The sequence below is a fragment of the Oreochromis aureus genome, linkage group 6 (genome assembly GCF_013358895.1).
Source record: "Oreochromis aureus strain Israel breed Guangdong linkage group 6, ZZ_aureus, whole genome shotgun sequence".
Taxonomy (NCBI): Eukaryota; Metazoa; Chordata; class Actinopteri; order Cichliformes; family Cichlidae; genus Oreochromis; species Oreochromis aureus.
Window position 1 is genome coordinate 7869175 of NC_052947.1, and position 72089 is coordinate 7941263.

Genomic DNA, 72089 nt, shown 5'->3' on the forward strand with positions numbered 1-72089 from the left:
CACCTGTTAGCCGTAATACGTCAGTTTGTCACCATTTTATAAATGAGGACAGTGTGGAGGAGAACCCGTTTGAGTCAGGGGAAGCTATGGTTCAAGAAAGTGCTCTACAAACACTAACATTAGGGCTAACAGCTGGATTTTTCTATTACAGTGCAGCTATCCAGCACTTAAAAAAATCAACATAACACTAAAACAAAATGTACATGCTTAGACTTCCTTTTTGTTTTAGTTTCCTTCTTTTACACCGAGTTATTTGTTTCAGTAGTTTGCTAACATAAACTTATAAAAGTCTGTCAGCAGCAACAAACCAACCCATGATGTTCTGTTCTGTGCTGGCACTGCTAACATGCTCTAAAAACTTTAAACACTTATTTTTGAAACCCAACTTCACAGTTAAATCTATGACAGTTTTTTGGAGTAGGGCTGTATGGTGTAAATTAGTATTAATTCATGGAGTTTTTTTTTATGTCACTCAGAATCACACAGATGCAGAATAGCAAACTTTTACTGGGTAAAGTGCCATTATCTAAGGATGCCAGAAACCTTTGAAACAAAATCAATGTCTTTACGTCACTTCCACAGTAGCAATAGACATTCGCTTTAAATATGGCCCCTATCAATACTGTTCTTGGGGTATAATTAACCTAAACTGATGATTGTGATTCAGGATGACCTTCTTTTATGTTAAGGGTCAATTTGACCCATTCCAGTTTTTGTGTTGACCAAAGTACTGGTCATCCTTTCTTTTTCGTTTCTTTTTCTTTCAAATTGTACCGACGTCGGCTTTTCCTGGAAGAACTGGGCGAAAGTCTTGTCACTCCCAAGATCCAGAGGCGAGTCAGACCAGCTCGATCCCCAGTAGCTGCAGCTGTCATTGAAAAAGTCAAGTCTGCACCATCTGACTAATCTGCAATGGATCCAGTGTGGTGGTAGGACTGCACACCTTTGGTGCGGGAGTCACATGTTTGATTCCCAACCATCCTGGCTAGACCCCCCCCATGCTTAAAACCAAGCCCTGGAATGGCCCGGCTATGTCTGCAGCCTGTCTGCAGCTCGGACACAAGCTTTTCACTACATGTTGTACTCTTTATAATTGTGTATGTGACAAATAAAGGTTGTTTGTTGTTAGATACAGGTGTAAAGAAATGGAAAAGATGCCATGTCCGTCCCTCACGAGAGGACATTAAAACAAGCATTTTTTGTGAGAAATGGAAGAAGTACATCTGCAGGAAGCACACAGTTACATTCTGTCCATTGTGGACAACATTGAAAATGTTGAACATCGAAAAATGGAGAAAATTGGGTACGTTTAAAAGAAATGTGTTTGTAAAGAAGGAAAAGGTTTTAGTAAATTGTTCTTACAAATAGTTCTGGAAATTCAAACTGTGTTGTATGTCTGTGTTTTAAATGTTTATCTAATGGAAAATAAAGTTGCTATTGTTTTATTGCAGTTTTTTTTGACAGTTCTGAGTGGATTTACACAGTACAGGCCAAAATGACCTGCAACATAATCAATGTGATTTTCTTTTCAACATATTACAAGGGTTAACCTCTTACCCTTGCATGTCCATTTGTCCAGTGTGCAGAAATGTTTAGGTGTAGCAGTTGCTGTTGTTGATGTTAAGCCCAGCTCAGAGCATTTTGGACCACACAACTACTCACATCAATCCCCTCACATGACTTGTGGGCTACTTCTGATCTATGTAAGATTTGCCAGTGGTGGCTTAACCAAGCTGTGTAAAGCCCAAAGTATCACAGACTAGGCAAAATGTGTTTGCCAACTTGGTCTGGATTTTTTCAGCTTACCTTTGTAAACTCTAAAGATAAATAAATGTTACTCATTTCTAATTTATCTGAAATATTATATATAAACAGCATTAACTTCTAAAATTTTAACATCTGTTAAAATATTTTTTAACTTGTAAAAAAGGTTATTTTTCTGTGGGGCCTTTTAAAAACAGAAGCTTTAACTAAAATATAAATCAACAGCCATGAGTGAATTTCAGTTGTCTAGTCGGTCAGATTCCGCAGTCGTTGAATGTGGTGGCAGTGACATCTAGTGGCAACACTCTGCACATCCACGAGGCTTATGCGACGACAGAAGAGTTTTATAACACTACAGCTTGTGACGGACATGGAGTAGAAATGGACAAGCTAACACGTGAGGTTAGGCAGGGGTCTCCATAGAATATCATGTTCACACCGGATACTGCGGTCTACAGTGAAAGCGGGAAGCAGGTGAAAGAAAACCTGGGGATGTGGAGGTATGCTCTGGAGAGAAGAGAAATGAAAGTCAATCAAAGCAACAGAGAATAAGTGTGTGAATGAGAGAGAGGCAGGTGTGACAGTGAAGGTATATGAGGTTAAATACCTGGAGACAACCATCCAAAGCAACAGACAGTGCAGAGGAGAGGTGAGGAAGAGACTGCAGACAGGGTGGAGGTGGTGGAGATGAGTGTCAGGGGTGATTTGTGACAGAAGCATAGCAGCACAAGGGAAGGTTTACAAACTGATAGTTGAGTGTGACGTGATGTATTGTTTGGAGATGGTGGCCCTGACTAAAAGACAGGAAGCTGAGCAGGAGATGGGCAGAACTGGAATGACACCACTGGATTGCCTGCTCCTCTTTGACAACCCTCAGTATACAGAAGTGCGCACAGCCTTGAAGTGGTTATTAGAAGGTTTAGTAGCGCCCTCTGCTGACATGATGCTATAGCAAAGACTCACGGCTTATTTTTCACAGAAATTCAGTAAATCTTCTTCTCTTTTTAAAAATATTTATTAATACCTAAATATGGTAATGCAAATTACAAATGGTAATAGATGTGTGGCACTTATCTTACCCATCTGTGTTATTTTGAAACACAGTTCCCATGTAAATGTTTAAATCCAAGTGTGAATGAAAAGCCAAGACCATGAACCCTTTTTTTCTTTACAGACACCATGTATTGAAGTCAGTGCCAGATAATAAAATGAACATATTTACTATCTGAGAGCATATTTATATTTTAATGTGCATTTGTTTCTGTAAGTTACACGAGAGATGGATAATACCTGAGTTATAGTGAAAGTGCACATGACTTTTACATGCTTCGTTATTGTAATGTATCATGATTAAATTAACCAGAAACAGTGTGGCTTTATTGTGTCATTATATAAAAAAAGAAGAAGCTGGGTAGTTAGTTGAATGTTGTCTGCAATTTGACTGTTTTTTAATTTTGAACTGAATGTCAGCAGCAGTTCAGCAGCAGACTGAAGGTTAAGAGAGAGGGTTTTTCAGGTACTTAAACTCTGCTTTGCCTGAGCTTACACGCACACACACACACACACACACACACACACACACACACACACACACACACACACACACACACACACACACACACACACACACAGGTCAGGTCATTTTACCTGCCTCTGGAGTTAAGTGGTTCCGTCTGCAGGGTTTTTTTTGGCAGTGGGACCTTAGATTAGTGCTGTAGGCTGGTTAAAAGCACTGATATGTGGGGAACTTCTGGCTATCCACGTTAGGACAGAAATAGCTGCCTCAGTAAAGCTTCCTCTTCAGTGATGTGCTGTCATTTTCCAATTTTTTATTTATCCTTCATTTGTTTCAGTAGCTGTTAAACAACCATTAAAATCTTCGTATTTAAAAACCTGAATTTCAAATCTGATGTCTAGATGAATTAAAATGTTAAATTAATGCCTGGCCTTTAAAGACTCTTTCTTAGTTATTTAAACTTTCTTATCTGCATGTTTGTGATTTTTTTCTCCAATCTGAATTCTTGAGTTCAGTCCAAGTCAGTGTCTGACTTAGAGCTCAGAGCAGGCAGAGAGACAAAGCCCTGAAAGAGGGTCTGGTCCCTTGACTCCCCTGGCTCTTTGTTCAAAGTGGGGCCGCGATGTACTTACTTAGAAAGAGCACTTTTCAGCTAGGCCGTAAGGCGATCCTGGGTCTTTCCTGGCCAGGGTGTGCCTTGGGCGTCTCTGGTTTACCTGCGGGACCAGGAGGAGTGGGTTGGGGGGGTGGGCTGGTCCTCTCTGCGTCGGGTAGCAGTGGGGAAAAGGAAAACAGGTGGTCAGTAGAAGAGGGGAGAGAGAGAGAGAGAGAGAGAGAGAGGCTGAGAGAAGGGAGGGGGGGTTGGAGGGATGGATGTAAGGTGAGAACGCTGAGAAAGGACAAATAAACAAAGGTGGCGATGAGGGTCTGAGGTGAATTAATTGTATCAACCTTTCTCCCTCTGGCGACAGTCTACAGAGAGAGCAGCCCAGGAAACAGCACACTATCAGCTTAGACCCAGAGATTGATGGTTCCTCTCCAAAAACACAAGCAAACATCTTGTTTTGTTTTGTTTCGATTCTGCTTCAGAAAATATAGGGACACGGCCCAAAAAAGATCAGGTGAAGAAGATTCACAACAAATAAGGTTTTATCCTCCAGATGTATCAAATGTTTGAATTAGATTAGATTAGATGCAGCAAAAGTTCAGAGATAAATGGACAGTAAATGTGATTCTTTACAAATCTGCTTCTAGTTTCTGAAAATGTGTTCGTTTTGCATGCAACTAAAACACAACCAAGCCCTAATCCTAAATAATAGTTGGAAATGAGGAATGCTTTTTTTTGGTGCAATACTATTCCTGCCTTTTGAATCGCACAATTACGTGAATACACTCCGGTTTTAGACACACCTCAGTGATAAGGAAGGCAAACAAAATGGTCAAAAATGGCATCTTCATCCCTTTAAAAGGAAATCTACGACACAGTTAACTCTACAACTGGTGAGGAAAACTGATTACATCATGTGTCAGCTGTATACAGAGCGATATGACAATGATATGACAATGAGTGAAATGCCTTCACAGTTGGGATTGCCATAAAAACTGCTTCAGAAGTCCTTGGCGCCCTCAGCATCATCTGGGTTAATACTTAAACCAGGTAACTTAAATTCATTTTACATCGTGGGGCCACATACAGCCTGTTTGGATAAACTGCTGGAGCAGTGAAACTGCTCTGTCTGCCAGTGTGAAAGGACTTCAACTTCCGCTTTAATATGAGAAAAAGATGTGACGGTATAACAGTATTTCGTTTTTTCACACATTAAATCAATGTAGTAATTCAATGAAATGTGTCAACATAAGTCTTTGGGCGTAAACTGTAAAATATAAATGTGGAAAATTACAGAAAACGTAGCTCTGTAGCTCATGGTCAGAGTGTGCTTATAAAGCAGAAAGTTTCAGTTAATTCACAGAAAATGTCCTTTTTTTAAAAATAAAATCTTTGTTTTTCAATGTTGTTTTACCATGGACCAATCGTAAATAAACAAATATTTATAGCGAATTAAAAAAAAGAAAAGGGCACATTTCTGTTATTTGTTTTTTTTCTCTGTTGCTTCATTTCTTTGGTGTAGTATAAACGGATGGAAAAGCTGTAAAACTTAACTTCTTAAATATATATATATGTATGTATATATATATATATATATATATATATATATATATATATATATATATATATATATATATATATATATATATATATATATATATATATATATATATATATACCGATTACCGACACTAACAAGCTGATCTACACTACGGCAGCAGTGATCAGTGAGAAGATGCTTGGCTACAAGTTGAACAGCCACAAGGGGCAGTACCCTCCATGGAGAAGGAGGCTAGAGGGCAAGATCAAAGTAGCACGGAGGAGGTTAGCCAACTAACGGAGTTGCAGAAAGGCGCGACAAAGAAGGTGCATAAGAAATACAGCAAGCTGTCCATACCTGAGGCCTTGGAAACTGCCAAGCAAAGACTCACAGCCTTGGCCAGCCGCTTGAGGAGGTACACCAGAGAGATAGAAGGCAGGAGAATAAACCAGCTGTTCTCCACAGAACCAGCAAAGGTGTACTCTCAGTGGCAAGGAACAATAAGAGAACAGCACCACCAAGGCTGCAGGCGGAGCAATACTGGAAGAGCATATGGGAGAAGGACGCAACCCATAACGGCAATGCTCAGTGGCTAGTGGATCTGAGGGCAGACCACAGCAACCTCCTGAACAGGGTCCAGTAACCATCACAGTGGCAGATATCCAAGAAAGGGTCTCCAGTATGAAGAGTTGGACAGCACCAGGGCCCGACATGGTTCACGCCTACTGGCTGAAGAAGCTGACTGCACTCCACGGCGTCTGGCAGCACAAATGAACCAGCTGCTAGTTAACGAGACACCGGAATGGCTAACTGAAGGTCGGACGGTCCTGATCCCCAAGGACCCCAAGAAGGGACGGTCCCATCCAACTACCGACCAATAACCTGCCTCAGTACTACATGGAAGCTCCTGTCAGGCATCATATCGGCTAAGATGAGCGGGCACATGGGTCAATACATGAGCGGGGTACAGAAAGGGATTGGCAAGAATACCAGAGGTGCAAAACACCAGCTACTGGTAGACAGAACAGTCAGCCGAGACTGCAAGACCAGACTGACCAACCTGTGCACAGCCTGGATTGATTACAAGAAGGCCTATGACTCAATGCCCCACAGCTGGATACTGGAATGCCTAGAATTGTACAAGATCAACAGGACCCTAAGAGCCTTCATCAGGAACTCAATGGGGATGTGGCGCACAACACTAGAGGCCAACTCCAAGCCCATAGCACAAGTCACCATCAAGTGCGGGATCTACCAAGGAGATGCTCTGTCCCCACTGCTGTTCTGCATAGGCCTGAACCCCTCAGTGAGATCATTAACAAGACTGGCTACGGATACCGACTCTGAAAGCGGAGCGGTTGTCAGCCACCTCCTGTACATGGATGACATCAAGCTGTATGCCAAGAGTGAACGAGACATCGATTCACTGATCCACACTACCAGGCTATACAGCAATGACATCGGGATGTCATTCGGGCTGGAGAAGTGTAGTCAGATGATAACAAAGAGAGGAAGGTAGTCAGAACTGAGGGATCGAGCTACCAGAAGGCAACATTGCAGACATAGAGGACAGTTACAAGTACCTGGGGATCCCGCGGGCGAATGGGAACCATGAAGAGGCTGCTAGAAAAGCTGCAACCACCAAGTACCTGCAGAGGGTCAGGCAAGTCCTGAGGAGTCAGCTGAACGGTAAGAACAAGATCCTGGCCATCAACACCTACGCCCTGCCCGTGATCAGGTACCCTGCTGGGGTAATAGGCTGGCCAAAGGAGGAGATAGAAGCCACTGACATCAAGACAAGAAAGCTCCTTACCATGCATGGAGGGTTTCACCCCAAGTCCAGCACCCTGAGGCTGTACGCTAAGCGGAAGGAAGGGGCCGAGGACTGGTGAGTGTCAGCACCACAGTCCAGGATGAGACAACGAACATCCAAGAATACATTGGGAAGATGGCCCCAACTGACCGAGTGCTCAGTGAATACCTCAGGAAGCAGAAACACAAGAAAGAGGAGGGAGACGAGGAACCATCATGGAAGGTCAGGCCCCTGCACGGTATGTACCACCGGCAGATAGAGGAGGTGGCTGATATCCAGAAATCCTACCAGTGGCTGGACAAAGCTGGACTGAAAGACAGCACAGAGGCACTAATCATGGCAGCACAAGAACAAGCTCTGAGTACAAGATCCATAGAGGCTGGGGTCTATCACACCAGGCAAGACCCCAGATGCAGGCTGTGTAAAGATGCCCCTGAGACAATCCAGCACATAACAGCAGGGTGCAAGATGCTAGCAGGCAAGGCATACATGGAACGCCATAACCAAGTGGCCGGCATAGTGTACAGGAACATCTGTGCCGAGTATAACCTGGAAGTCCCGAGGTCAAAATGGGAGATGCCCCAAGGGTGATGGAGAATGACCGAGCTAAGATCCTGTGGGACTTCCAGATACAGACGGACAAAATGGTGGTGGCTAACCAACCGGACATAGTGGTGGTAGACAAACAGGAGAAGACGGCCGTAGTGATCGATGTAGCGGTTCCGAATGACAGCAATATCAGGAAGAAGGAACACGAGAAGCTGGAGAAATACCAAGGGCTCAGAGAAGAGCTCGAGAGGATGTGGAGGGTGAAGGTAACGGTGGTCCCCGTGGTAATCAGAGCACTAGGTGCAGTGACTCCCAAGCTAGGCGAGTGGCTCCAGCAGATCCCGGGAACAACATCGGAGATCTCTGTCCAGAAGAGCGCAGTCCTGGGAACAGCTAAGATACTGCGCAGGACCCTCAAGCTCCCAGGCCTCTGGTAGAGGACCCGAGCTTGAAGGATAAACCGCCCGTAGGGGCGTGCTGGGTGTTTTTTATATATATATATATATGTACACCAGCTACTGATGACATCAAGCTGTATGCCAAGAGTGAACGAGACATCGATTCACTGATCCACACTACCAGGCTATACAGCAATGACATCGGGATGTCGTTCAGACTGGAGAAGTGTAGTCGGATGGTAACAAAGAGAGGGAAGGTAGTCAGAACTGAGGGGATTGAACTACCAGAAGGCAACATTGCAGACATAGAGGACAGTTACAAGTACCTGGGGATCCCGCAGGCGAATGGGAACCATGAAGAGGCCGCTAGGAAAGCTGCAACCACCAAATACCTGCAGAGGGTCAGGCAAGTCCTGAGGAGTCAGCTGAACGGTACGAACAAGATCCGGGCCATCAACACCTACGCCCCGCCCGTGATCAGGTACCCTGCTAGGGTAATAGGCTGGCCAGAGGAGGAGATAGAAGCCACTGACATCAAGACAAGAAAGCTCCTTACCATGCATGGAGGGTTTCACCCCAAGTCCAGCACCCTGAGGCTGTACGCTAAGCGGAAGGAAGGGGCCGGGACTGGTGAGTGTCAGCACCACAGTCCAGGATGAGACAACGAACATCCAAGAATACATTGGGAAGATGGCCCCAACTGACCGAGTGCTCAGTGAATACCTCAGGCAGCAGAAACCCAAGAAAGAGGAGGGAGACGAGAAACCATCATGGAAGGTCAGGCCCCTGCACGGTATGTACCACCGGCAGATAGAGGAGGTGGCTGATATCCAGAAATCCTACCAGTGGCTGGACAAAGCTGGACTGAAAGACAGCACAGAGGCACTAATCATGGCAGCACAAGAACAAGCTCTGAGTACAAGATCCATAGAGGCTGGGGTCTATCACACCAGGCAAGACCCCAGGTGCAGGCTGTGTAAAGATGCCCCTGGGACAATCCAGCACATAACAGCAGGGTGCAAGATGCTAGCAGGCAAGGCATACATGGAACGCCATAACCAAGTGGCCGGCATGGTGTACAGGAACATCTGTGCCGAGTATAACCTGGAAGTCCCGAGGTCAAAATGGGAGATGCCCCCAAGGGTGGTGGAGAATGACCGAGCTAAGATCCTGTGGGACTTCCAGATGCAGACGGACAAAATGGTGGTGGCTAACCAGCCGGACATAGTGGTGGTAGACAAACAGAAGAAGACGGCCGTAGTGATCGATGTAGCGGTTCCGAATGACAGCAATATCAGGAAGAAGGAACACGAGAAGCTGGAGAAATACCAAGGGCTCAGAGAAGAGCTCGAGAGGATGTGGAGGGTGAAGGTAACGGTGGTCCCCGTGGTAATCGGAGCACTAGGTGCAGTGACTCCCAAGCTAGGCGAGTGGCTCCAGCAGATCCCGGGAACAACATCGGACATCTCTGTCCAGAAGAGCGCAGTCCTGGGAACAGCTAAGATACTGCGCAGGACCCTCAAGCTCCCAGGCCTCTGGTAGAGGACCCGAGCTTGAAGGATAAACCGCCCGCAGGGACGTGCTGGGTGTTTTATATTTATATATTTGATTATTTACTTATTACTTGCAGTTACTGAAATTACAAAACACCCCTGCTTACTATTTACTATTTAAAATAAAAACAAACAAGTATGAAATAGACAGCAGAAATATCTGTCAGCATGTGCAGGTCCATGCTCTGTTTTAAAAACAGAGCATCTTCAAAGCTGCTCTGTTTTAAAGTGGACCTGTGATTTTAATAAAGCAGGATATTGTATACAGTGGATAAGAGATGGTGGAATAAAGGCATTGTTAGCAGAAGAAAGAGTCCCATCTCCTCTGTGTTTGTTGTAATCCAGTCTTCTCTGTTTGGTGTTGTGGTTGCTTCTCAGACTATGTTTCCCTTCCTTTCAAACTGCTGGTCCTTCCTGCTTTTATGAAAACATGGCAGTAAATATGATTGAGTTGTGATTCCTCTGAAGGTTCCTTTTGGCCATGTATTGCCAGTTATTGTAGCACACACATCAGAGCTGTTTACTGCATGTTACAAAGCCATACTGATGTTTTCAGTTAGGAGGACTCAGTTACAGTTTTTCTCCATTGGTTTGGCTCATTTCTTGAAACAGAAATTACATTCTCAAAACTCTAAGATCATTTGGCAAAACACTCTTACAGTTTAGCACAACACTATAGCTCACCTGCAAAAGCTCATATCTCTTCCAAAACTGTTCACTCAGGCTTCAATCTAAATCCCTTTCCCATCTAAACAGTCAGTGTCTCCAAAATGGCAAAGATCCTTCTCTATAGCTTTGGCTCATTTCTCGACACAGATCGGACATTCTCATCATTCTTGGTGCTTTTGTCAAAATAAACCTGGATGGTTGATCACAACGACATGGTCCACCTGCAAAAGCTCATATCTCTCCTAAAACAGTTCACTCATGTGTCAAAACTACATTTCTTTCTAATCTGAATAGTCAGTGCCCCCAAAATGCATCGTCCCTTTGGCATTGTGTGAGTACTGCCATACAAATGTTTGTTTAGATGTTTTGTCACTATGGAGGACCAACAATATACAACAGAAAAGAGTAGCCTCCAAGGTTTGACATCACAGATTGCACTCACACTACCAAGGAAATTATAACAATTTTTTATTCACACGCAAAGAAAGCTTCATACATATGTAAAAAGAAAATGTACATTACAGTAGTAAATTGTATGAACACAAAATCAAAAAACAAGGACTTATTCAGTGGTCGCTGTACTCATTCTCCCGCTCTTGTCCACTGTCTTCACCCTCCTGATTATTTACACGCTGTTGTCCGTCTGGCCACAGATTCTCGTCCACATCACAGCGGATACTTTCTCTTGCGATGCAACGAGGGAAGAAACGGCGTGCATGCCGCAACCATCCCCTGCATTGATCTCCTGTAATGTCATCACACGCTGCGTCCATAGCATGGAGCAGGGACGGCTGATCCTGAGCATGATGCTCATACACTCTCCACCTCCAAGCAGAGAAAAACTCCTCTATCGGATTGAGGAAAGGAGAGTAAGGTGGTAGGAAGCCCATGACCATCCTTGGATGCGTTGCAAACCAGCCCCTAATGAGTGGGCTATGGTGGAAATTGACATTGTCCCACACAATTACATAAATGGGTAGGTGAGGCCCTATGAGACCGCTCTCATTTTCAGGGATAAAATCGGTATAAAGGCGATCCAAGAAGATGAGGAGCTTGTGTGCGTTGTATGGGCCAAGACTGGGGATGTGAGTGGCCACACCATTTTCAGAAATGGCAGCACACATAGTTATATTGCCCCTCGCTGACCTGGGACATCCACTGTGGCCCGGTGGCCAATAATATTACGGCCACGTCTTCGGCCCTTGGCCAGGTTGAAGCTTCATCCACGAACACCAGGATGTGAGGGGTCTCATGTCCTTCCAATGCCATTATTCTCTAAAATAGAGTAAAGAACATAAAATCAGTCATACAGAAGAGTCATATACTACAGTTAGACAATTACATGTTCTCCCCCACAGATTCAATATACTACAGGCCACTACTCCAGTGCTTCTAAACCAGTGATAGGCCTATGAGGAAGTACTGCAGGGGTATTTGATAGAAAGGGGAGTGGGAAATACTGATGACTTACTGAGATGTTACAGTAAAACCTACAGTATTAGATAGATTTGATTGGGAGGCAACAAAATAAGGATTATAATGAGAATTGTACATAAACTGCAGTTTTCTGTTGAAATTGTTGAAGTCAGATGCAGCAAATACTGATTCTGAAATCAGGTAAAGGAGGTATTGAAACCAAATAAGTGAACTACTGCTTACTGTGATTACAGGTAAGGTTATAATGAGAGACAACCAGTAACTGACTTACATTTACATACTGGTAGCGCAGCTCCTTCACTCTGTCAGAGTTCCTCTCAAATGGTACCCTGTAGATTTGTTTCATTGTCATCTGATGCTTCTTCAAAACCCGGTCTATCGTGGAGATGCTTATTGTGTTTATATTCTGGGATGTATGATTGTCCTGAAGGATGGCATCATGGATCTGTCTCAATGTGATGGCATTATTTGCCATCACCATGTTACAAATCTCTCTTTCCTGTTGTTCATTGAGCAGTTTTCCTCTGCCACCCACGCGAGGTTGTTGTCCAATCCTACACATAGAACAGAATACAGTAGGTTACCAGTGTAATTGTATTATTGTTTTACTCACAGTAACGTCACCACAATCCTAACGCAGCATTGCACAGTGACTGGAATACTACTCTAAACTGTATAAATTATGTAATTCCATAGTTTACAGTAATTTGTTCAATATATTTATACATTCCACTAGTTCTCTTCACCTGCTAGTATAGACCATCTACTGTAGGCAGATGCACACAAAATCTCTACAGTAAGTTATACATTTTTTGCCTCACGCACAGTGCCCTGTCCTATACAACATATAATCCATCATAGATTACATAGAGTACATACCTGTTTTCCCTGCGAAAGGTTTGGATGATGGAGGAGACTGTAGAGTGAGGCACATTAGGCTGCACTCGACGACCTGCCATTGTGAGGCCATGGTTTATGACATGGTCTATAATTGTGGCCCGAATTTCATTCGGGACAGCACAGTGTCTTCGCACACCTCGGCCTCTTCCCCCTATTCCTCCACCACGCATTCTCAGTCCTCCTCTTCCTTGAGGAAGAACTTCCCCTTATCCGTTTGCTTGGCCTTGTCTATCCATGTTCAGAGATCGGACTGGCTCTGGTCAAGCTCTATATATCTGTGTTTGGCAGCGCACAATCGTGGAACACACCTGTGTGTGACACTCCCCCTTCGTTAGTCTAGTTTCACCTGACTGTCAATGACTGTCATCAATTTATCAAATATTCAAAGAAATTCATATATGGTATTCATGGTATTGTGTTCTTGACCAATTTTGACAATTGAACAGACAGTTGTGCATGCAAGTACTTATACAGTGAAATCATGCTGACATGTTTTGGAGAGAATGATCATTAGACTGGGAATCAACTAATCAGTTTAGATCTACAGGATCTATTCATTTGGAAAATGTGCTAAATGTGGGCTAACTGTATAACTGTAGGCTACTTGTACTTAATCATTTGCAAAGATGCATTGAGACAATTGAGACATGTACTAAGGCATTTGCCATTTGATGAAATGAATGTGAAATGCCATTCTGTTGCGAACATTTGCCAAGAGGTTTGGAGGTTTGTCCATGTTATTTTGAGAATGTAATTTCTGTTTCAAGAAATGAGCCAAACCAATGGAGAAAAACTGTAACACAATGTGGACATAGCTCTTTCAAAGTGGGTCTCCTCAATGTCAGAGGTAGTAGACCGGAATGGCTTGGTTGACCAGGAGTGGTTGTGGTTCAGGAAGTTACAGTTTTTCTCCGTTGCTTTGGTGCATTTCTCACAACAGAATTAAACTTTGCACAGCAGTTAGTGCATTTCCCAAAACAATTAGTGCAAACTGCAAAACCTAGTGGATAGCCTGCAAAAGCACGTCACATGCACAGAATTGATTATCCATACCGCAAAAGCAAGTATCCATGTCAATGAAACTGCCAGTGCCATCAAAATGAAAAGTCTTGACACCATCTGTATGAACAAGATAGTCAAATGGCATTGTCATGTTTCCACTATGACAGTTTATAATTTCAGTGTTTCCCATTGCAAAAACAATTGGTGACACCTGAAAATGCTGACGACAGCACTATGGCCTACCTGTACAGCCATCTGAAATGTGCAGTGAAGTCACTGTAGATGTTATGGGAGTCTTGGGAGTAACTGAGACACTGAATACGTACGTTTCACATTTCCATTGTGTAGAAGTGTTTGTAATCCTACAGAATTGTGCAAAAGAAAATATGCTACAGTCACTTGTTCACTGTAGAATACATGTAAACATAAAATCACCCATTTGGTAGAGCTGTGCACTAATGTGAACAATAAACAGCACATGTAACAGTACAGTAAATCATTCTGGCACATCCAGACGTTCCTGTCTGTCTGGCCACATATTTTCATCTACATCACAGCGAATGTCAGCTCTATCGTTGCATCGGGGAAAGTATCTTCTGGGGTGTCGAATCCACCCTCTGCAGGACTCTGCTGTGATGTCATCACAAGCTTTTGTAGATTCAGTATGCACCTCATGCCAATCCTGTCTGTTGGTTTACATTATATATATACTTGTAGAGTAGGGGATACTGTAACGCGATTCACCTATGACTGGGTAGAAGAGGCTTTTCATTGGTTGCAAGTAAGAGTAACACACACCAATTTTCATTAGTGTGAGATAAAGTTCACCTGAGAAAAGTAATTTATGGAGATTTTCATGGAAACTCCTTAAAAATAGGGTTTTCAAAATGGATGTACAAATTGTTTGACAAGATGTTCAACAATTTTGAGTGCACTGACACAAGCAATGACATGAAGACTATTAGTTGTATGGACAATGACTATTCAGCCCGTACAAGTATAAATAATTGTGACATTCATGATCAAAGCAAGGAGATAGTGACCATTCTTTAGATATTTGTACTTACTCAACTGCTTCATGTCCAAAGGCATTTGCCTTTGGACGAAATGAACATGAAACCGCCACAAGGTTGTGCCAAAACGACTACATGTTGTGGAGGTTGAACTAACTGTTGTGCAAAGTTTAATTCTGTTGTGAGAAATGCACCAAAGCAACGGAGAAAAACTGTAAGCAGGTCATCTGCTGATCAGCAGGTTGGTGGTTTGAGTCCTGGCTGCTTCAGTCTGCACGCTAAAATGATTCATTGGGGAAGTTCCTTGGACTGGCAACGTTAGCTAGAAAGCACTTAGACAAAACATAACTTTTTCAAATGACATATATTGCATAAAGTACTTTGAGTCCTCAAGCGGAGTAGAATAGTGCTCTGTATTTTATTTTGAAAGACTCACCCCTGTTCTTGAAGCACAGATGCAGATCATTGTTCTTTAGTGAATGTCAGTCCTGACAGACAGTCTTGTCTACTGTTTGCTGACAGGAAGCTCATTTTCATACACATATAGAGACTTTCTGAAGAGTCTGAATGTTTGTAAATGACAAAAAGCTATGTTGTCGTTTTAAGGAATTAAAATAAATAAATAAAATCTTTAAACTTTCTTTTACACTTTGCTGTTATTTGTGTTGCCTCAAAATATAAACTTTTTTGCATTTTGAAGTACACCTACAAAAGAAACAGGGGTTCAAAAAGCAAAGTAAATGTCAAGTATATATGTCGTGATATCCTGCTGCGTCTTGTACCCCTGATATGACGCATGTTTAAGCTGCTATTCAGATCCTCACCGGATGTGTTTTGTATGACCGGTAGTGCTGTGCTTTATTTTGACAGCGGCGGGAGGAAATATTATTACCTGGTTCCATGTAGCTTGACAGTGGCGACAGCGCAGAACTGCAAGTGGAAAGTCAAATACATCTTTGCGCTTCTGGCTTTTTGCACAAAATGAGAGGAAATGCGAGTTTTTGCCTATATGATCACAGCAGACACGAGTTTAGACCCTGATCGTGTGACTGACACGACTCTGATACTGAAGCTGCACTTGTGAGAATTATCAGTTAATTGGGCCATTCAGGAACTGTGACGAAATCATTAAAAAAGGAGGAAGACGAAGAAGTGATGGAGGACCCGCTACGAAATTAACCCAGAACTTACAAAAGATGACGTTGATTTTAAATAAGGGCGCTAAGAGCACGTTTTAAATGACTTACAACATTTAACTGGGATTTTTTTTATTTATTTATTTTGCTTTACCATGCGTAACAGATGGATACGCCGGAGGTTGCTTTTCTTAATTTTCACCTTCTTCATCATTCTCTACGTGGATTTTCAGCTTCGAACCAGCAGCCTTCCCAAAGTTATAGTTTGTTACCAGGTATCACCAGCGATCCACCACCGGATCACCCAGCAGGCTGCCTTCCTGGTCAAGGACGCGCAGAACCCGGCGAAAAGTACCAGAAGCAGCGGCGAAACAGCATTGGCCGACGGAGGTCGCTCGGTGCCCGAGGACGCACATGTCAGCCAGCCCGAACTGAAGGTGGAGGACATCTACATAGCTGTGAAAACCACCGGGAGGTTCCACAAGACGCGCCTCGCGCTTCTTTTGGAGACCTGGATCTCCAGAACCAAAGCGCACGTGAGTGTGATGTCTGTTTCCTGAAACATCTTACTCTTCTCATCACACAGTAGCTCCTGATCCAAACAAACCACCAGATTTTAAAAAAAGATTTAAACTCTGTCCTATACTCAGTAGAACATTCGTTTAAAAATATTTACGCAATCTCAGGAAGCTGTTGATAACCAAACCCGTGAACAAAACAGATAAAAGAGGAACTCCAGTGCATTTATTAGTCCTATAATGGTATAACAGAATGAAACTGATATAACACGTAAAGCTCATGAGTTTAATTTCTTAGAAATATTTCAGGCAAAACAAAGAAGAAAAAAAGTAAACATGTGATCTCTCAAACCATGTGCCATGACTCTAAAGATGAAGTGAAAACACTCACTTCCTTTCTGCTCTGGTGCTGCAGGTCTGATGGCTCATTAAAGTTAAATTTAGTTTCTTTTGTTTATCACTTCATGCTAGTGGGACAAGTGTGAAAAACACCCCAAACAAACAGAGAGTAACATTAAAAAAATCGGTTCTGTTTTGGTTTTACAGTCTGCATGTCTCACTTCACGACTATGTAAGGGTCTATTTTTAAATATTGGCATAGAGTGACAAACCTGTTGGAAAGCCTGATCTGTGAGGTATTGGGTATTCAGCTTAAAAGTCTTTTGCTACAGCTCATCCAATATTTTGAACATACAACAGTGGTGGTACTTGTGGTGTAGAATTTCAAAGGGGTTAGGGACATTTTTTTTTCACCCTTTTCCTTCATCTGGGTAATTTCTGTTACTATACTTAGAAAACTAGTTACTGGCATATATACAATACAATATATTTATTTTTTTAGGAACATATCTATCTTATACTTCAGTGGCATCAGCCTAAAGATATTTGAGTTGTCTTAACCTGGCCTTTAAAATCAGATCACACTTCCTTTAGGTTCTGGAAACAATCCAAGTTACTCTGAGTCGGTTGTATCGGCTTAGAGGTTTTCATTGACCCCTGTGCCTGTTTGTGTGTCAGTGCTGTCAAATATGCAAGTCAGTGAGCAATTTCACTATTTAGAATTCCAGGATTCTTCTATTTAAATGCGCACATACAGTGAATACAGTGGTTTAGTTTAACTCCATGTTGCGCTTCAACAAAGAAGAGTTCATTTCCTTTTTGACACCAGATGAAAGAGCTGAGGAAGCACATTTCTGTTTTCACATCTCGGAGCGCTGAAAGACTTTTTTAAAGACGCCTTGGTTTATACTCTTCCTTTTTCTCTTTGCAAACACAAAACAAAAGGTTGCTTTAGCGTTTGTCGATGGTAGTGCCTGCACGCAGTCACACACACACAGGCCCTATATTTATTTATCTATATATATGTATATCTATAGCTACACAATGGCACAAAGATGCAACTACACACCCAGTGGTAGATGAAAACATACAGATGCATACACAGGAAGCTGCGCAGGCAGGCTGTCTCAGCCGAGGGGAAGCAGCCGCCATGTAGTGACTCTGTTAACAATACTAAAACGGAAGCTGGTCATAGAAAAGGAAGTGTAGGGCTGATTGAGGAACAGAATGAACCCGATACCCAAATATGCTTACACACACACACACACACACACACACACACACACACACACACACACACACACCTGGGGTGAAAAGTCAACCAGCTTGGCAGCAGCTTCCACAAAATATTGAAGCTAATCTGCTTAGACCTGGAAGCAGACAGAAACTGTCTCCGTGACAACAGCTGACAACAGCTTGTTGGAAGCCCTAAAACAGTAAATACATAGTGATAATCCCTAATATGATCTTGGCCTCAGTCCAGCTTTGGATCTTCAAAAAATCTAATTCTATCATATCCTGGGGCACCAACAGCAGAAATGATCTCATAGGTGGAAACAGAGAAACAACAAGCTACAGTGATACTAGCAGCTTTCTGAGGTATACATTGATGGTAAAGTCCTTTAAGAAGCAGGTAATGCTTGATGGCAGCCATGTTGAAATGCTCCAAGGTTTAATTTTAGTGGTTTCTGGGACATAAAAACTAAACAGCTCATTAATTTGGTGACTTTGCTCTCCAGGAAGTTATACTACTGTCACTATCCCTTTAAGTGTGCAACGTCTCTTACAACATCTCTGGTAGCGCTTTAAGATAAAGGCTAGCATCATCATGGTAGCATGCTTTCAGTTGCAGTAATAACAAGATATCATTGTTTACAATGCTATAATGCTAACAGTTGCTGATTAGCACAAAACAGCTAATCAGCAACAGCTGAGGCTGAAGGGAATGTTTTATGCTAAAAGTTAGAATTTTGGCCTCATGGTGGCACAAGAGGACAAGTGAGGAGGATTTCAATCATTAAAATGTTTTGTTCCTGTAACGAGAATATCTGTCAACCTCAAACACTCTATGGCTATGTATCCAGTAGAAGCTGAGATATTTCACATTCAGAGTGGAAAGTTTGATCTGAAGTAATGCAAAGAGAAGAATTATCTCATTAAAAATTTAAAGCAAACCGTCAAAAAGTTTTCGAATAGTTGTTACACTGTAAAATGAGCAATCTAGAAAGGTGGAGTTTTTCAGGAGTATAAATGTTGAGGAAAATATATAATCAAAGCGCAAGTGTTATGGTACTAAATTTCCTGCTTTTAAGATATATCTCAGTATATGGAGGATTATGAAACAAGAATGCCCCTAACTACTGAGCAGCATATATTGTAGTAAAAACCAAAAACAGGAGAGCATCTCATTTTAAAAACTACAACAAATCATCATCTCAGGTCCCAAACTTGCAGATTGTCAAAAGAAGAAGTGATGCAACACAGTGGTAAACATGCCCCTGTCTCTTTATTTTATAAATGTTTAAATCACATTTTAAAACATTTTAATCCAAGAGAAATGAGGATGTTTAACATTTGATATGTTTTGATTTCTGGATTTCTATTAAATAAAGAGCTTGCTGTCTAATTGCCACCTGCATTCCAAAAATCCTCTGTCAGTCTTTTTTGGCTGTCGGTATTTTGGAGTTCAGCCTCTCCTGTCTGTACCACTGATGGTCTGATGTGTTTGGCCTCAGAGGAGCAGGTAGTTATTTGTTGAATGTGAAAGGTCATTAGGAGTAGTAATGCATTCATCAATACTTGTCAGTTTGAGACTTAAAGCGCATAAGGCTCCAAGTTGTGAGTCCGTTTAACTGCATTTTATTTGATTAAACAGCACAAATAAATTGCCCATATTAATTAAAAGTTTATCAGATTTTTTGTTATAATTTGTAATGAATAAACATATGAAACGAGTGAAAATTGTTACAGGGGAGAGAAAAAACACACATTTTAGAACAATGCAGATCAAGCCAAAATTGAAATGTAATATTGGATCACAAACACATTTCCACATTGAGTGCCCTTTTTTGTAGCGCATTATTAAATTCAGATTCCACACGGCCATAAAAAATAATTAACTGTGCTGTAATAGATACAAAGTGCTACACTGTGTGTTGTTCCTTGACATAGTTGCCATCTTATAAACTAGTTTTAGTAAATCATTGGTATTTCACTTTACAACTCTAAATTATTAATGGAGATTCAATTAGAAATATATATAGCATGTTTTATACCTGAAACTAAGTTCACTGATAAAGCTATGGGATCTGTGGTTCAGATTATATATTGTGCACTTTTTAACTGCAATTTATTCTTGGTTTTGTTATTTCGGTTAGTTAGCATGCGAGAATGTTACCAGTCTCACATCAAGTGTCAAGCTGCATTCACACAGGAAGTGAGTAGCAACAATGTTACAACCAAAGAAAGGTGTTAAACTTTGTAGTAGTGTAGTAATTTTTTGTAGTAACGTCCACTGGTGTCCAACTGTCAGCTTCAAAGTGTGGATGGGGCATAAGGATTGAAGAATTAAGCTAGTGGCCTAGCATAGCATAAATACTACAATCAGTACACCGCTAATAATAATAATAATAATAAAAACTTTATTTATAAAGCGCTTTCAGACAAAGTGCTGTACAGCTATTTGAAAATAAAGAGATAAATAAATAAAAGTGATGCATAGCAATACAAGTTAAAAACACAATAACAAGTTAAAAACATAATAAAAGTTAAAAAACAATAAAAATGAAAAAACAAACAAGCTAAATGGCAAAGAATTGAGACATGTAGGATAGGGTGAGCAAGTGGGTCTTCAACTTAGCTTTAAAAACTTCCACAGAGCATGCCTGCCTAATATCTTGAGGGAGGTTGTTCCACAAAAATGGGGCACGAAAAGAAAAAGCACGCTCCCCAATAGTTTTTTTTCTGGCTCTAGGAACTTTTAAAAGGCCAGAATCCTGGGATCGGAGAGCACGGGATGGAACATAAGGGTGCAAAAGATCAGAGAGGTATGAAGGTGCCAAACCATTTAATGCCTTTTAGGTAAGCAGCAGGACCTTAAAATCTGCTCGAACCTGACAAGGTAGCCCAATGAGAGGATTTCAATACAGGGGTAATGTGCTCAAATTTTCCAGTTTTAGTTACAATGCGAGCAGCTGCATTTTGCACCATCTGTAAACCTCTAAAACTTTTCCTCGGTAGCCCAGAAAGAAGAGCGTTACAATAATCGATACGTGAAGACACAAATGTGTGGAGAAGAACCTTTGCAGTGTCGTTTGATAAAACTTGTCTGATTTTGGCTATGTTCCTTAAATGATAAAAGGCGGTCTTTGTTGTCTCTTTTACATGAGACTCGAAAGAGAGCACCATGTTGAACCACACACCCAAGTTTTTAACCTTGTCCCTGCAATTGGAGTTAAATGTTTATGTAAATGTTTATCAGCACCAACTGGTAAATGTAACAGCACCTCAAACTGATATACTGTATCTCATATGTTATTACTGGATTCAGAGGAATTTACATTGTTGTTACTTGTTAAATAACAACATATCCATCCACTCGTGGCTAAAGTGGTTTGTGTCCACGTTATATCTCCTGGCTGTGTTTCTGCTATGTTAAATAGTAAATGGATTGGTTCTTATTTTGTGCTTTTTTACTGTATCAGAGCACTCAAAACGCTTTACACAACTTGCCTCATTCACCCATTCACCATTGTTAATAAATAGTTACTGCGTGTGGCATAAATCTTAATTTAATTTAACAATTTATTTTAGATTTTGAAGGCTAGCTGTGTGACCCTGTGCCTGGTTTCACAATTTCAGATTATTTCTTACTCCCTATCAGCGTCAGTTTGGCCATAACAATTATAGAATGATTTTTCCCCCTTCTACTCTCAACAAAGTTCCCATTCAAGCTTCTCAGAGTGCCACAGTCGAACAGACTGAGGATCCAAATGTCCGATTTGGAAGCCAGATTATCCTCATCATACTACAAAGGAATCACTGAAATATTGATCAGAGCCCTTATTAAGATATATTGCAGTCATTTTGTGTTATGGGGTAGTACAAATCTTACTTAATAGCCCTTTAAGAGTGTGAAAAACAAGTTGAGATTTATGCATTCCTGCCTGACCTCAGTGAAACGTCCCTGCAAACTCTGTTTACGAGCCGCTCCAACCCCACGCTCTGTCATTTTCGTTCCTCGTCCCAGGCTGACTGATTTCAGTGCAGGTGCTTTAGTTTGAGTTATGGCCAGAGGTGGGGAAACTAATTGTAATGGCAAATTTTTCTCTGGAGGATTTAGTGGCGTAGGTGGTGGTGGTTGTCGTGGTGATAGCGGGGGGGAGGATTGATCCAGGTATCTCATTACTCCTCCTTCTCCTGCTTCAGTGATGGAGAGATGACAGGAAGGGATGAAAAAAGGTTAAAAAAGGCCTTTGGGAGAACTAGTGAGGGGGGGATAGAGCTCCAGCTGTATTAAAATGACCAAAGTAATGATTTAGAGGCTGTTTGATGTCACTTCAAGGGAGAACGGGAGAGAGAGCGAGAGGAATAGAGAGTATTATAATTTGATTGATGGACTGGGATGCTACAATAAAACAGTGTACTTAAGAGTAGATGAAGCTTTTCTCTTTGAATGCAGCAGAGAGGATATTATGGAAACTCACTTTAATGTAAACACAGAGAAAATACACATAATCACAGCTAGTAAAACTGTCAGACAGTGGGCCTGCCATTTTTAAACACATGAGTTTGCACAGTTACCTCAAATTAACACTAGTATTGCCCTGAAAGCTTACACGATTTTATCGACTGAAAGTTCACTTACTGGATTAATTTTGGAGCTCTTGTTCACATTGTACACTTCCCTCACAACTCCCTGCCTTCACTAACTACAAGTGGGACTCACCAGACATCATCCGATATGATCTGATATGATCACAATACAATATTATTCCGATTTTTTACATTTTTGCTAATTAATTACATTGTTATTATTACAATGGTGGATGTTCATATTAACTGCTTCATACTGCTTGGTTTCACTGCTTTCTGCTGTTGGCCATATACAGTATGACTGTGTGTACATGTATTAGTGCAACCGCAATCTACATACTGCTACAGCTCCACAAGAAAGCGTGATAGAGAAATGATGGAAGCAGTAACAGTGTTGTACAAGAGAAGCCTGCACACCCTAAGTGAAAGAATAAATACTGAAGAGTGCAGTGTTTTCAGTGTCTGACGTCTTTCCGTAGGAGTGACAACGGTTAAAAGACAAAAAGGAAACAAAAAGGCAAATGAGGCTCATGGTGAAATAATGGAGGTGCTGAATATCGTTTCCCCAGAGACACTCACTGCAGCTCAAGCAAAAGCAAAGCAAAAGAAAAGTTGCAACTTTGCTTATATCTGAGCATTTCTGCATTGTGATGTTTTGTAAAACTGTAAATAATGAGGAAAAGAAGGAAAAAAAAAACAGGTTTCATGGTGGTGCAGTGTGGCACCATCACTTCACAATGAGAATGTCAGGCCCCTTCCAGCTGGGGCCTTTCTGGGTGGAGTTTTGCATGTTCTCCCCGTGCCTGTGTGGGTTCTCTGTAAGTACTCCAGCTTCCTCTCACAGTCCACAGACATGCATGCTAGGTTAATAGCTGATTCTACATTGACTGTTAGTGTAACTGGTCAGTCTCTATGTGATAGCCCTGAGACAGCCGACCTGTCCTGTTTCAATGAATCGGATAAGCAGAAGGACATGGATAGAAGTCTTTGAGGTGGCTGTTGTTGTGAATTTGCACAACATGTTATATTTGAAATATCCTTTAAGGGCAAAAGACAATAGAGCTGACATTTTCACACCACTAGATGTCAGTATTGCTCTTCTATCTATCTATCTATCTATCTATCTATCTATCTATCTATCTATCTATCTATCTATCTATCTATCTATCTATCTATCTATCTATATGGGGGTCTGCCAAAGAACAAACTGACTCAGCCATATCATGCTGCTCTGACCACTCTGATGCTGTGTGTGTATGTGTGTGTACAATGACTCATTGTTTTAGCTCACAGCGGGGAACCTTGTTTTTGTCACGTCGTATTGCTCCATCACATTGATCCCATTGATCCTTGTGAGTATATGATGTGTTTGTGTTCTTGCTCTCTAATGAGAGTACTTTCAGGATGATGTGTTACAGATGTTGAGAAGAAGACAGATAACCAATCGAAGCTCCTGTTTTTAATTCCTTCTCTTCTTTTATATTTCCTTTTTTCTTTTGCATAGACGTTCATTTTCACAGACACAGAGGATGTGGACCTAACTTCAGAAGGTAAGCAGCAATCTTGAATCTCATTCACACAAAAAGTTAGATTTAAATCAGAAAATTTATATATGTGGGTGCATGCAAATGTGTCTTCCATTCCTTATATGGGATGTTTCTCAGATAATGCTGGAGCACACAACCTTAAATATGTAAGCTCATTCTCTGTTTCAACATGACAATGCCACAGTGCACAAATGCAACACCACAGACATCAGGAAGACTTCTAATACTGGCGTGCACACAGGAATGAGATGAAGTGACCCATAACTCTTACCCAAGGCTATTTTTTGGCATAGGATAACTAGGCAGCTGCCTTAGGCATCCCCTGTTGAAATATTTTGTTATTGCTCCTGAGCTGCTCTTTAAAGTCTGCCACTAACACCCACTGTCAACGCCACTGCTCATACTGCAGCAATAAACATGTGGCACAAAGGGGAGACTGCAGACAGGCAGTTAAAGGACTCTTGACCAATAATCTGCAACGAGAATTTACATTAAAATCAGACATTTTGATATTAATCGAGCAGCAGTAAATCCAGGTGTGCCCAGATGTTGTGAGAGTCACCAAAAATGAATGCAACATAACCTCACAGGAGCTGAAGTTGTGTTTTTGGAATTCTTTTTTTCCCCTAGGAGTATTAGGAAGGATGAATATGAGCGTGCCCATACAGAGAGAGGCGCATGTATTTACTCATGTGGCACGACAGCAGTAACTTCATCAATTATTTAGTCACAAACATTAAAACCCCCAAACCATAGCCACAGCCCTGGCTTAACCAACTCTGTAAATGCTTGTTGTGTCTGCAACAGTGCTTCGATTTCCAGCTGGCCTCTCATTTCTAGTCTGTTTTGCCGAGTAAAAATGACAACTGGGCAGACTGCAAGCCAGACCTCATCACCCTACATCAGTGACTGTTTTTTACAAATACTCCTGTGGGTAAATGGAAGGGAATCCTTTCAATCTGGGTCCTAAATATCATGGAGTGTCTTAAATAGATAAGTTAAGTGGAGGCTGTCATAGCTGTCTACTCATGCTGTTAGTCTGTTAGTTTTTTCCTTGTTTTCTTCACCACTGTTTCATTGTTTCCTCACTCTCTATCACACACATCTCTATCTTTATATCATTTCTCCATTTCTAATATCACTTGTCAATCACAAACAGGGTTGATCACGGCTGATGGTAAAATAATGTACCATGCAGAATGGTATAATCAGCAATACACTCAACCATGTGCAACTGCTTTGAAACAGATGGCATCCAGTAGTATCTCTTTCTCATCTCTCTCTGTCTGTCTCTGTCACCAGGTTATAACATGGTGGTAACAGACTGCCAGTCCGATCACAGTCAGCAGGCTCTGTCCTGCAAGATGTCTGCAGAGTACGACGGTTTCATGGCCTCAAACAAGAGGTGAGCCCGATTACGGTCTGTCTAACACCCTGCCTGCACCGGCTTTAAAGATCAGATTAAGATTGCAAACTTTAATGATCACCGTGGGGAAATGAGACTGTTACAGCAGCACATAGTGCGGCAAGAAATCAAAGAAGTAAATTATGTTCCAGGGTTACAGAGGCATATATGGAGGTGAGGATTATTACAGTCACACTTATTACAACGGTAATCTTCGAGGAGTTTTTTTTAAAGGAATTTATTGACTTTAAGCATAACCTGTGCATTAATAGATCATCTTAACTACCCTTTCTGTGCGGTGCTGTCCAACTTGTAACGGTATGAAGAACAGCCTTTTATGTTTTTATTTTTTATGCATTTGTAATAAAGTGGATATAATTAAAAATATTATTAATGTTAGGTTCAGAGGGCACACTTGTCTTGAAATTCTTGGAATTCTTGGAAAGAGGAGGAATTGCTTTGCCATTGATTTTTTTCTGGTTCCTTCATTTCCTCTTCCATCTGCTGTTTTAAATTAATGAGTCTGTCCATCCATTCATCTGTGGCTTTTTCCTCTGCACCGAAATTCTCCTTCAGGGTTCTAATTGATTGTAGGAGCCTGGAAGTTTCTCCTGCGCTCCTGGCTGCTTTCATTATCCATGTCCTTTTGTGCCTGAAGTACTGATGTGGTCTCTCTGTGCTCAGCCAGGAGACGGCACTGGTCCTCCTCTCAAATATCATCTTTGGTCCTGTAGCATTCTGTGAATGTGGGCCAGTACAGCCTTACACCTGCTGTGATAAATCTGTCTGAGCCTTCCTCCTCTTATTGTTTTTAACACTAAGATTGTCTTTGAGTTGTTTAATTTATTTGGGACAAATCTGCATCTGTGGGAGTCCTGTGCAAACAATTGTAGTCTCCTGTTTTGCCTCATCATTTTGTGTTGCAAGAAGCTCTTTAAACAGTTCTGTTTCCTTAAATAAGGCAGACGTTTCATTCCCTATGTAGATACTCTTATGTCCTTGTTATTATTATATGCTCCTGTTTCACATTCTTCATAAGTCACTGATTCAGTTCAATTCAGTTAATTTTTGTTTACATAGTGTCAAGTCACAACAATCACCCCTAGGTGCTTTATATTGTAAGCTAAAGACCCTACAATAATACAGCCCCAACATTCAGACAGTCCTATATGGAGCTAGAACTTGGTGACAGTGGGAAGAAAAAAAGTCCCTTTTTAACCCTAGAACACTATCGCCGGGTGATTTACACCCGAGCAAATACATTTACATGATTTCTCTCTCCTGCAGCTGTTTGCGTGTCGAGGAGCCTGTGCCTTCACCAGGGAAGTCTCAAATGTCCCAGGAATGAGTGGACCAAAGACCAGCTTTCCAGAGTCATTATTTTGTTTTAGGAGGGTTTTTTTTTCATTTTGTTAGACATTGCACAGTTGAAAGTAAAAGAAGACCACTCTAATTTGTCATGTGTTGTCATATTTTGATATATTTGATTACTTTTTATTGGTTATATTATATCGGGTAAAAATCACCCGGCATTAGTGATTGTGTTACTATTTATAGCGATAGTGTTCTAGGGTTAACAAGAAGAAACCTCCAGCAGGACCAGGCTCAGGGAGGGGCGTGAGTTGACAGGACAAAAGACACACTTTGGAAATGCAGAGTGGCATATAAAATATAGACAGTGAAAGGAGTTAAGTGAAGAAGAAATACACAGTGAGAAGCCCCCAGCAGCCCAGGCCTATTGTAGCGTAACTAAGGGAGGGTTCAGGGTCATCTGATCCAACCATAACTATATGCTATATCAAAAAGGAAAGTTTAAAGCCTAATCTTAAGTGCACAGAGGGTTTCTGCCTCACAGAAGGTATCAAGCCAGATACTCTAATCCAGGGGTAGGCAACTCCAGGCCTCGAGTGCCAGTGTCCTGCAAGTTTTAGATATCACCCTGGGTCAACACACCTGAATCAAATGATTAGTTCGTTACCAGGCCTCTGGAGAACTTCAAGACATGTTGAGGAGGTAATTTAACCACAAAAAACAGCTGTGTTGGATCAAGGACACATCTAAACCTGAAGAACACCTGCATTCGAGGCCTGGAGTTGTTTCATCTCCTCTGTTAAATACTCTACCAAGACATCAGGTGACATAGATTAGACAAACATAATAACTTTTTTTTGTTCTTCACCGTATTGGTGAGAGAGGACAGCCGGTGCACTCTTGTAGTGTGTTATTTCACATTGATTTTCTCCCAGTTTTGAAGTAGTTACTTTTAACTAGCACCCTGTTTGCCCAAATGGCATCCAGGTAATTGAGACTAAGTAGGTCTTGACATATCCTGACATACAACTTGTTTTGGCTTGCGTTTTGAGAATTGGAGGCTCTGGCTTGGGCACTGTAACAGGAAATTTGCGCACGGTTGTTTGGCAGTATTCTAGCAACTGCAGTAGGCGGGATTTTGGGCTTCGTAGCATGCAGGTGTTTGATGACGTGAAGACTCCAGCGACACTTAAAGTATTAGGAAACAGCTTTATTAAGTGACCATCGCGTTTCAGCTTTCGGCCTTCATCAGGGTCATTGCAAAATGTCCAAGAATTTGCGTTTAAATAAAAAACAGGAAACAGAAAAAAATCCAAGTGGACCAATCACACCTTCACAAATAAACAAGGTGACCAATTAACATTTAACAAGGTGGTATTGGCTAATTTGTTAATTTGTTAAGCCACAGCCCAAATAGGTTCTGGACTGAACCACTACAGATTAAAAGGGGAAGAAAATAAATAAATAAATAAAAACATCAATCATCATGTCTTAATGTAAGACATACTCAAAATTACACAGAAAAATGCAAATAATCTGGTGACAGTGGCAGAGAAAAGGACACTAAAAAAATTGCTGGACATTATGGACAATGCTGGGCATCCTCTGCACACGGACATAAACAACCAGAGGAGTCTGTTCAGTGACAGGTTGCTTCTCCCAAAGTCAAGGACCAACAGACTTAAAAACTCCTTTGTCCCACACGCCATCAGACTGTTTAACTCCTCGCTGGAGGGGAGAGGGAGGGGAAACCGGGTGGGAGGGCGGGAACAACTAAGTTGTAGTGCCCTTTTCACTGTGCAGTATTTTTCTATATTCAACTCACAATAGTTGAAATGTGCAATTCCCTGGTATTCCTATTCCTATTTATCGCTACTCTGTATTTATATATTTCTCTGTATTTATATAATTTTATATGTGTACATATGGTAAATTTCTATTTCTGCTTACATTCTTTTGCAACTTCTGTCGGTGCTGTGCTGCTGGAAACAGAATTTCCCGGAGGAACCCAGCCGAGGCATTAATAAAGTTTTATCTAATCTAATCTAATCTAATCTCTAATCTAAATAAGGTAATCTAAAAATAAAGTAAGTACAGGAACATTAAAAGAGGGAGAAACAATGCAAAAACTTAAGGTGTTTGAACAGCTGTGCAGGTATTGCTGCAATTTTCAGCTTGTGCCTCATACCACCCCACAGTGAGCCACTCACTGAGTGACCAGTCATTTTCTACATTTCTTTGACTCGTGTCCTTAGCAGTACACGTGGCACAAGTTTGAAGGGGATGTTGAGATCAATGGAAAACCGGCAAACAGATATACAGAAATTGCTCAATTAGTTAGATAAATGTATGAATGCATTCTGTAATAGCTAACATCATTAGATGAATGTGCAGTCAATAGCTGCCAAACTAATTATTCACCCACTATCACTTCTCAGATAAATGAACCGTGGCCTGGTTGCTTCAGTTTGAAGCTTCAGTCTGACAGCGTTGGGCCTCCTCTGTGTTCGCTGAGCTTATTTGAACCACGCCTTTCAGTCACTATCAGCTATCCATAACAGCTTTCAACTGGGGCAAAACTAAAATAATGCAATCTGCTCTTAATGGGCCCAGAATGAAGATGATGTATGATCCCCTACACTCTTGTCTGCATCTTTTCCAATTTCATGCCTTGTCTCAAACACTGCAATAGCACACAGTGCAGGCTACCCTTGTGTCACTGTTGTATTTATTAGCTCTTTGTGCTTATGTAATCACAGAAGAAGAAGGAGAAGTAAAAAAAAAAACAGGATTAAAATATTTCCAAGAAAAGGAAAAGTTTATTTATTAGGGACTTGAATATGCACGAGACAACGCTGCTTGATGCTGCTGTACAATATAAAGTATTGACAATCTGTTGATACTGATCTATGGAAAAATGAATGAAACTTAACAGCTTGTGTTTGGGGTGGGGGTGAATGGGGGGCATTCATTATTAGAATGGCAGTGAAAATGTTTTCAAATTGGTTCCAAGGCACACTTACAAACCTCCCCAGTTTCACTCAAATCCCACTCAAGAGGGAAGTGGGGATGTTTGGTTTGGAAGTAAGCCTTTTCTGTTGTTGGGCAGCAATTAGGATGGCAGAGGAAACAAGGCAGCACTTCAGTTTGGTACCAGCAGCTTTGTAATTTGGACTCTGATGTTGCAGTGCAAGCCTGTTTGGTTTGGAATGAGGCTCTGACATCATGTCCAGTCATTAAGATGGCAGAGAAAAAATCAAGCAGCTCGATTACTCACAGAGCAATTCGTGCTGTGAGGACAAAAACAAATGTAGATGAAAAAAGCTTCAAAATGGGAGAAGATCTTAAATCTTCTCCCATAAAAATGCCTAAATTCAACATTTCTTTGCTAGCTTTTCCAGAGCTCTTGTGACAGTATCACATGGAATGATCTGCCAAGATAACCAAGCGTTATCGTTACACATACAACCTTATCTCTTATCACGTGACCTTAACAACTACCATTAACTGAAGAAGTTAACTAGAAGTTGAAGTAAGTTATTACAGATGTACCTCATCATGTTCTTCTTCCACAAAAAGATTAAGTTCCCTCTGAAAGGAACATGATATCTTGCTTCACAGGCGTTCTTGAGCCACAATGACATCCTTCTCATGAAGAACACTATCTGAATGAGTGGGGATAGAGCCATAACTTTAATTCTAATACTAAATGGGACACAAAAATATTTCAAGTAAATCTGATGAAAAACATTCCTTAAATAAGTTTGTGACTCTGCCTAAAAGTAGGGATTGAAAAGCTTTTCCCCCCCTACAAGTCATACTTTATTAATGCCTCAGTTAAGACTGCAGACACAATCAGTCTCTCTGGTTTTCTACCAGAGCCCTGAACAAACTCTATGCTAAGCCATATTATGGATATAATAAGCCAAGAAATGTGATAAGTACCCTTACCTACATCTTTGCTTCATTAAGAATGTGCCTGCGAGTGCATAGTTGTGAATGTCAACGACATGCAGCAAATCAGCATCGGCAAATCAACGTGATTGGCTCTGAGTTTGGATGCTGATTTGCTCTTTAGGGTCAATTTCTGTTTTTCCATGTCTGTCTCATATAATGTCTCCGTTTATGCACAGCATTTCAGTCAGGTTGAGGTTTGGACCTTGATTCTTTTCGTTTTCAGCCATTCTGCTGTGTATTTACTGGTGTGCTAGAGATTGTTGTCCTGTTCTATGAACCAGTTTTGTATGTTTGTTGGATATAAGAACACATATGGGTCTAGAATACATTGGTGTAGAGAGGAATTCATGGTTGATTCCAAGGTCCTAGGTAATGTGGCTGCAAAACAAGCCTAAATCATCACCCCTCCACCATCGTGCTCGGCAACCCCTTGCAACCCTTCCAAACAAGCCATCGGTTGTTTGTGCTGTCGTGATCTTTAACATTGAACATGGTATTTGAGGCCTGTAGCATCTGAGCTGTAGTGCTTGGGTTTTTTGCTGTATTTCTGAGAATTGCATTTTTTGACCTTGGGATAAATTTGCTGAAACATTTACTCCAGGGAAGACTGGCAGCTGTGCTGCATGTTTTCTATCTGTGAATTATTTTTCTCACTGTACAAATGATGAACTTCAGATTGTTTGGATTGTCTGCTCCACACCAGCAAACTGCCAAACCTTCTGCTTTTATAGAGGTGCTTGTACTTGCTGAGGATCAATGAATCAAGTGCACTTGATCAGCAGCACCTGACTGCTGCTTACTGCTTTAATTCCTAAGTACTTACTACTTAGTTTCTCATTGCACAGCACAGCAGTCCCATAAAAACTCTTTTTCACATGCTGTACCTTGTAAACTGTGATATGAGTAGTTTACAGACTGCTGTGACTCCAGGTGTTTTCTCTCTCTGTTCTCTCACCTGATCTCATGAATTTAACAGTCACATTTACAACTTGGTGAGACTGCTAAAAGACTACATGCTGAGTCAAGCTCTGGGTCTGTGTTTGCTGGTTACTCAAGGTAAAGCCTATCAGTGATGTCTATAAACACAAACAGCAGGATACGAGCACATACAAATGCTTTTCTGTCTCTGTTGTAAATCTTGTGGTTAAGTGGCTGTCAGTTCTCTATTTAGATGAAGTATCTGGCACTGACTATGCATACTTAGCATAGTCAGTGCCAACACAACCTTTATAGGGTTTAACCTTTTTCTTTTCAATGTCTGTAATGAAGATAGCCTTGCAAGGGCTTCAGGATATTTATATGCCCAAAGGTCAACTATTTTTCACATGGAGTCTTAAAATATATGTCAACATCAAACTTTAAAAAAAATCTCATATTTTTGCTATGGTATCCAACCACAAGTAAATATATACATATGGGGTAACTAGATAACTTGGGGTTACAGCATTGATCACACTCTTCCACATGGTTTGAGAAATTTCATTCCCCTTCCATTTCTCCTCTTCCAGTCAGTGTAAGGTATCGTTATTTCAAGTACAAATGCACGATGCATTACTTAGGTAAGCCTTTTTTCATTTCTCTGTTGCGAGAGTGGAACCAACAAAGAAGAAAATTAGTCTTCAGATTTTTTTCCCGCCTGATTGCAAATGTCAACAGGAGAAATGGAGCGAAGCTGAGAAAACTATTATTATAAACCCAGCACCACGGTTACATTTTAACTGGATATTTTCCCTTTTCTTTCACCGATCGCTCCTCAGGTGGTTTTGTCATGTGGACGATGATAACTATGTCAACCCAGAAGCTCTCCTCTCCCTGCTGTCAGCCTTCCCCCAGGAAGGTGACATCTACGTGGGCAAGCCGAGCTTGGACAAGCCCATCACTGCTCATGAACTGCTGGAGGGCAACGCTACGGTACGATACCACTCATGAGCATTTTAGGTTTCTTGGCAGAGTCAACCTTAGCACTAGGACTTGGCTGAGCTTTGCAAAGTACATGCTGAAGTCGTGATCTAGTGAGGAGCATATAACTGTACCCTGAAGAAAAACAAATCTCTTAAATATACAAAAAGGGACAAAAACATGAAGGTTTTGGTTACAGTTCCACGTTCAGTACATCTCATTTTAAAGACGGAAACTGATAATCACTCAAAAAATACTCTTTGTAGCACAGCATAATGCAACTCTAAACTCAATTTTATTAATGTGGAATGATCATTGATTAGAGCAGGATGACCGTCTGCAGATTTAATCTTTCCTGTGAGCCTCCTGAGATTCTTTATCTTTCTCCATCTTGGTTTCCTTCTCTCGTCCTTTGTTTTCACTGTTTTCTTATTTGCTGTTATGTCACTAGCTTGCTTGTTGTTATTAAATCAACCCTACTGTTTCTCCGGTTTGTGCTCTCTCATTCCATGGATTCTTTTTTCATTCCTTCTCTCCTTGTTTCACGGTGTCCCTTTTTTGCTCTGTTTTGTGGTGATAGTGAACAGCTTCTTTCTGGAAAGGTTAATTGCTTCGACTAATACCCACAGAGTGCTCGACTCTTTAATGCTTTCTCCACTAGAAATATTTTCACAGTTTTGAACCTTACTGGAAACAGTTATAGGACCAATTTCAAGAAATCACATGTTAACATGTTTAATTGGGTCAGCCTTATTGCTATTTGGATGTAACAAAGGGTTTCTTCTAGTGTGTAACAGCCCAAACTGAGCCCCCTGCTAGTCCTACCAGCAGCTTTCTCTTCATATTTATTTGTTGTACTTAAAAAATCATTTTAGACAAAAGCTAAAACCATTAGTATAGTTAATGTTACCATCCTACTGTTTCCATTAGCTGGCTTTACTCATTCGAAAGAGTCTCACAAAAACTAAAGGAAAGTTAAAAAAGGGAGTAAAGAACCAGGCAAATGTTATGACTTATTAGGGTTTTAGCTGTTCAGCTGGTATCTGTCCACTCATGAACACTAATGAAACTAAACTAAATCATTCATGGCTGTATGTGAACAAGGTCAGCTGTGATTCAGTGCTTTTCTGCTGGTGTTCACGTCTTGCATCTTACGCCGTGTGCATATTTCCCGATAGTTGTCCACCATGCTGGAAGTTACATATCTGCAAACACTCACAAACTAGTAGTGAGTGTGTGGAACCCAGAAATAGAGAATGTTTGCATTCAGAGTAAAAATGCACAGCGCTGAAGCTTTCAGACAAGCCGGCATCTTCCAGGCAATCTACTAGCAAGCAAATCAATGGCATGGATGTTTTCATTGCAGCAGCTCATACCTCTGAAACCATTTTACCTTGTGGCTGCCAGCAACTACCAGCAATCACTTACTAACCAGTTGGGGAATAGACATTTTTCCCTACCAGTCGTTGCCAGACCAGTCTCTAAGCCTGTGTTACTGGAGCCTTATGGTGTTTTTTTGCTTGCCACGTCCTTGGAGCTGGACAGAAGAGACGAGTGTACGACTGTGTCTTCTGTGTGGCGACACCTAGTGTTCAAGAGAATGCTGCAGCGGCTTCCTGCGCCTTAACGGCGGGCGATAGATGCGACTGCCTGTTGATGTTACAGCGGTGCGCGAAACGACCGCTTCACTCACTTGACCCTACAGCAATGTCACATTAATTCTGACGTGGTTAGTGAAAACATGAGTGTAAAATCTGAATATATACACATATATGTTTCTCTTGCTGGTGTCTTCCTGTATTCCTCTTCCCTCTTCATGTGTGTAGAGCTGCACATAAGCTGTCCCACTGTTCTGTATGAGCCAACACACAATTAGCAATTAGTGATATAGCAGGTAGTTAGCACTACAGGAGTCAAGTACGACATTCAATCCTCAAATTTCAACTGAATTAATGACTAATTCAGTTCAGTTATTAGACTCAATGTCAGCTTTCAGATCACTGTCATGAATCAGCACATTAAACATAAGTGTTTGTCCTGTGTGCTCAGTGAGGGGAACTTAGAGAAGACATCTAGAAAGGTCATCATGACACATCTCCTACCATGATCATTACCATGGCAACATTTTATTTTTATGGTAGATAAAGTAAGTTGTTAACATTATGCATGTCAGTGGTGTTGATTATAGAATGAGTAACAAATCCCAGAGATGAGATGAAAAAATATTGCTGCTGTAAAGGTAAGAGGATGGGTCACCACAGAGTGAAGATTTCCAATATCACGAGGGAAAGCTAAAAATGAGATGAATGAAAGCAGCCCGTGTTTTTCCTCCTGCTCACACAGCAAAGGAAAAACTGTTCATGGAACAGAGCAGCTGATGTCAGAGGACACCGTCCCTGTCAAGAACTGCTGGAGTCTGTAGATCACATGTAATTTACACAAGGGAGGGTTGGCTGTTACATCCTTAGGTGATCATGACTGATACGACTGATGGGGAAATAATGGCCAAAGCTAAAAAAAATGTGAACCAGCTTGTGAAAAAACCTCTTTTCTGATGGTCATTTTCCTTTTTCCCTCCTTTCCTTCATCTGTTTATCCATCATGCTTCTCTTCTTTGTCTTCTTTTTGATCTCTTGGCTTTGCTGGTCTTCTGCAGGCACCATTAAACAGTAACACAAAGCTGAAGCCGCTCCTATCGGTTTTATGTCAAATTTCACCCAAGTCAGGTTAACCGCTGCCATTCAAAATCCATACCATCCATTCAGTTTTCTTCATTTTCACTCTCCACTGCTGCAGGGGCTCCCCCTGAGGTCAGCAGCATCTTCTCCTGAATACACATGTCCTCATGTGTGTGCATGAGTGCGTGCGGCGCACGTGCGCCTAAATTGGTATGCATGTGTGTTATTGAGTTTACAGAATTAATGCTGCTATTGAGTTAAAGAGCATCCTGACTCCAGCATGCTCTCTGAATAGGGTGTCGTGCTCTGTCTCTCTCTGCTTCCCTCTTGCACTTTACAGTCTCTCTCATTCATTTCTTGAAATGACTCTCTCCGTCTCCCTCGTGTCACATTCTCTGCTCTGATTGCAGCCATTTGCAGGGAAGAATAGATCTTTATTAATCTTTGCTTTGCTTTTTCTCTCTCTTCCCTTCTTCCTTCCTTCTTTCTGTTTCCTTTGGAGAAAACAAAAAAGAGTGATGTCTCTCTGTCTCCTCATCTCATTTTCTTACATCTTGCTGCCTAGTATTTTTCCGATTTCCTGTCACTATAGTGAAATGGGAAGGATAATGATCGGAGGAAGGAGGAAAAGAAAGGAATGGAGTGGGAAGGAATGGGAAGTAAAAAGGAAAAGGAAGAGATAAAAAAACAGGAATGGTAAAAAGGAAGAGAAGTTTATTTGAAGAGATGTACAGGAAAGGATCTGCCTTTTTAAAGAAAATGGGAAGGAAATATAGAAGAAGTATGTGAAAGAATGAAAAGGGATGACATGAATTACTACTCACAAAATAGAAAGAGAAAAAAGAGAAAAAGAGGAAATTAAAGTAAAGTAAAGGAAGGAAGGACAAGTACGTTTTTCACAGGTTAAATTTTACAAGAAAATTAGTGAACAGGAGGTAAAAAGAGAAGAATGAAGAACAGAAAGGGAAAGAAATCTTGCAAGCTCCCAATTAGTTGTGCAATTACAGCTCGCTCTATGAGTTAAATTTTTTTCCTGCCTGCTGTGACAAACAGGAAAACAAGGCAGCACATTTACACCTGTAAAATATCAACTGAGCAATTTAAGCAACAGGAGAAGGAAAAACACAATAGTTGCTTGAGAAATGGCTCAAAGTTAGAAGATAAAGATGTACTATTCATAACAGACTGGAAACCAGAGTAGTGAATACGCGCCTGAAAGAGAAACTGTGAACACTTTGGTTCAGTCATAGAGGCCCTTTTCCTCTTCTGATTTCCTCTGATATAGCTGAGATATTGTGTGTCTGTGAAATGGTGGCAAATATTTATAACATTCAATGTGAGCTTGTGTTGTATTTTTTTGTGTTTTTTCTGCTTTAAGGATTTGTTCTGTATTCCCAGGTGTGTATGTCTGTTGGTGTGAGTTGCTATATGTGTGTAACAAAAGTAAACACAATTTAAGAGAGTTAATACAACGGAAGCTTTTAAAGGCTTTAGCTCTTTATTGGGACATGAATGATATTTGGTAGCTTAAATGGACATGAAAATTGTATGTGTTTTTTTCCCTATAGTCTTTGTATACACACTGTTTAGAAAAATATGTACCCCAAGCAGTGAGTGCTGATCTTGATTTTTAACATGAAAATGAAAAAAAATTGAAAAAAGTCACACAAGTAAAAAAAAAAAGTTCTGCAACATAACAATAACACTCAAATAACACTCGATAACAACGACTGCCATATAAAGGGTTAAGTCGGTAAATAGCTCTCTGCGTCAAAGACAGCGTTCTGTTTCTTTGCATAACTATAATGAAAATGCATCTGTATATTTTTAAGTAGTTCATTCAAAGCAGAGAAAATGTGTTTTAAACAGCTTTTTGAGGGAACAGCATCTACTGTGAGTCTGAAGCGGCTAAAACGAGTTTTTCCTTGGAAACATTTGAGTGACATTTCACAGCCAGAGTTGCACCCTCTGCAGAGCACTAATATTTCACATAGTACTTTACAATGGTTAATAACCACATTTTACCACAGCAGGAATAGTGCAGCACTTCAGTGACCGTTCTGTCTACTGTACTGTCACAACATGTTGCAGCAAAAGTCGAGCTGGAGTTTTTGCTTCCTTTATGGTTAGAAACTGTGGTATATCTCCATTGGAACCGCATTGTTTCTCATACGACACCCAGTCCAGTCTTTATTAGTTTGTGATTGTTTTTATACTGTATCTCTTAATAATTTCTGTGTGTTGTCTATCAGAGGGAGGTGCGGTTCTGGTTTGCAACAGGTGGAGCAGGCTTCTGCCTGAGCCGAAGACTGGCAGAGAAGATGGCTCCGTGGGCCAGGTATTTACAATTTGTGTGTGTGCATGTGTGCTTTATAGGGACGATCATGATAAGACAGTGAGGAAAAAAAACACAGGCACACAGACATTTGCATCTATTTAATGCTAATATGAATTCAAACCAAACATGTTTGGGGCTTTTACTCATTATAGCATTTTTTTCACTGGTTTTAAACATATGTTTGTAAAAATGGCTTCTTGTTTAATAAGTGTGCAGATTTTCTAGTTTTAGAAGACCTCCTGTTCTGTACATTGTTGTAGGTAACTTGCATTAATGCTCAATGATATAAACTGGTTTTAACATATCTCATCAGTTTTAATAGAAAAAGCCCAGAATGTTAAACTAATTAAATCATAAATGCTTACACAAGTAAACCTCTGGTTTGAAAAAGCAAAGCCAATTCTAAAATGCCTTAAATGTGCACTCTTTTTAATGGTCAGCAGGGGGCGACTTCTCTGGTTGCACGTCCCTTTATAGACAAATATAGAAAAATGACCTCACCTGCCAAGAGACAATCAATTTAGAGCAGGGTCGCACATTAACAGATGATGTTCAGTAACTGACAGACTCTGATGTAAGACTGTAAACGTCGTGATCTGTAGCATTCTTGCATTAAGATAAATTACATCCCTTCAAGAGACAGAACAACTGGAAATGACAAAGGTTTATTTCTATACTCTCAGACTGGTGGTGTCAACAGGTCAACAGTACCAGCACAATTTTACTATGATTTGTTTAGTAAAAAAAAAAAAAAAAGGATTTGCAGATCTCATGTGGGAATCTTATATGTGTGTATCTGCAATCTATATCTCACATATTGTGATGCAGCTGTGGTTATGTTTTAGAGCACAGCTCAGACGAGCTCATAAAAACTGTATGCACTGTCCATGGTCCTAAATGGTTCATTGGAGTATAATGAAAATTTATTGGAGAAAACATTGTTTTTGAAGTTTATTAATGGAAATGCATTGATCAGAATCAAAGCCATCAGCACCTTCATCAAATCACGTCAAAACATTAAAATGAAAAAAATAAATAAATTAAAATGCACTTCCTTTGCCTGATGTCCATCTAAGGCCTGATTATTTTCAGCATAACCTCCAAAGCCAACTTCATTGCTCCGTTTGCTCTGTTCTTGTGTCATTTTGCTTTGTACACCATGGGGTAGACTGACATTCCTACACGCGCTCTTAAATCTCTGCATTGCCTCATCAGTTCGCTTAATGCTGTCAAATCTCCAAAAGTTGATTCTGTTCATCTGGACGTAACGTTTTCAGTGGGAGAAACATTTCATCACTCATCCAAGTGACTTCTTCAGTCTCAGCTGACTGCAGGTTTCCCCAGTCTTATAAACAGTACATTTGCATAGTGACTGAAACCAGCCCACTGAAGGAACAATGGGCTGGGATTAAGGAACTGACCTCACAGCCCATTGTTCCTGAACAGAATCAACTTTTGGAGATTTACTTACCTGGATGATTGAGCATGCATCAAGACGTTTTAAATGCTGTCAAATCAAACACAAAACATAAGAGATACTTTTTCAGTGCTACATCAGCAGAGTTAGAGTAAATTGCATGTTGCAAATGTTAATAAATCAGTTTGCGATCTTAATAAATCTCCTCTTACTTTTTACTGCTCCAAATACCAACAGGACTGGTTTTCCACCAAAATGGTAAATGGCTAAATAAAATTATTTATTGCTGTGTTTATGGTCTCAGTGGCTAATTTGATTACTACAATTACATGATATTCATTCTGTAAATTATCTAGTAGCAATTGGTTAATCTTTTGACTGACAAATTGGTGCTGTATCACTGTTTTGTCTTTTTGGTTTCTCAGTCTGTCTCTGAAACTTTGTATTTATACTTCTCTCAAAGAGCTGGAACTAATAGCTGCCCAGGGCTACAGGTAGAGCTAGAGAACCAATCAAAGAAATAGTTCTTTGGAAAAGGTCAGCAGTAAAATATGCACAGTAAACAGTCAATGTGCCCAACCACATGTTTTCAGATAAAAGTTGGACAGTAAATGTGGATGTATTGTACACTCTGTTATGTGAGAATATATTGAGAAAGGCTCTTTTTCCCTGTGTATGTCAGTGGCTCCCAGTTTGTGAGAACCTCAGCTAAGATCCGTCTTCCTGATGACTGCACCGTGGGCTTTATTGTGGAGAAGCGACTGGGAATCTCCATGGTCCACTGTCCTTTATTCCACTCACACCTGGAAAACCTGCTGCTCATCAGCCAGAGAAGCATACCACAGCAGGTAGTAGCAGGCGGTTTTATACACAGGTGTCCAAGCAAATGCACTTCTTCCTACTCTCACGTGTTTTCTCCTCTGCAGGTGACACTGAGCTATGGGATATTCGAGAATAAGATGAACAGCATCGAGGTAAAAGGGAGCTTCTCGAAGGAGGACGATCCCTCCAGGTTTGTTTCTCACAACATTCATTTGTAAATGAGGGGTACTGAGAAATGTGTCCTTGCTGACATCAGTGTGTTTAGTGTTCCACTGGCTCCTTTTTGCACAAAAATGACATAACATTAAAAAAACATATGTCGCTTTTAATAACTAATGGATCAAACTCTAATTACAGTAGGATTTTAATGCTACACGGGGTTTGGTTTTAAAGGCTTACTGGATGCCAAAACTACACGACAGGTTATAATACTCACATAGTCTAAAAGTGCAACTGCGATACTAGATTATGACCAAAAAATGAGCATAAAAATCCAGGTCCAGGCACTGGAGGTAGAGTGGAACATTTAAGAAAAGCTCTGTATCTTTGTGTGCTTGTGCTTTTTTCTCAGCGTGAAGACAGTGTCTCTAAGCATTTTGTTACTTTTTCAAAGTACCTGAGTTCTCTTCTTCCATTTTTTGGTCGCATTTTTTTTTCCATATTTAGTAGAAGTAATTTTTAATTACGCAAAGCAATTAAGAATATATGTGTGGCCAGTTTAGCAGGGTTGTGTCACAGTAATGTTAAGGTTTGTTTTGTAGCACAATGCCTCACTCCTTGAGCAGAGCATTTCATTTTAACCTCTGTTTTGTTGCTCGACTGTCCTATGAATGCCAAGTAGGTGTTTTACAAACAGCGCTCCCCTCAGAGTCTGCAAAAGTTACTACACCCCACAATATGACCCTACCGATGTGTGAAAACAGCATAAAACATGAGCGTTACTGAGACCATTCAACAGATGAATGCTGTATGATTATGCAGTGTAGTGCTGCATAATGACTAGCAGCTTCTCCCCTTGCATTCTTTTTGCTCTGGGACTCACTAAAAGTCCACACCCCGTTGATCTAAGGCAGGGATGTCAAACTCATTTGACATCAGAGACAGCCCACTATGATCTTTCTGTCAGTGTAAAGAAGTTTAACTGCACATTTAATCCCTGAGATATCTTAATACAAGAAGAAGTGCAATTTCAGCAGTATGTCTCAGTGTTTCCTACACGATAAAGAAATGCAGCTGTAGTAAATGAAAGAAAATGTATGCCCGCCTTCACATTTTCCAAAGCTGTCCAGTGGGCTGGATTAGAGTCTTTGCTGGGCTGATTCTGTCCCCCCTGGTCTTGTGTTTGACACCCCTGATCTAAGGTATCTAAGATATCAGGGTTCTAGTAGTCTTGCATCTCATGACACCTCCATTTGAAGATTTAAAAATGGGGGCTTAAGGTTCAGTATCTTGCCCGAGGAGGCAACCAGGGATCAACGTGTCGGCCTTCTGCTGAGTAAATGACCCGTTCTATGTCCTGAGTCACTGGATGCGTCGCTTATTCAGACACATGGGAACAGGTTAAACAGAAGCAGATGGAGGTTCGACACAAAGGTCACAAAAGAATCACAGGTCAAGGACACGTGTTTTGAATTATGGTTCCCAGGGACAACTACAAACCCTGTGGTCCAGCAATGTTTTGTTACAGAAAGAGCAGATTTATAAGTAAAAGTGACTCTAATCTAAAAGCACAGGAGCACTGTTATCATGGAAGACTCGACTCTGTGCTGCAGTTGCCTTAAAATCTGACTGAAGTGTATCAAAGCAGTAATAGGCCTCATTTTGGCCTGATGGAGATATCAAGTAGAGGGTCAAAGAATCATGAAAAGCTCCAGGATTTAGGACATCAAATGCACATAACAAATGACACGTCATTTTAGCCTTCAGTTTATTATTTACTTTATCATACCGAAATGTCAAGGGGAGACATAATGTCTGTCTACAAAATACTCACAATTAAATATACAAAGAAATATCAATATCTATTGTGCATGAGGGACCATATCCTGTTTCTTTTCTGACTGAGAGAGTTACTGAGAATAGAAAATGACTTTGTCCACAGCAAAAAACCCCAAACAATTAATAAAATAAGATAAATAAATAAAAAATACTGTGTTTTATAATTATAATAATTTTAGGCTTATGTATTTATTGTGCGTCTTCAGTGATAGAGCTCTTGTTTACCTAAAGGCATTTGCTGTCGAAATATCCAGCTCTCACTTTTCTGAGTTTTCAGTTTTATCTCTCATGATCTTACGTTAAGGCATGACAACCCTCTGGCTCCAGTTGATCTTGTTCTATCTTCACTCCCAGATAAAAGCAATTTGATGTAACATAATGGAACAACAGATGTGTTTGTCTTTTCCGGTTTCCTTCATCCTCAGCTGTAAGAACATATCACCACAAATGCTTCACAGTGGCATTTCCATTTGCTCCCATCCTCTGGTTTAGTGCACAGTTGTGTTCGCCCTCCCTTCGGCCTGAGAGGAGTAGGTCACAGGTCCATCTGTCTGTACAAAGGCTTGAACTGTATATAATCTAAAAATGGTGTTTTTCCTGCCAACTGTTAACAGACAAACTATTGGCTCATTCACACAAGTTTGAACTTGTATGTTAGGTAATTTATATATCATATATATATATATATATATATATATATATAATGTCAATATATTATGGACATCTTTCCTTGGAACTAAGACAAATTTGTGTGTTTTTGCATTTGGCAACCATTGGCAATTAGTTGCACTGACCAACCGGTCCATGAGAAGTTGAGGGTGTTCCAACTTCTTGTTGCCCAAAAAGCCCACAACCTCTTAGCCACCCCCATTTTAAAGTGCATGGTGATTGCACAGGTTACCTGTCTTCAAACGATCGTGGTCAAACTCTGATCGAGTGCACTTACTCTCAGACAGGTGTGCAATGAATTGCCATCTAATAGATAAATGCAGTCTGCAACGTGGCTCTTTGCAATGGGGCCTCAATTCTGCTGGTTACCATCTGGCTTTATTTTGTTTATTGGTTATTTATTTAGCTTATATTCCGATATAAAAGCAGGGTTGCTGATCTCCTAAGTCATTTTGCAGTTAACTCACTTCTCTCTGTGTTGGAATTTCTTTTGTTTCAAATCTTTGAGGTTCAGGCTGCACTCTGAATATAAGCAGCTAATGCAATTTTCTGTTTAATATGAACTTCTTTGTATGTACAGGGCAGCAGATCTGCAGGTCTTGCTGATTTGTATTATCACAAACAGATTGCATGTAATTTCCAACTTGACCATATTCAGTTGCAGACTGATAGCAAACTGACTCTTATTTCTGTTTTATCGCTGTCCTGACACACCAGAATTGTTCGGCAGACTTGGTCCCTGCTTCGGAGCAACCATTTTAAAGACAACAAGATTGCAGGGGGATTGCAAACAGTCACAATAATTTTGGTCCTGCTGTCCAGCTGTGGTCTCCAAACCCTGTTTTCCCTTGTGCGACTCTAGCACAAAGGGGCCAGAACATAATCTCTTTTCTGGAACTAAAAATGTATAAATAATAGGAAAACATGAAATTATTAATGGATAATTGCATGAGATATTCATCAGATGCCCTGTAGTTGACATTCTGCAGTTGCTGTTGGAGGAAAGTACAAAGCCACAGATAAGTATTTACACATGCAAATCAACAGATGACCCAGCGCACCGTGCATACTATAAGTGCCCAGTTTTCACCTTTATAACATTAATGAGCAGCACTGTAGATTTAACTCTGTCAAGTGGGGCTGACTTTCATGAGGCTGATTTTTCTTAAAAGCTTTTATATACATCTTAGGCAGAATACAGTTTTGACTTTCAATAAGGAACTTTATGTTAGTGTAATATTTATTTATTAAGTTTATTTATTAATCTCAGTACTTTAGGACCCACTGCTATATCACACTGCGAATGATGAGCATAACATTTAAGAAACACAGATGCTCTGCTGTAATCTTTGTTGCCGTAGATATTCATGCAGACCATTTTTGGTATTTTATAGATAGATTTTAGAAGTTCCCATTCCCAGAAAAGAATGATAAAAGTAAGGATAACAATTCACACACTTTGTTTTCCAGGCAATTTGTTTAAGTTGATGAGTGATGCGTTGATACCTATTAAATCATTCAGCTTTGTGCACACACAGGGAAATGTGTGAAAGGAGCCAGTTAGATTCAGTACCTTACTAAAAATAATAATTCCAATTGGTATCACCCAGTCCTTTGGAGAAAAAGACTTTTTCCCACCATCATTAACAATAGCTGTTAATCACTTTCAGAATTACACCTCTGAGTTATTAATCACGACTTCTGCGTTCTGCAGGTTTAAGACTGTCCACTGCATCCTGTATCCCCTCACCAGCTGGTGTCCATGAGTACCCCCTAAAGACGACAACATCCAAACACCTGAGACAAAGCTGGTATCCAGGTGGATGTAGTATTTTACCTTTACCTGCAGAAAAATGGACCGATTCATTTTGATGGAGCAATTCTGGAAGCAGAAGGAATAACGGTGAATCGGACTTAGCTGTGTTCCACAACGGCTCACCTTCCAGTGATCAACACAGACTGTAAAAGAGGGATCTAGACATCATCTGTTTTTGGACTCCCATTCCGAAGCCATGATTTAATGTTTGGCCATTGCTGTGTTCGTCTTTTATAGTCAGAAGAGAAGAGGGTGAAACTCAGAAATTAGACGCTAATGTAGCAAGCTTAGTTAGCAAGGCTGGTCCACTGAGTCTATAGCTGAGCTGCATAGACACGGATACTGGTTATCTAGTGTTAAGTAACATACAGATGAAATACTAAATTTTCCCTCAGCAAAAATGTCCTGGATTTATTGAACCACAAAGCAAGGTAACTGCAATTAAAATGCTACAAGAGGCACTATTGCCACAAATACAGGTGAAGGGTCATCGAATCAAATTAGCTGATGTGAAGTCTTGGAGACAGCTAGTTGCATAGCTGTCAGTTATTAATGAGTGGATGCTCCTGATAGGACAAATGTTAAGCCTTAAAAAATTTAAAATGATGCGCTAGATAAAAATTCCACTGCAAAGCAGTTGTTATACATGGGAAAAGTAACTCTAGGCACAAAAACTTTCCTTGTTCAAGGCTGTAAACCTGTTTATTTGTGGTATTTTAACATGCACGATTTATGGGGACGGTATTTTTTCGAGCCAGTTTTTCAGCTTCTTTTTGCACAGCGCAGTGGTTTCATTTTCAGATGTCATCTGGTGTCAGCACCAGCTGTTATGCACTCAAAACTTTGGCTTTAGAAAAATGTATGAAATACAAAATGTATTTTTCTACTTTAAATCTGTGTAAAATGTTCAGATGAAATTGTTACATGAAATGAAATGAATTTTCTGTGACAAATGAGCACTTAAGATGATTTTGGCTGTTGTGTGTGCTGAGATCTTTTGCTGGCAAGTGGGAAAAATTAAAATGTTTTAGACTCACTGTGCACAGTTGAAATTGTGTTTACCTGTTTTTCTAATTTCTTTGTTATCACTGGAGGTTAATAATGATTAAAATGACAAACTTTACCTGGAAGACCTAAACTAACCTCAGGCGCTGCTGATGCTCTGTGCCTTCAATGTCATGAAGGAGACTCTGTCCTTGTTCCTGTGAAGTCTGCATAGAACGAACCATCTTGACCCACATCTTCCTACTCTCACTTCTCCCATTTTTCCCCCACCCCTCCATCTGTCCCTTCCCTCTATGTGTTTGCTCAGTCTTCTCCACAGTGGTTTTTCTCCTTGAAAAAACGGTAACAAAAATGAGTAAAATAACTTCCTACCCAATCGGTCTGGGTCACTTTTCTCTGCTTCAGATTTACAAAACAACAAGAAACTGCTTAAAGTATGAAGAAGATCACAACTGACATGCCTGCCGAGAAAGAGAAGCTCACATTTGCAAGCAAATCTCTTCAAGCTGGACAGATCAGGGGTTGAATGCAAATGTCACTATGATATACACACAACCAAATGTTGTTGGAATAAAAGCCAGAGGCCGTGCATGCAATACCTGCGGAGAGATGACACCGCGCCGCTGGCTGCCCGCGGGTTGCTTGTTTGCTGTGAATGGAGACGTGATGAATACAGATATGCTGTTGAAAGCGTCTGGGACTGACCTTCTGTGAAGTGGATGGAAAAGTGTGACTGTGTGACTTTAACACATCTCCAGGAGAACGCTGAGACCAATCTGTTTCAAGTAAACAACCTGAGCATTTCAATGCAGACTGAAAGTTCTCTCCGAATGTAAAATCAATTTCCCGCAGTGGCTACAGAATGAGGGATTTTTCTTTTCATGCTCTTCAGAGTGGTTGTGGTTTATTAAATGAGAACAAAGATGATGAATAGTTTTTAGAATATGTGTGACCAGTAACCCTTGACTGAGTTAGTGGTATACACATGCGGTGAAGGTGATCTGAATGGTTGGTTGGGGAGACACAGGTCACAACCTGATGAGTCAGCTGGTTCTGTCTGTATTTGAAAGACTTGCAGCATCATGAGAGAGTCCATCCTGTGAAGATTAAAGCAGTGCAGGGCCAAACCACAGTGGCTTCACTATTAGGTGTGAAAGCTAAATTTAACTTAAAATGCTGGTATGAATTGGTTATGACACACTACAAATACACGCTTATTACATATACTGTTTGATTGTTAGTAAAGGTTGCAGCTGTTCCATTCTATAGCTCACTGACCAGAATGATTGAATTTAGTCAGTGATTGATGGCGAGAGGACCAATGCTACAGGAGTACGTCTGCATGTCTGTGGCTTTAATTACACAGCAGTGTTATCACAATGGTATAATACATAAAATCATATATAATCATATTTGATTCACAAAGTATTTTTATTGTAATAAAAAAATGAATAAGAAAGTTTATTTGAAAATAATGAAGTTTAAAATCAGTCATATCATATTATACCATAGCATGCATACCATAGCATATCATAGAATAGCATACTATACCATAGCATAACATATCATAGAAAAGCGTACCATAACATAGCATAGCACAGCATATCAGTTAAAATATGCTTCTACAGTGAATCCATAGTAAAGAATAAATCAAAACAAAAAAAATTAAAGGAATAAAATAGAGGCAAGCTCAGCATGTCACAGATATGCAGTCTATAATAACATTTATAATACCATATAAGTAAGACTTTAGTGATCAATACAATGATCAATAAGAAGAAGATACTGAAGTAGCGAGTCAGAATTCTTCACTACTCGGATCATTCCACTACAGAGTAGCCCCTAATAGCACATGCTCCACCATCTTTTGTCTTTAACTATGAGGTGGGATCTGTTCCTGCCAGAGGAGCCCCAGTTGGTACATGGATAACAGTTCCAGTATGTCTTCTGAAACCAGGCCATTAGGGACTTTAAAATTAATGATCAACGATAATTTCTTAAACAAATTGAGAGCAAGGGTAGAGTCATTACAAGTGACTTAATATGTTCACTTTTGTAGGTTCTTCTGAAAAGTCTTGCTGCTGCATTTTGAACAATTTGAACACTATTCACTGACTTCTGATAGATATCTCTTAAAAGATCAGTACAGCAAAAATAAAAGCATGAATCACAGTCTGAATTCATTCAGTATAATAGCAACATCAGGGAAAATTTACATTTTTTAAAACATTTTTTTATTTACAGTATATCAGTAAATAAACGATGGTTATTATGAAGTGTAAACTGGGGCTACTACAGTACAGTATATGGACATTGCTGCCAATAATTCATGTCTTTCCTAAAAATAAGAACACGATCTCTCCATCAGCCTGTTTGTTTCTTAGGATTTGAAGCGTGTATTTACATCAAATGTCATCTGGGCCAGAAGAACTCCACAAAGCACAAATCTGAGTGTTACTTTATTATGAAATGAGCCCTTCAAAAATAACTTTGTGAAAGGATTTCACCTTTCTTTGCATAAACCCCTTTAAATGAGCTCCCACTTTTAATTAATGTGATTATAATCACATCAATTGATACACTTGAAAGGTAATTACATTTGTTTATGCTTCATAATACAATTAGCTTAGACTTAACACAGTTACAACCCCCAGTAATGAGTGGTACAGCCATATGTGCACCAATATGTTTTAGGGCTCCACTTTTAATACACAGACTAAACAGCCTGATTCTCTATTCAATACAGAGACTATAGAGCCAAATACACCAGCTGATGCACAAAGGACTAAAAGAATAAAATAGTTAACAATCGAGCAATTTACTGTAGTATTTGTAGCAGTCTTAGATCAGGCCAAGATTACTATCTTCCTCATTTTAATGTATAGGTTGGGACTATCAGAGGTCACAAAGTCAGGATGTGGGATTTGGAAACCTGAGTGTAGCCTTCATGCTCCTTCTCTTTGACTGTGCTCTGACTCTGTCCATTTGTACCATAGATTTATGGCTTCCACTGTCCATAAACGGGACTACCTGTGGTAGTATGGGGACCGGGTCAATTGGAGGCAGAGTGTTGGAGCTGTCACAAGAACACTGTGTTTCATCCGCTCTGTCCATCACATTAAAACAGAGGGGCCTTGTAAAAGACACCGAGGCAGACAGGATTCATGGGAATAATGAAATAATGGAGGCGGCAGTGGGTCGATAGGAGGAGTGACAGGCGGGCTGATTTCAGCTGAAAATACAGGCACTAATATAGAGAATGCAGAAATGATTAATTAAAAGAACAAGACTAAATATATTTTATTGTTTCACTGCATTAATTGTTTCCAGACAAATATCCCACTTGTGGGCTAATAGAGCTGTGCAGAATTTGGCTGATAGGTTACAACTTAAAAAGTTCATGAAAAGTATGTCCTACAGGACAAATGGTCCAGCTTCTGACACTAAAAAGTAAATCATTCTCCAACAATTATTAAAGACTGAAGTTCTTGCTGGGGACATGTGCATGTGTGCACGAAAGGAGATTTTGTGACTACAGAAGTAAATCATACTATATAGGCTATATAAACAACAGAGAGAATGAACTGTCTCTTCACTCAGTTCCTTGGATGGGCTCACTCACTGATACTCACTGACAGTTCCATCGTGTTTTACTGTAGTTTACAGTGGTAGTCCTTGTTCTGCCCTGCAGCCTGAGTGAATTCACTGTAGTGACACAGGAACCGGCTCACAGGGGAAAAACCAAGACAGTGAAGTTATGGCTTTGTCCCACCACAGCATGACAACACTGACAGGATCAGAGAAAACAGGTTGGGGGTTGAACCTCGGCTTTGGCGGCAGCAAGCTTGTTAAAATAAGGATGTGAGGACTGTCTGCTAGTAAATCAAACAGGTCCTTGTCACAGGGCTGCTGGCAATATACCCAGGTAGCCTCCCTACGCTAATTGTGTGTGTGGGGGAAAAACACTGCATACACTGCTACAATGACAATGACAATTTTAATCATATAGCAGATTTCATTATATGTAAACTCAATGTGCTCAACACAGAAATGAAAAACATAAAAACTTATGTAAGTTTACAGTATATGTGAAATATATGCACAGATGTAACTGATCTCAGGTCAGCAGGCAGCTTGTTCATAAGAACAGGACCAGAGTAAGTGAAAGCATCCTCAGCAATACTCAGATCTGATCGAGGAACATTTAAAAGATCTCCACCTGATGACCTCAGAGGCCAGGACACAGGAAATATTAGTTATTTAGATTACATGTACATGGGTCACAACATAGCAGAACATTATTTGTGTTATTCCATAGTCATGCTCATTATTTTTATCTTTGAATGTTCACATTTTATTCATCAGTTTATGCATGCATGTATAACAAACATAACAAATATCAAGCATATAAGTTGTACACCATATTGGTGTATGGTTGTTTCTAACTGCGTTAGAGCCCTTAACACCAATTAACAGAAATGGCATACTGTACAATGATGCTTTGGACAATAATGTTTTGAACCTCACTGATGCTCTTGTGGTTGTAAGTGTGATGGAAAGCTTTCCGGAAAGATCCTGTCAAATAATTCTGACACTTTTGGTCATCCAAACATCCATACATAAACAGTCTAGACTTATCTGTCTGGTAAATTTCCTAAAAATTCTCTGTTGAAAATGATCATGACATATTTTAAAATATAGAAAAACATTGTCTAAACAATTGAATGCAAATGTCTAACGATAAAGATGCTGCCATTGTGTTTAACAGGTTAGCGGCAAATTAGATGAAGTGAATTTAAATTCTAAGTGAATTCTTGCCTCTTCTAAAAAAATAAAAAAATAAAAACTTAAAATAGAGAGTCAGCTCTGCTGTTATTGATGGCAATATAAGATATTAGTAATTTTGCAAATTTGCCGTCTGTCTGTGCGCTGCCTCTGCCTTTCAACTGCCTGAATTTCTCGCTCCGTCTGTCATTTATTTATTTGTGTTTGTCTTGCGTCCCCAGCCTCCCCTCTCTAGTGATTTCTCGACATTACTCTTTTTATTTCTTCATTTTGTCGCTTCAATTTTTGTTTCATCTATTTCCATCTTTGCTTTTCAGCCTCAGCTGTTTTGTCACTCACCATTTTGCTGCCTCAATCTTTTCATATTTCTGCTTTAGTGTTTCTCCTATCCTGCATGAGTGGAATTTAATGGAAAGACATCAGGCATAGCGGGTATGACTGCCACTGCTTCTGTTTGTTTTGTGCGACGGAGGACAGACCCACCGAAGTGGACAAAGTTGACGGACTTATGTTAAATTCTTAGAAAAACTGTAACAGAATAGACTTTATTTCTGCCCAAGAGCCAGAAGAGAATATTCCAACTTTGGCTGCGTGCATGGTAAATACAAAACTCAAGACAAATCTGACTGACAAGGGCTGTGACAGTGTTCACTATAGTATGGTGCAAAAGTCTAGAGTCACCCCTCATTTGTTTTTGTTGTTGGGTTGTTTGGTGTGAACACCTTTATTCTTCAACACAGCCTGAGCATTTCCTTAAGTAGCTTTAGGAATAGTTCTCAAGGCTTCTTCAAGGACATTCAAAGCTCTTCTTTGGATGTTGGCTGCTTTTATTTTGTTCTCTGTCAAAATGATCCCACATTACTTTGATAATGTTGAGGGTCTGTGGAGGCCAATCCATGACTGATAGTGTTCAACTTTTCTATCCAGGTATGCTTTTACTGCACTGACATTTGGGACATGTCATCATCCGATCCATGTATTTCATGGTGAATAAAAATCTCAGGGTGCTTTACTGCATTCATAAACTTCTTCGACACACTGGTTGAAAAATGAAACCTCAAACCACGACAAAGCCTCCAGTGTGTTTTACAGATGTCCGTAAACAGTTTTTGTACCTGTCTTGTGACCTACATACATAATGGCAATAATTCAAACAAAAAACTCAAATATGGATTCATCGCTGCATCAGACCTAAACGGCAAACCTAAGCTTTTTCTCCCTGTTTCCCTTCTTTAGCAATGATTTCTTAACAGGTAGACTGACTGGATGTATCAGATGCATTTCTGCTAGTGCTGTCAGCCTTAATCTCGTTAAAATGACCATTAATGCGGTTATGGCTTTACGTCATTTTAACGAGATTAACGCTGACAGCACTAATTTCTACATATCCTATGTCAGTTCTTTGTTGGTCTGTGAAGGTTCTCAGTCATCCAGGTCATCATAGTCAAAGGAGTTTGCAAAGAAAAGCGTCTGGACTTCTTTAAGTTGCTTGAAGACGTTTCACCTCTCATCCGAGAAGCTTCTTCAGTTCTAAGGTCAAATGGCCGAGAGTCCCAGATTTAAACCCAGTGGGAGTTTCCCCCCAAAGAGGGACAAAGGACCCCCTGGTGATCCTCTAATCACATGCGCCCAGGTGTGAAAGCGGGTGTGGGACCTAATCAGCCAGGGTTTCGGGTGAGCCCATTGTGAAACCTGGCCCCACCTTGTCATGTGAATTCCTGAGGTCAGATGGCCCAGGATGTGAGTGGGCGTTAAGGCGTCTGAGGAGGGAACTCAAAACTGGATTATAGATGGCAGACAGATGGTGTCGTAAACCACAAAAGTTCTTTGTTGGATTTCCTTTGGTTTCTTAGGGCAGGACCTACATTTACTGTTGCAGTAGATGTTTGATTTAGCTAGCTTTTTTTTTTCGTTCTCCAATTGTCCACTTGTCTTTTATGGACACCCTGCACACAACGCCAAGAAATGTCAAGTTTTTTGGTGATGGGTCTATGGGAATCAACCTGCTGTAAAATGTTCATTTTCATAGCTACTAAGTGTGTTGTCTTTGGAATGTTTCACAGATTCAACCAAAGCAATGTAAAAAAATGAGAATGTAATGTGGCAGGTCAGAAACCCCCCAAAGCAAAACAAAGTAAGAAATAAAGAATAAATGAGACAAAAGACCCCCCCCCCGCCCCCCCGCCAAACACTTTTAAAACTTTAATCTAAATTGCTAACGTAAATGCTAATGTTGCACCCTCAAAGAGTCATGACTGGATTCTTGTTTTGACAACTTTATTACCCTCACTTCAGTTTTAGAGTTTACATGAAGCATTGCATCCTGTAGCTAACATATGTTCTCTCTTCTCACACCTGAGTTTCTAATCACATTCTCACACGTGCTCACTGATGACATCATGAGCCAGTCTTAACTCTAACTTTTTGGCAATGGTAAAACTAAAATAAGTCACAGCAAATGCCCAAAATAAAAATACAATGAAATTAGTATAATACTTACTAAAACCTTAGATCTTTTCCAGAGATTAATGAAATGAAAAATTATCCTAATCACTTCTAGATTACAACACTGACCTTCATTAAGCTAATCAGTCCAGTGCTGTATACATAATACTAAAAACTACCCAGCTCCATAACTTGAACTTGTTTAAGCTGTCCAGTATTCCCATATAAGTTGAATTATTATTGTAATTTAATTTACTGACTCTTCAGAATATGCATTATAGTACCAGATCAACAGCAAATCAAGTTCCCAGATGTTCCCACACATCCACTGTCAAAGTAATTCTTAAACAAATGACATTGCTTCCAGTTTTTCAAATTAAATGAGCAGATTTTATTATGAAAATAATCTTCTATAGTCATTAATGTTCATAATGTGTTTTCTAAATGTGAAATATTGCTATTGCATCAGTAGCTTTTAAGACAGCTGTTCCAACTAGATATGGAAAACATCTTGTGTGTGTAATGATGTCTGCTGAGCTCCATTTGAAATGTTGCATCTGAAACCTCGCCTCATCTCCAACACTGAGCCATGTTCTTTCAGAGTGTTCTTCCTGTTAAAGGGGAGTTTTTCCTTCCCACTGTTGCCAAGTGCCTGCTTCTGTGACTGTTGAGTTTTCTCTGTATTACTGTAGGGTCTTTGCCTTACAAAATAAAGTGCCTTGAAGCAACTGTTGCTTTGATTTGGTGCTATATAAATAAAATTGAGTTGAATCGAACTGAAAATACTTGCAAAATGTAATTCTGGTTACACTCTCTCTACATATGCTCAGCACTAAGCCTCAGTACAGCAGCTTTATTGACATGTGCATGCATTAACATAACAATCTTATGAAAGAAAAGGGATGTGTGTTCAGCATTGAAGTGCAGCTTCACATCACTTTCTGATGAGTGAATATCTCCATGGCCTCAGCTAAAAGGAAACGAAGGGTGCAGCATGTGAAATCTTGACATTATTATGTATGAACCTGCCAATTAATCAATGGTGGCAGATGTTCCAGGCCACTGACCCCTGGTCATGTGACTTCAGAGTAAAGATTTGAATTATTTCTTTAGTCTCAGCAACAAACAGTTGACAACACAGTTCTTTTGTTGAGCTACAATGCAGAGAAATCTTCCCATGTACGTAAAAAAAAGAGAAAAAGATATGATTCAACTGACCAGTAAACTGGGCTTTTACCAACTAGGGAAACAGTTCCACATTACTTTTACAAACACTTACAAACACAACCTGTCTATAATTCTCACAGCGCATTTGGTTTTGAAAAATGGTCACGGCAGGAAGCGGAAGGGGCAACTTACAGTAAACCACTTTCCAAAGCAGGGACATTTCAAGCATCTGCAGTACAACAGGCATCAAAATAAAAACTTCATGTTCTTTTCATGTGATCAACACAAAAGGACGCTTCTTTGACAGGAACATAAAAGGGATTATGGGAAGATGTAGGAGGACACAGCGAGAGATTAAAAGGCAGATAGCTGTTGTGACCCAATTCAAAACCAGACAAACAGGGATAAAGATGAACCCTTTTGCACAGTCTCTAGTGTTGGGCTGGGCTGTAGTCAAGAAAAAGTGACACAAACAGTATCTAACCTTGACATATGCAATTGCTGTACTGGATTGCCAGTTTTAGGAAGTTACTAGATTTGTTGGACACAGGACTCCTGATGCTGACAATGGAAAGGAGCTGAGGGAGGGAGTTTCAGACACTGCTGGGTGATCCAGCCTGAAATACTTTTAAGCCATACTGACAAATTTCTGAGGTCAGACTGACCCATTTTGGGGTAGGCCTGCTTTCAGGTCCTCTGAGAGTCCCGTCTTTGTGGGTCACGTTCTTTGGCAGTTCCTACCTTTGAATTGGGGCACAACTTCTGCACAACTTACTAACAGTGAGTTTAACAATAATCGTCCTCCATTTGGACAAAACTGTCATGTTATTGGAGCAAAAGTATTTAACATTGCTGCTTTGCCTTGGCTTACAGATAGAGAAGACTTTAGAGGCCTTTTACAAAACGCTGATTAGAGATAAGAAGGAACACCTGCAAGGAAGATGAAAAGACAGAAGATGAAGGTAAAGGTGGAGGCAGGAATGGTGGTGGGTTGTCTCTTAGACAGATGGCGAGGGGTGCCAGGAGAATTCTTCTCCCATTATGAAAACCCCACGAAGCAACAAAACTCCAGCTGTGAACGGCACCAAGCCTACCTCCAGCAGCCACCAAGAGGCAGCAGCCTGCCAACAAACCTCCTCTAATGAATAAAGAAAAAGAGGGCTTGATTCAGAGGCACAGGGAATGTAAATGGTAGCACACGTGGCCTTTTTCTGGTGCCTGAAAGAGGCTCATACGTGCTTGTCAGCATTACCAAATGGTCATGGTGAGTTCCTGTGTGATCGGTGGATTGGATAGATTTAGAGCCTGATCGCCAGTGACAGGTGGGAAATAGAGGGAGTAGATTTCTAGAGATTTCTCAGGCTGCTCTGAATGAAATGAAGGAGGGGAGGGGTGGCGAGGTGGAGAGTGGCAGACAGAGCCATGCAGAAACATGGAAAATGGATACAAAGGCAGCAGTCATAAGTCACAGCAATGTAAACAGAGAAGCAGGAAAAAGAGAAACATGATAAAATGAGAGTTCAGAGAATAATGATAAATGTCTACAAAGAAAGACACATCCTGGGTTTTCAAAGTACTTTGGAATCTGACAGTAGAATTACTCTTTACCCTACAAGATGTCACGCTGCCAGTCCATTTGGTCAAACCTGAACTGTCATGCTGTATTTTTAATTGTGTGTATTTATACTGTATGTGTCCTCTTCCCAACCCATTTACCACTGAGAGACAGGCAAGTATTCAGCGAGTCAATTTCAGATTTCATTTCAGCTCAAATTAATCCGGGAACAGGAGAGTCTAATACAGAACACTCAGATTCTGCTGGATTTTTGAGGATTAGCTTCCCTGCTTGTGTTTTGCTCCAGCAGGTGCTGTACATTGGAACTGAAGTTCTTTTGTACTGCTAGCAGCTCAAAATTAGACTGACAAAAACTTCCTTAAAAATCATTTAGCTTGAGCACTTACAGTCAGTTCTTTCTATGTTTAAAAATATATTGATGTAGATGTTCCAAAGAGTCTGAAAATACTAAATGTGTTACTGTTTGCTAAGTTTGTAGATTAACAAAGAAATTACACACTCTTTATTCTCACCTTTTTTGACATTTGAACTTGAAGTTTTTCCAGTTGCATTGAAGGTGTTTTAGTCTGGCACTTGATAGGCTCCTTTTCCTTAGTTCTGCTGTCATGCTCATCTCAAAGCAGCTACAGTGGGCTTAGGACACAAGATAACAGAAGATGCAGAACTCTGTCACTCTCGCACTGATTCAAAGAGCCCTCACAGGGCCTGGAGGTTTGTTCTGTCTTGTTTTCAAGAAAATATTGTTCCCACTTCACCATATGCTATGGTGTAGTTATGTTTGTCTCAAACTCCATACATGGCCCACAGCAAAGTTCCCTAACCATCACACCCCCATCTTTATGTCTCGCAGATGGAAAACACACATGCAAATAAAATCTGTTCTCTTCTCAGTATTTCACACACATCAAGACATTTTGATAAGAACCAGTGGTTTTCGTTCTGTTACTTCTAACGTGAAAGCTTAATTCATGGTCTCCTTCAAACAGCTGATGCTGAGATGTGTATTTAGACTATTTTCATTCACAGGGTGTCAAATATTGCTGTTGTGTCAAAGCCTCTGGCGTCACATACACACCAGGTGTTCTTTGATGTTGTTGCCATGACTCACTCGTTGCTGCAATAACGAGACCGGCCAGACTCCCACCTTGTCATATATGGATGCCTATTCTGGACCCAAAGGTATTGTGCAAAGCACAGAGCTTTCAATAGGAACATGAACAGCAATTTTTTGGTAGACAGGGGTGTGATTTAAGCCTCGTCCCCAACTCCTAGGTCATTGTTTTATCCATTTCAAAGATTTGAAGATTGGATTGCTAGACAACTTCTCCTGAGTAGTAGAAGGAACTCTTTTTCTTCCTCTCCTGGGATGGGATGGTGTTCCTACTTTGATTTAAAAATACATACATCTTATGACCTATTTCTGTATAAAGACTTCATAGATCTTGTGACCATGTTTGGATATCAGCAACACTGATAGGCTTGCCGCGCACCTGGTCTAAAATCATTTAGTAATTTTAGTGGGAAACAGTGTTTCACCCATATGTTGAACAAAAAATATGGACATAGCTACACCTTCAGTTTAATGGTTTTTCTTTATTTTCATAACTATTTACACTGTAGATTCTCACTGAAGGCATCAAAACTATCAGTGAACTCATATGGAATTATGTAGTGTGAAATATCTCAAAACACGTTTTACACAGATTCTTCAAAATAGGCACCCTTTGCTTTGATTACTGCTTTGCATTCTCTCGATGAGCTTCATGAGGCAGTAAATGGACTGATTCTTATATAGCACTTTTCTACTCTCCCAGAGTATTCAAAGCACTGTATACAACATGCCTCATTCACACCAACTCATACAAGCACTTCTAAACTCAAGTACAAACTAACCAACATTCACACTCTGATGAACGCATCGGAGGGCAACTTGGGGTTAGGATCTACATATATATATTATTATGCATACTGGGGAAGCCAAGGAGTGAACCACCAACCTTCCACCAACCTGATCTGCTCTACCACCAGAGCCACAGCCACCGCGGTAGCGACAGCCACCCCAGCAGTGGCAGTCACATGAAATGGTTTTCCAACAGTCTTGAAGGAGTTCTCAGAGATGCTGAGCACTTGTTGGCCCTTTTGCCTTCACTCTGCAGTCCATCTCATCCTAAACCATCTCTACTGGGTTTAGTTCAGGGGACTGTGGAGGCCAGGCCATCTGGTGCAGCACTCCATCACTCTCCTTGTTAGTCAAATAGTCCTTACACAGCCTGGAGGTGTGTTTGGGGTCATTGTCCTGTTAAAAATTAAATGATGGTCCAACTAAACACAAACTGGATGGGATGGCATGTGGCTGCAGGATGCTGTGGTAGCCATGCTGCTTCAGTGTGCCTTCAATTTTGAATAAATCCCCAACAGTGTCACCAGCAAAGCACCCCCACAGCATTACACCTCCTCCTCCATGCTTCACAGTGGGAACCATGCATGTAGAGACCATCCATTCACCTTTTCTGCATCGTACAAAGACACCGCAGGTGGACCAGAGATCTCAAATTTGGACTCATCAGACCAAAGCACAGATTTCCACTGGTCTAATGTCCACTCCTTGTGTTTCTTGGCCCAAACAAATCTCCTCTGCTTGTTGCTTTTCCTTAGTCGTGGTTTCTTAGCAGTTATTTGACCATAAAGTCCTGATTCGCACAGTCTGCTCTGAACAGTTGATGTAGAGATGCTACTGCTACCGGAACATTTATCTGGGCTCTAATCTGAGGTGCTGTTAACTTGCGATTTCTAAAGCTGGTGACTCGGATGAGTTCATCCTCAACAGCAGAGGTGACTCTTGGTCCGGGGGTGTCCTCATGTGATCCATTTTCATTGTACTACTTGATGGTTTTTGCGACTGCACTTGGGGATCCATTCAACGTTTTAGCAATTTTGTGGACTGACTGATCTTCAATTCTTAAAGTAATGATGGATTGTTGTTTCTGCTACTTTCTGTAGTAGCCTATTAATAGACAAGAGGCTAAATTATCATTTAATGTTAGCAAGCTTGGTCAGTAAGCTCACACCCACAAACTGTATGGGTGCAAGACACTTCAATGTTCTAATTAGAGCTAAGATTATTTACTGTTACAGCAGCCAAAACATAAAAAACAACTTGCCTTAATAAATCAAATCTAATATCATGAAGTAAACATGCTCACCGTGGGCCTGGAACAGATGTTAGAGGAAGTGTACAGCTGCATGTCCATTAAGTGGTGCAGAGGGCAGTGAGGATTTGTTATTAATCCACAGCCATTCACCATAGTGACCAGGATGACTGCTGCATCAGCTGATGGAGGAATCCAAACAGATCCAAATAGGAATGATGAATCTTCTTGGAAAGTAATATGGAAACTTTCCAACAGTTAGTGCTTCAGTATTCAGCCCTGAGAAATGTTTTTTCACAGTAAGGTGTCTGGGATTACAACACTCAATCCCTACGCATTTCTTCTTACCATTCAGATTAAGTCTCTGTCAGTCCAAAAAATCCTGAAGTCAGGTAGAGTCAAACTGTGGTTCAGCAAAGTGTGAGTGTGTTAAAGTCTCACTGCAATGCTGCAACACTCCATGAAGCACATCAACCTACACTCACCGTGTTCCCGCTGGTGTTAATCAGCTCACTGAACTCATCTACATCATTGTAGAAACACCTCAGATTTCTGTGATGATCGCTGGAACAGCTCCTTTGCTGAAACCCCATCACCTGGCTCTACATAGCAGAGCTGACAGCAGAATCAGCTGGTAAAGATTCTCTGTTACCAACATGTCTCGTAAAGTAAAAACACTAGTAGACTTGTAAAACAAAAAGAAGGTATTGCACCTTCAATTAAATCACATTGAGCAACAGAAACTTACTTTACTGGATGATTAAGTAAGGTCAATACGAGCAAAAAAACACTGGAGTTATTGCAACAGGCTGCCATTGAGCACGACCAGGGGGAAAATTACATGTAATTTACATGTAAAAAGAATACATTATATGACTTAATAGTATCAAAATAATGGTGACTGTAATGTAATGGGTACTATATCACATAGACCCCAGCAGCCTAGCCATGGTGGAAAAGTCCATATCATGTTAAAGTTAAAGGCCTTGAGACCCTGTTTATGTGTTGGCAGCTGTTTTGATATCTTTTAATCTTACCAAACTTAAAAAAAAAAAAACAAGGGGGAAATAGGGTCATGTAAAAAAATGTTGCCATTTAATTAAGCTTTGACAATTTTTTTTAAGACAGAAATTTGCTTAGACATTTCCCAGATGTGAAGACCTGAGAGTCGCTAGTTGTCTCAGCAGTGAGGCTCCTTAACTGCTGAAGGTCTGATGTCATGTAGTAATTTACTGCTGGCTGTTATGTCCATATTTGATATGAGATAAATCCAATTAAAACACCAAATTTGTTTTTTGGGGTTATCTGAGAGTTGTCTCTGTGGATCTGTGTGGTCCTATACTGTTATCACTGCACAAAAGAAATCACAAATAAACAGACACTGTGCTGTCCATATTAAATAGATTTAAAAAAGGTGTATTCACTCTGAATTATGTATTGAATTACATGTATATCTTTGTCTGAGAGTAGATATCATATAAACCGCTGTGCCGCTGATATTGAAATCCTACGTAAAGAGAACTATTGGGCTGCTTTAGTTCATTTGACTGGCTTTCAGGCAAGGCTTGCAAACTATAAAGACCAGTGTAGTGACATTATTTAATGATTGCTGAGCTCATAGAATATTTATTATCCTGAAATTATTGCATGCTGGGGGAGTGCAGAGTTAGTGCTGGGCAGGTTCATTAACACCTGTAGTGTTAATTTAGAAAAGAAACTCAATAGCCTCCTAAATACTGGTCTGATAATACTGTTTTTCTTATCTGTGCCCTTTGTTGTTATTTTGCAGCTGCTGTAAAATGTAACAGTCATTATTAGTGCACTGGCTTTAAATTTGTAGGACCTAGTAAAGGTTCTGTACTCATTTGTATTAGTTTTCTTTTCTTATGTACAATTATATTGTGGAAACTAAATAAAAAGCACAATTTTTTGGCAGAAATTGCATTGTTGTTAAGTGAAGGTACCTTTTAAAAAAGGACGACTTAAAATTAGGATCCTCACTGTGATACTATTTATTCTTGCTGATCTTCTTGAAATATCCTATTAATGTTTATACACTGGTTATATAGGTGTTTTTTATTGATAGTGGCACTCTTGTCAATTCATTTATTTTTCTTTAGCGCCCAATCAGAAGAGCAGTCTCAATGCACTCTATATTATAAGATAAAGACTCTATAAAGATAGAGAAAACCTTAACGATTAATCATCCTCTTGTGAGCAAGCACTCGGCAATAGTGGAATGGAAAAACTCCCTTTTAACAGGAAGAAACCTCCACCAGAACAAGGCTGAGTGAAGGGCAGTCATGACACAGAATTTAAGCTGTCTTCATAAGTATAGGGGATCATTCACTGTTTATAAAAATAAAAAAATACTGAGAGCAGTCAGTGGCACCCCTAAGTCTCTTGGCACATTCACCTATGGTATGAATGTCAGAATGCTAAATTACCTTGTTCTCAAGAAAACATGACCTCTTAACTCTAACAGTGCGGTCATGGTCACTAAGATTCAAACCTGCCTCAGAGTTTTTATAGACACACCCATGGTATGAATTTCAGAGTCCTCGGTTACTTCCTTCTCAAGTTAACACATTCACAAGATTTTCAGAAAACGTGGCCTCTGAGATTTAAACTCATCTGAGATTTTCAGTAATTACACCTGTGGTATCAATTTTAAACTCCTTTGTTCTAGTTATTGCATTCACAAACTTAGGTGACAACATTTCCCAGCCACCCGGCAAGATGACGACAATACTGTATCAGGGGTTAAAATGCGCATAGCAACCCTAATGTTACTTACTGATTTGGGAAGACATGTTTTGAAAAGCTAACCTTAGTATTTATGAGCAATGTTGAGTTTTTGGACCTTGATTTGACAATATTTGGCAAGAGGGTGTCACACAGACTTTGATACCTGCTAATTAGTTCTAAACAATGGAGTTATAAAATATGACAGCTTTACTTACTACTACTGTACTACTGACACACAGTATTGTGTGCATTGGATAACTGCAACAAAAATACTTCAGTAGTATAATGGTAAAATAGTAAAACAGTCACTTACCAGCTATAAATCTCTTCTTGCACCATTTTTATGAACATGTCAGTTAACCAGAGCCCACAATTTGTTTTTATACTAGGGTGTAAACAGCTTTAAAGTTGGAGATTTTAATATATGAGTCTATGGAGGGTGACTTAATTTTGAACAGACTTGAGGAACTGCCGTTTTTGGCTTTTAAGTATTGTCTTTTATTTTGAAGAGTGTAATCCAGGGATATTTGAAAATTCCATTTGCACTTTTGTTGTACTTTTGGAAACATTAACATTAAACAGGCATTACATGGACAAAAGGACCACAAAATACAAGAAACACACACATATTACACCGCCTCTTTTTTCTTACAGTGTTATGTTGGAAGGTTCTGAAAAGGCATTTGAAACCTGAAAAGGTAATACTGTCTGTACATCTGTCTAGTAACTCATATCCAGCATAGAGAGGCTGTGATACATCACTGCTCACCATTCCCTCTCACCTGGGACTAACAAAGCTGGATATGTTCTCAATCTTTTCAAGTTTTTCCATGTTAATGACAGACAGTTTAAAAAAAAAGGCAATAAAGCAGAAAGAAAGTTAAAATGTTCTCCACAAATGAAAGATAGAAAAGAAACTGTTGTAGAAAGATGTGAATATACTAATGAATACTAATATTAACATTACAACTTCAGCACAGTCTGGTCTGATAGTGATAAGAGGTGCAGATGAAAAGTCCCCAGCACCTGCGGTTCCACTGTACAGTATCGCTAAACCCTCAGTTGTTCTGGAAGAGGTGGCCTGAGCCACAGACATGTACAGTCCATCACACCAGTGCACTCTGACCTCTCTGCTTTCTTACTGCAGGCACATTTGCTCCTCTCCTGCACTCCAGCAGACCCTGGGATTCGTTGTTACAGTCTCATACTGCGTCAGCTGCCAAAGTTCTTTCTGACTGTAGCAAGAAATGTAGTGAACATCTTCAGTCCAGTTTATTCCAGGCATCAGTTAATCCATAACAATAGTTTTCACATTTTGATTACAGGCAACTAAATGGTAAGAGAACACACCCAATGTACTAAAACAAACACATATACGACATGCCACAGATAACCACCATTAAAGTGCGATGGTGAAAGTTCCATTAATTAAGGCTCATTGTTTACTGGGACTCTGAAAGCTGCAAGCTGAACAGTTTTAACTGCTTCAAAATAAAAACCACACTCCACTGCCAACAGACAGCGTGTGCTGACTTGACTGGTAGGCTGCGTGACCAAAGCAGATATTAAATATGGAATCCATGTTATAGAACAATAAGAGCAAAAACAGCAAGGCTCAGCTCAAAGGCCTAATTATCTGGATGAAACAGATTAGCACGGAGATACAATCTGCATACAATAGCAGAGATCAGCGATAAGAGACACATGAGACAACACAATATGTTTTTATTATATCCTGGCTAGTTAATCAGCACTAACATTAGAACATCATTATATAGCAGACAGAAAGAAATATGCAAGAAAATCCAAACAGCCGTTTTTCCTGATGCAAGATGTTGTGTCAGTGAGTCAAGAAGCAAAGAAGGCTTCCCAGATGCTCAGATCAGATCTGAGACCGCTCCAATTATAAAGGACACTTTAGGGTGCAGGCAGCCTGCCTGCTGGATTACTCTTACAGCAGAAGCGTACAATTTCATGATGAAGTGTTTTTTTTTTACTTGAACACTGCTCCTTTTGAACACATATTGTGCTACAGTTTGATTGCATAAATTTAAGAATAAGCATACAGCTTATGCAACACAGTTTCTAAACATGCATCTGCCACTGATTTTATTGGCTGCTAATGGTGATCAGATATGCACAGAGGAAGACTTTGCACCTGTTTTCAACATTTACCGGACTATAATTAATAACATTCTGTACAGTGTTTGATGACATTCTACTAACTTACAGCTTTAAAAAAAAACTGAATCCTTTCTAAAGTCCATGGATAATATGTCACACACAGTTTTGGGCTTGTTTAACAAACCAAGCAAATTTGTGGTTTCTTTAGTGTTATGTGTGGGACTATGAACTTCCTGAAGTCTTCTCATCATTGTGAGGTTGCTAGGCAACCAGCAGAATCTCATTGAGCAATGGAAATGCACAACTTTTGTAGAGATTGAATCAATAAGATACATACAGTAGTTAAAAAACACAGCACCCGCTTTAGTTTTTTCCAAACATCTGCAAAGAATTTCTATGCATGATTTCAAGTTTTTTTTAATGATTTCTTTTGTGTAGATGCATATAAGAAAAGGGGAAGGAAGCTGCACTCAAAACCAAAGGATGTTTGCACTGAAACACCAGCATTGCAAAGTAAAACAACACATTGAGAGAAATGGTTGGATAATTGTAAAGTTCAAGAACGCAAGTACAAAAAAATAATACGTTATCTGTACCCTTGAGATGCTGGTGGTGTTGGAAAGGTTTGAACCAAATATTGTACCAAATATAAAAAACAGCACAAGCAAAACTGCAGTTCAGAGAGACATGAAAACATACACACTCCTATTCCCTCACACACTAATACACACAAAGCTTTCCACATCCAATACTCACCGTATCTCCAAATGCCCTGCCCCCCTAAAACCACCAGCACCACACACAGACACACTAATCTCTCTTGACATTTTTCATTTTCCCATGGGCACACGCTCTGTTGCTGCCCCACAGATGCCAACCTCATCCTTGGGTATCCCAACCATCCGGCTGTCATGTTATGCAGTTCGCTCACGTTCCTGTTGCTACGGTGACGATGCATCTGGACCGGCCAGCCGTGTGTCTGTGGAAAATGGTTCAGAGGACCGGCCTGGGATAACTAATGAAGTTTAGGGTCATGCGAGGCCATGGCCACCCTGCCTCCTGCCCATCCTGGTGGGAGACACTATTAGTAGTTGCCCTGTTTTCACAGAAGAAACAATCTTATTCCAGAGGTTACCTGCCAAAAAAAAAAGAAAGAAAAAAAGATTATGCTACAAAAACAATATTCTGCTGTCTGTGAGAGGCAATAAGCTTTATTGCCCCATAGTTCACAATAATATACTTTATCTGAGAGGTTCATATGGTTGTTTATCAATACCAATATCACAAAGTGATTAAACTTACTGTAGCCTCAACTTTATTTTGGACTTCAGTATCAGACTTTTCAGTGATTTCGCTAATAGTTTTACATGTCCATTTATTAAAAATGACATATATGTCACACTATAACTTACCATCTGGAAACAATGTTATTGTCTTTTACTTATTCTTACCTGAAGAAGTGAAGAAAAGACTGCATCTTTTCTATATCTTTGACAAATCTTGCCTTTTTTTTTTAAATAATGGCTCATCTGACACATACAGATGTGCTAAAAAGGTTCATATGAATATCATTGTAATTTTTGGGGCTTTTTATGATTTATCTTCAGTGGGTGGAATGACTGAAAAGCTTAAATCTTTGATGACGTTAAAAACAAACAAACAAAGGGTTCACAAGTTCAATTTGCACAGGGTCAAAAGTATGCATACACCCCCACCAATATTTGGTGAAATGTCCCTTTGCAAGTTGGACCTCAGCCAGATGCTTTTGGTATCCAGCAACAAGCTTCTGGCATAATTCTGGTTGGATAGTTTAATCACTCTTCTTGGAAGAATTGGTGGAGTTCATTTAAATGAGATGGTTTCCTGATATGGATCTAGCTTTTAAGCGTTGCCCGCAAATTTTCCATAGGTTGATGAAGGTGTTTAATGCTAGAAAGATTTATCCAGTCCAAATGTTAGACTGAAGAGGTGTCTTAAAATCAACATGATCATAAAATATGCTGTTCCTAATATTCTATGGTGTAATATAATGGTCTTCAACATCCCTGTATAACACAGGAGATCTCACTGTTCTTTAATCATAAGCTCATCCACACTAGAGTAAAAATGGGGGAGAAAAAATGGTGGTATTAGTATTCCTTTGTGCTGCAAGCAGAAATCTCACTTCTTCATTGTTTTTCTTTTTTTTCTTGCGTTCTGCATCAATTGATTAAGTTGCATGAAATACCCTCTACCCTGATCATTGTTTGAGTGATAAACAAGCTATTAGGCCAACAGATAGATATTGGGTAGGAAAAGTGAAGTAAATATCCATTTATTTTATGCAACAAAAACAGAAACATTTGGACTTTTCTTTAAAGTAGATCCATGAATCTGGAGATATTTTCCCAAAAGATACATGTTGGGAATACAAGAAATTGAAAACCTGATTTTTAAGCACAGGAGTAATATTAGGAACTGAGATGAAAGGCTTTCCACAGCTGGATGCCCAGTGCCATGGGGCTGGTCTGCAGGCTGCATTTTCTGGATACTGAGAAAGTTTCAACCAAGGGTATAAGATAAAAAAAGAAAAGAAGCAGTACAATCTAAATAGAAGCTAAATTTCTCTTTTAACTGTGTATATGATCATTTAAATGGTTTTCTTCTTATTTAACCGTTGATATACTTACCAGTCACATCATTAGTTATACATTATTGGTACTGGTCTGGACCACTTTTGCCTTCTCAGTCTCATTAATTCTCAGTGGTGTAGATTCAGCAAGGTGAACATTTTTTTTTTGTTTGTTACATAAATACTTTCTATCTAGCATGCACACAGATTCATATTCCAATGGACACATCGGAGAGCAACTTGGGGTTTTGCATCTTGCCCAACGACACTCGGCATGCAGACTGGAGCATCGAGTGATCAAACCACCTTCTAATCAATAGATGACCTGCTCTAACTCCTGAGCTACAACAAATCCGTATCAAATATCATTGTTCTTTGAGATGGTTTGTGGTTAGATGTTAGAGATACTCATGATTTCAAAGTTCAATTAAACTGAACTCCAGATGAAGCAATAATGTGGATGGAAACATACCGCACTTGATGAGATGAGAAGAAAGGATAAAGCCAGCCTGCATTAATAATAAGCCACCAATAAATAGCTAGTTTAATTCAGTTTAATCCAATTCGATTTTTATTTACATGGTGCCAAATCACAACAACAGTTGCTTTAAGGCGCTTTGTATTGTAAGGTAAAGACTCTACAATAATGCAGAGAAAACTACAGCAATCGATAGAAGTTAACTATACTTCAGGAAACAGGAATCCTAGTTGTTCCTTACTGTTTAGCCAGGATAAGGAAAACACCTGTGTTTGTTTGCAAGAATTAGCACAACAACGTGATGGCAGGGGCATCGGTGTGTAACACTGCCTAATTACAATCCAAAAAGGGCTTGTAAAGACAAATCACACTGTAATCATTATAGACTTTTTTTTTTTGCCAGGAAAAGGCAGTGTTAAATACAAAGAGGCAGTTTTGTTGGTCCTTGATCCAGTTAACAGACACTCCACAAACAAGTCCAAATAACTGCAAGTGAACCAAACAATTTAGGCGACTTGACAAGAGAAGAAGAAGGAGTAGAAAAAACACTGGTTCTATGATGACCAGCTAACTTAAGGATACAGCTGGCTGGGTGGTAGTGCAACATGGATCTGCCTGTTGGGGCTAAGTTACAACATGACTTTACCACATTGAAGAATTTTGTCAGTGACCCTGGAAAACAATAAATAAATGAAGGTAAACATTTATGATGTACAGCAGACACAAAAAGCAATGCCTTTCAACCATATTATTGTTTCACTTCTTTCCATTGAGTCAGACTAATCCTTAGTCTTAAAATTACTTAAATATTTTCTGTGGTATATTTCTTTTGGTTCGTTTTCATTTTGCTGCTTTAAATATTTATGGTGTGTGATAAAGTAATTGCCCCGCCTCCAAATTGGTTATACTATACTGTACCTGACTACAGTGGTCCCTCGTTTATCGCGGTAGTTACGTTCTAAAAATAACCCGCGATAGGTGAAATCCGCGAAGTAGCTAACTTTATTTTTTATAATTATTGTAGATATTTTATGGCTGTAAAACCCCTCACTACAAACTTTATACACTTTTCTTGGACAGGCACGAACATTTTCACACTTTTCTCTCTTGTTCAAACCTTCGTAGAAAAATAAGTCCAGTATTTTAGAATAAAACCAAAGGCACCCGCAGTTGCCTTTGACGGTACAAAATGTTTCATCGACATTTTGTTTTTGTTGGAGAAAACTTACAAACATACAGTACAGCACTTCAGAGACACACTGCTAGCGATCGAAGATTTAGATAAATTTGACAAGATGAACGCATTCTGTACTGTACAGGAGACACGGCACGAGATTGGCAATTGACAGTGGTCTACAGCCAATCACAACGCAGAACACAATGCGCTGTAAAAACAAACAAACAAACAAACATGCAAAATTGCACAAAAAATTCCTAAAAACAGCGAGACCGCAAAAGGTGAACTGCATTATAGCGAGAGACCACTGACCATTTAAGGAATGGTGGGGCTCTTTGTGTTTGAAAGTCTACATTTTGTTCCTCCAAAAGTTACACAGATCACAGTTTCACTGTAATAGTAATGAGCTGTATAGACAATTCATTGTTCATAACAATTGCCACCAATTTGATTTCTTCTCTGGGCCTTTAATTTCAGGCATCGCCTGAAATTTTATTGTCAAAAATGAACAAATGCTATTTGGAGTCACAGTTGGTATTTTAAAACAGAATATAGACTTTATTTTCACTGAGCCAAGGTCGTGTTCCATCCTATTTTAAACATGCCGAGGTAACAGAATGTAGATCCGAGCTCTACTAGTAATTATCAGCCTATTTCAAAATTGCCATTTATAAGAAAATTACCAGAAAAAAATTGTAGAAAATCAGTTCAGATCTTTACTATGCAGATTACAGATTTTGACCCTTTTCAGTCTGGCTTTCAAAAGCAGCACTTCACTGAGACTGCTCTCTTAAGGGTCTATAATGATCTATTATTGACTTCTGATGCTGGGAATTGTTCTGTGATCGTTTTGCTTGATCTCAGCAATACCTTCGATACCATTTATCACAAAATCCTACTTAACAGGCTGAAGGTTTTGGCGGGTATATCTGGCTCTGCCTTAGACTGGTTTTCTTCCTACTGATCAGATAGGACCTTTTCTGTTAGGACAGACAGGTTCTCCTCTAACATTGCCGCCCTAACCTGCGGGGTTCCTCAGGGTTCAGTTTTGGGCCCATTATTATTTTCTTTCTACATGCTTCCTTTAGCAGGCATCGTTCAATCTTTTAGTGACATTTCTTATCATTTCTATGCCTCTGACATTCAGCTGCACATGTCCTTTAAGCCTCATCAGCTGGATAGGTTGTCCACTCTAGTCCAGTACTTAACTCAGGTTTCTGATTGGCTTTCTAGCAATCACCTTGTTTTAAACATGAACAAGACTGAGACCATGATCATACAGGGAGTGCAGAATTATTAGGCAAATGAGTATTTTGTCCACATCATCCTCTTCATGCATGTTGTCTTACTCCAAGCTGTATAGGCTCGAAAGCCCACTACCAATTAAGCATATTAGGTGATGTGCATCTCTGTAATGAGAAGGGGTGTGGTCTAATGACATCAACACCCTATATCAGGTGTGCATAATTATTAGGCAACTTCCTTTCCTTTGGCAAAATGGGTCAAAAGAAGGACTTGACAGGCTCAGAAAAGTCAAAAATAGTGAGATATCTTGCAGAGGGATGCAGCAGTCTTAAAATTGCAAAGCTTCTGAAGCGTGATCATCGAACAATCAAGCGTTTCATTCAAAATAGTCAACAGGGTCGCAAGAAGCGTGTGGAAAAACCAAGGCGCAAAATAACTGCCCATGAACTGAGAAAAGTCAAGCGTGCAGCTGCCAAGATGCCACTTGCCACCAGTTTGGCCATATTTCAGAGCTGCAACATCACTGGAGTGCCCAAAAGCACAAGGTGTGCAATACTCAGAGACATGGCCAAGGTAAGAAAGGCTGAAAGACGACCACCACTGAACAAGACACACAACCTGAAACGTCAAGACTGGGCCGAGAAATATCTCAAGACTGATTTTTCTAAGGTTTTATGGACTGATGAAATGAGAGTGAGTCTTGATGGGCCAGATGGATGGGCCCGTGGCTGGATTGGTAAAGGGCAGAGAGCTCCAGTCCGACTCAGACGCCAGCAAGGTGGAGGTGGAGTACTGGTTTGGGCTGGTATCATCAAAGATGAGCTTGTGGGGCCTTTTCGGGTTGAGGATGGAGTCAAGCTCAACTCCCAGTCCTACTGCCAGTTTCTGGAAGACGCCTTCTTCAAGCAGTGGTACAGGAAGAAGTCTGCATCCTTCAAGAAAAACATGATTTTCATGCAGGACAACGCTCCATCACACGCGTCCAAGTACTCCACAGCGTGGCTGGCAAGAAAGGGTATAAAAGAAGAAAAACTAATGACATGGCCTCCTTGTTCACCTGATCTGAACCCCATTGAGAACCTGTGGTCCATCATCAAATGTGAGATTTACAAGGAGGGAAAACAAGTACACCTCTCTGAACAGTGGGAGGCTGTGGTTGCTGCTGCACGCAATGTTGCTGCACGCAATGTTGATGGTGAACAGATCAAAACACTGACAGAATCCATGGATGGCAGGCTTTTGAGTGTCCTTGCAAAGAAAGGTGGCTATATTGGTCGCTGATTTGTTTTTGTTTTGTTTTTGAATGTCAGAAATGTATATTTGTGACTGTGGAGATGTTATATTGGTTTCACTGGTAAAATAAATAATTGAAATGGGTATATATTTGTTTTTGTTAAGTTGCCTAATAATTATGCACAGTAATAGTCACCTGCACACACAGATATCCCCCTAAAATAGCTAAAACTAAAAACAAACTAAAAACTACTTCCAAAAACATTCAGCTTTGATATTAATGAGTTTTTTGGGTTCATTGAGAACATGGTTGTTGTTCAATAATAAAATTATTCCTCAAAAATACAACTTGCCTAATAATTCTGCACTCCCTGTAGCTCCTCCTGAATTACATTCTAAAATCAGTCAGGTTCTTGCCTCTTTCTGTCCTTCTGCTAAGCCAAACATTCGAAATCTTGGAGTGATATTTGATTCTTCTCTGGGCCTTGACTCGCATGTAAAATCTTTGTCTCGTTCCTGTTTTCTTCATTTAAGGAACATTTCTAAACTGGGACATATGGTTTCCTTAGCTGAACTGGAAAAATTTTTCATGCACATGTGTCATCGCATTAAGATTATTGTAATGCCCCGTTTACCAGCATGGACGAATCATCTCTTTCTCACCTCCAAGCAACAAAATGCAGCAGCCAGACTACTAACTCGTTCTAGCAAGTGAGCCCACATTACTCCAATTTTATATTCTTTACATTAGCTCCCAATAGATTTTAGAATTTGTTTTAAAATTCTTGTTTTAACATACAGAGCACTAAATGGCAAAACCCCAGAAAGAAACAAAAAAATACAAGCTAGAACAAAACAAAATCAACAAACAACAGAAAAAATATTTATATAAATATATATAATTTGTTTCAAGACAAATATACTAAAACATACAATTGCATGCGTTATAGTTGCCTCATTTTCTTGACTGAAAGTGCCTGAGTAAAGAAATGTCAGGATTGTTAATCTAAACTGGTACTGAAAAGTTTAACGAGAGCAAGGCACAGCCAAGCAGAATGTCCCTGTCAGCAGGTTACTCCCATATATAATGCATACACATTCATGCACCAGTGTATATGCTCTAGTAATGCATATGTACACAATATGGACAAAAGCACTGGGCCACCAATATATATTACACCTACAGGAGCTGCCACCATGCTTCATGGCATGAGTTGCACACAAACCCATGCCATGAAGCTCCCAGCATGCAGTTTTTGTGCTGATGTTACTGCCAGAGGAGGCTTGGAGCTCCGCAGTTCTAGAGTCAGCAAAGTGTTTTGTGCAGTATACACCTCAGCCCACGTCGATCCCGCTCTGTAACCTTTTCTGGTCTGTAAAAAACTTTAGAACAACCCATTCTTTCCATCCATCCATTGCTAGGTGCTCAGTTTATTGTTTCAATATTCTTTTTATTTTTGCCATGATAAAACTGAAAACACTGGAATTCAAAGATTAAACGCTGCAGCCCAATATATTTCTCTATATGATGTATTAATGCCACAGATGTTTAAGATGTAGCTTTAAAAATACTGTGTTTACTGTTGCACAGTTTAATCTGCAGCTGTTGTGTCCTCTGATGCCAAGCCACAATCTATCGTTTTCTCTCTCCTGCTTTCTGTTCTTCACTCTCGCTCTCTCGTGCGTGTCTATGGGGGGCGTGGCATTGTGATGGTTCCTGCTCTCTCCTCATCTGATGCACCTATTAATCATCTCCACTTACCTACAGTATAACGCTCTTGTTCAGGCTTCCCCTCACCGCCAGATCGCTCTCTGCACACTGAGGTAGTATTGCTCGAGCACCTCTGCAAACTAATAACATCTGTGTGTTTTTTGTTTAAATTGAAATTTTTTACCCTATTGCTTTTTCCTTGACGTCCAT

At 40.1% G+C, this 72089-nt stretch overlaps 2 protein-coding genes across 2 annotated transcripts; one reads left to right on the top strand and one right to left on the bottom strand.

Annotated features, from left to right (window-relative positions):
- Nucleotides 1-10904: 10904 nt before the first annotated feature.
- LOC120440734 lies at nt 10905-13511 on the bottom strand. Its single transcript, XM_039613917.1, has 3 exons — nt 12726-13511; nt 12118-12400; nt 10905-11684 (listed from the first exon to the last, which is right to left on the bottom strand). Exons 1-3 carry the CDS (start codon nt 12914-12916, stop codon nt 11514-11516), a joined length of 645 nt encoding a protein of 214 aa, XP_039469851.1. The 5' UTR covers nt 12917-13511; the 3' UTR covers nt 10905-11513.
- A 2147-nt stretch (nt 13512-15658) lies between these two features.
- Nucleotides 15659-45477, top strand: mfng (MFNG O-fucosylpeptide 3-beta-N-acetylglucosaminyltransferase). The gene is made up of 8 exons (XM_031736069.2): nt 15659-16433; nt 24073-24118; nt 25418-25520; nt 32546-32699; nt 37618-37703; nt 39803-39968; nt 40047-40132; nt 44324-45477. The coding sequence occupies exons 1-8, from the start codon at nt 16053-16055 to the stop codon at nt 44373-44375; spliced, it is 1074 nt and encodes a 357-aa protein (XP_031591929.2). The 5' UTR covers nt 15659-16052; the 3' UTR covers nt 44376-45477.
- The last annotated feature ends 26612 nt before the right edge of the window (nt 45478-72089 follow it).

Excerpts from the sequence above, each read along its gene's own strand:
- mfng (XM_031736069.2), top strand. The coding sequence starts at position 16,053 with ATGCGTAACAGATGGATACGCCGGAGGTTGCTTTTCTTAATTTTCACC. Across the intron at positions 24,119-25,417 it reads TGTGGACCTAACTTCAGAAG|GTTATAACATGGTGGTAACA; the intron begins GTAAGCAGCAAT and ends CTCTGTCACCAG. Across the intron at positions 40,133-44,323 it reads AAGGAGGACGATCCCTCCAG|GTTTAAGACTGTCCACTGCA; the intron begins GTTTGTTTCTCA and ends TGCGTTCTGCAG.
- LOC120440734 (XM_039613917.1), bottom strand. The coding sequence starts at position 12,916 with ATGCGTGGTGGAGGAATAGGGGGAAGAGGCCGAGGTGTGCGAAGACAC. Across the intron at positions 12,401-12,725 it reads ACCTTTCGCAGGGAAAACAG|GATTGGACAACAACCTCGCG; the intron begins GTATGTACTCTA and ends TTCTATGTGTAG. Across the intron at positions 11,685-12,117 it reads TGCGCTACCAGTATGTAAAT|AGAATAATGGCATTGGAAGG; the intron begins GTAAGTCAGTTA and ends ACTCTATTTTAG.